We start from the raw sequence: 72,089 nt of genomic DNA, 5'->3' as shown, positions 1-72,089 counted from the left end.
TTTTTCCTTCTTTGCTTTCTCCATGCTTTGCATCATTACTTTTCTTTGAATCCCTTCAACTTTTCAATTTATTCACTTTTTTTTTGCATTTTTCTTTTTTTTTCTTTCTTTTTCTTGCCTTTCCTTCTCCTCATTTCTTTTCTCTTTTGTGCCTTGATACCTTCTTCCAACTCATCTTCTCTCCCCTAAACTTACGATTTTAGCCAATTATTTCACAAGAGTGTTAAGGAAAGCTCGGGGTGCCAAGAGAGGGTTACGACAAAACAGGTAAAGGTTTGTAACATGGTTATCAAATGAGAAAGGTTTTAGGCTCAAATGGGTTGACTAGGGACAAAAACATTGGTGGGCAACGAAAAATTTCAAATGGGTCAAGGAGAGCCTACAATCACTTCTCAAGCCAAGAAAAACTTAACATTTCGCCTAGAAACACATTCGGGGCAAGTTCTAGACCATTTGCACGGGTACTTGGACTTGCAACAACAACATATCACCTCTTATGCAGCTGGATTGTTAAAGAGGATAGAGTCGAGGGCCCACAATGACCATATTCAAGATTGAAAATTACTATGGTTAGACTAAACCACTCGATGATTGCCTAAGTGAACACAAGAGTTAAAAGGTCACTAACTAGAGCTATTTCTTTCCAAAAACGTTATTTTTAACCATAAGCATGTAGTTAAGTGTGTTGGTACCAAGTGAAACATGTTTGACTCTTCGAGCATGACTCAATTAGGTCTTTTTATTCATTATTACTGCTATTCTCTCCTAAACACCAAAAACGAACTCAATCCCTTAAGAAGGTTGTCACGCCATCCATCGTTGGGAAGAGCCACCCGGTTCACACAAAACACCTTTGTAAAGAACCGTGATATTAAGAAAACCAAAGGCTTATTATCCACTAAAACATAAAAAGAAGCTATTAAAGCAAAAAGAAGCTACTAATTCAAAAGGCAAATCCAAAAGAAGCTACTAAGTCAAAAGGAAGACAAACAAAAAGATAAAAAAGCTATAAAACAAAAATTATTGAAAGCTAAACGAATATACATAATGAGGGAATAGAGATAATATATACATAATGATAAAGAAGAAGTAAATAGTAATAAGTTAATTACATGCCAAATGTGTCATAGTTATCAAAATACAGAATCAGAATCATCAAAATGTCACTGAAACTCTACCCCCTGAATAGAAATAAGCATTGTCCCTAATGCTTAACAAAATAAGAGTATAAGAAGGGTGAGAGTGAAGAAAACTAACTATGGCTCTGTGGCCATCTCTGTGTCCCCAGTAGTGGCACCGACCTCAGTCTCCAATTGGATCTCATTATCCTCAAGTCCGGGAGTAGCCGGATTGGTGAACATCTGACGGACTGCCTCAGTAGTGTCAGCAGCACGGTTTGGCTCCTCAGACTGGCCAACTGCTATGGTGGGCTCTGTGGGATCTGGGCCTAGGTGGTGCAGGTCTATCAACATGTCGAATGGAATGTCTCCGGCTGCTGCAAGCTTGGTGACCTATCGCTGGAGCTTATCCACCGATTTCTTTGAAGCCTGTGACTTCCACATCTTCTTTACTTCTTTGCCCAATTCTTCAATCACGGACCCATGCTGTACCAGAGTAGCCATGATAGTGTTCTGGTTGTCCAGGATCTTTTTCAATGTTTCTTCTACTATGGGAGGAATCTGGGGTGCCGGAGAGGATGACTGTGCTGCAACATGATTGGATATGTTAGTCAGCTTTGCAGTAGCTGTCTGCATCCAGTTGTTAAGGCTCGCCAGTGTCTGGGAGACTCGCAGCGCAGAGAGTGGAGCAAATGGCATCGGTACCGGCTTCAAAGCCGAGGTGGGAGGTACTGAGGCTGAAGGTGAAGGCATGGCAGCTGCACTGGTAGAAAGCTCTGTTGAAGTGGATGGCATATCAGCTGTCTCTCTACCCACCGCTGATGGCTCATCAGACTGGCCTACGGTGGTAGTCGGCTGGCCCTTTCTCTTTGGGTTGTGTGCATCTATCAGAGAATATCAAAAGAAGGGCTTCTTCACCCGAACCTTCGTGTCATAGTCTCTAGGCTCTACCCGTGCATTCGTAAGGTACTCAATGATGGTGTTGGGATACGGGTAGGATGTATCAGCATGCCTGGAGACCACTGACATGTTGGCCGACATCACGGTACCCAGCCATAATAGAGGCAACTAGAACTGCCCGTGGAATAGGTACGTTTGTCTCGTTCTAGCACGGGTCTAGTCTGCTGCATACGAAGGTCTTCCATCCCTTTGCCTCAAAATTTAGGGTGTTCCGCTGAATAGGAACCCCTGTAGTGATCCATGGTGGTGGTGGCCTCGGGGCTGCAAGAAGCTCAGCTAGCCATGGGCGAGCTGCATCACCCATCGCCAGCTTCTCCAAGTGCTGCACTGGCTCCACATCCTCAAACCCCAAGTAGGAGTTGAGTGTGTGCTGGTCGAACCACACCTTCTGATTTCTCTCTTTTGTAACTTTGGTCCCTTTCTTGATATGTGCCACATTGGCATAGAACTCCTGGACCAAATACTCCTTGGCATCCACAACTGACTGGGTGAACCACATCCACCCCTTTCTCTCTCTGAACTGTCTCAACATTTCTAGATTGTACTTGTCAAGGTCTTGAAGTAGGAACTTTCGCTCAAGAGTGAGCGATCTCACCGGCCACTACCCACGAAAACTGGTGAAGGCATCTAGACTCACAAACCGGTCGTCCCAGACCTCTTTCTTCTTCGACCTCTCAAGGCCGGCAACTGTAGTATCACCCCCTCGGCCATTGTCTGGAATATCATCAATAGCAGCTGCTGGTGCCTCAGGGACATATGTAGCAGAGGGCTCGGAAGCCTAACTTGCACTCTCCAAACCCTCGGAAGTGCTATGTGAGGAGGAATGTTCGTCTCTAAGTTGGTACCTTCCCTGTGGTTGCTGTGGCTGTGATTGAACAACAGGCTGCTCTTGCACTGAGTCGCCCTCCGATGCTTCCCGAGATGGGGCATATGAACTAGATTCGGAGGGCTCAGGCTATCTTTCTTGGCCTGCTGTGGATTTCTTGCTGATTACCCTTTGGAGGGCGAGGGGTAAATTACTTTTGCCTTTGGCTCAGGAATGCTCACCCCTCCCCTTTGAAGTGTCACCACGACCTCGAGATATGACCATTTTCTGTAACAAGCAACAACAGAAGTCAATTGTAATTCAGTTGAACACAGACAGTATGTCACATTGTAGAATATGAGTGCATGGTAGGGAAGTGCGGTCCATATAATTGCAAGTGCGGCCGCAGACTGGGTTGTGCGGACCGCATAATTTGGAAGTGCGGCCGCAGAATTGAAATTCGGTCCGCACATTTCTCATTGCAGCCGTACATTAGAATTTCCAAAAGTTCCAACTCTCTGATGACAGAGATTGGCCTAATCTGCGGCCGCACACACTTTTCTGTGGGCGCGATGGAATTTCTACGGTCTGCACAATTTCAAGTGCGGCCGCAGAATTTAATTAACCAAAGACCCTAGGTTACAACTTCTGCGGACCGCATAATTTCTTGTGTGGCCGCAGATTTCAAAATCAAAATTATCAGACTTCTAGGGTTTTCAAGTTTTTGCACAGATTCAACATGGTATTAAAAATTAAGCATGCAAATGAATTTACCCAGTCCCCATAAAGCAATTAGTAGTTGACCCATTACAGATTAAGCCCCACATGGTATTGAAATTGAAATCTATTGATAAATGGCCTAAGACTACCTAAAAGAAAAAAAGTGTAAATTAAACTAAGAAAATTGAAAAATTCTATGAGAAATTAAACATACCAGATATGAAGGAGTGCAACTAAATGATCATAGATATGGGTGGAGTGTGGCAGATGATTTCAAAGTGTTAGATTTTAGAGTGCTCAGAGAGGGAAAACCTTGTACAGTAGCCCAAGCTACTATTTATACTAGCAGGCAAACTTTGGGAAACAAAGGAGGAGTGCGGCCGCAGAATTCCTTCTGCGGTCCGCACTCTGTTACCTGAAGACTCAGTAGCCTATGTTGATCTGCGGTCCGCACAATTAGTGGTACGACCGCAGATTTGGACTGTGGACCGCATAATTCGATGTGCGGCCGTAAAATGGCCAATTCTCTGACAGGCCAAACTTCATAGAGTTTGTATTTTTCCCTTCGAAGTTGTGTGGTCCGCATAAGAATTGTGCGGCCGCAGTTGCCTTCTGCTGTAGCATTCAAAATTGTGCGGTCCGCACTTTTTCCACATTTAGCCAATTATTTTGAGCACAGTTACTGTAAAGCATACTCATTCCTGCAACACTAAAATCTAGTTAGCATAAAATAACACCTATCTACAAAAGAAATGAAAAAAAAAGAAAAAGAAACATGGGTTGCCTCCAAAGACGCGCCTGATTTAACGTCGCGGGACGACGCAGATTACCATCACTTCAAATGAATAACTTCCACCACGTGGCCATCATCAGCTTGTCCTAAATAATGCTTCACCCAGTGACCATTGACTCGGAATACCTCATCATTCTTGTTCTTCAAGTCCAATGCACCAAAAGGTGTCACGCCCATAATTTCAAAGGGACCACTCCATTTGATTTCAGCTTTCCGAGAAACATCTTCAATCGTGAGTTGAATAACAAAACAAGATCGCCCACCTTGAACTCCTTGTTTCGGATGAATTTGTCATGAACGTACTTCATTCTCTCTTTGTACAAGGACAAACTTGCATATGCATGGTACAAGAACTCATCCAATTTACTCAAATGTGCAACCCGCAAGTTGGCGGCTGCATCCCAATCAAGATTCAACTTTTTTAAAGCCCACATGGCTTTGTGTTCAAGTTCCATCGGAAGATGACAAGCTTTGCCAAACACCAACTGGTATGGAGACATCCCAATAGGAGTTTTGAAAGTAGTCCGATAAGCCCATAATGCATCATCAAGCTTCTTTGACCAACCAGTCGTTAGCATTCACTGTTTTGGACAAGATATTCTTTATCTCCCGATTGGAGACTTCCACTTGAATGCTAGCTTGAAGATGATAGGGAGTTGTAACCTTATGAGTGACACCATACTTGCTAAGAAAAGTGTCAAAAGTTTTGTTGCAAAAATGCGACCCCCCATTGCTAATGATAGCCCGTAGAGTACCAAATCTTGTGAAAATATTTTTCTTCAAGAACGCCACCATACTTCTCGCTTCATTGTTGGGTAGAGCAACGAACTCAACTCATTTAGACACATAATCAACCGCGATTAAGATGTAAGTGTTTTCACAAAAACTCACAAAAGGACCCATGAAGTCAATATCCCACACATCAAAGATATCAATCTCCAAAATTGTAGTGAGAGGCATTTCATTCTTCTTCGAGATTCCACCGGCCCGTTGGCATTCATCACAACTTTTCACCATATCACTTGCATATTTGTATAGAGTGGACCAATAGAAACCACAACTTAGCACTTTAGCCGCCGTTCTTTCTCCGCCATGGTGACCACCATAAGGCGAAGAATGACAAGCTTCAAGAATAACATTTTGCTCTTCATCCGGTACACATCTTCTAATTACTCCATTCATGCAAATCCGAAAGAGGTAAGGCTCGTCCTAATAATAATCTTGACAATCCCATTTGAGCTTCTTCCTTTGATTTGAAGAGAACTCATCCGGGATGATTCCACACACAAGGATGTTTGCTAGATCGGCGAACCATGGCACCTCCTTCATAGAAATAGCCAAGAGTTGCTCATCGGGGAAGGAGTCATTGATTTCAAGGCCATCATGCAGCCTCCCCTCCTCCTCCAAACGAGACAAGTGGTCCGCCACTTTATTTTTACTCTTTTTCTGATCTTGAATGTCAATATCAAACTCTTGCAACAATATCACCCATATCATCAACCTAGCTTTTGAATCTTTCTTGCTCATAAGATACCGAAGTGCCGCATGATCCGTATGAACAATAACCTTTACACCCATCAAGTATGGGCGGAACTTCTCAATTGCAAACACAATGACAATGAGCTCTTTTTCAATAATGGTGCAATTTACTTGGGAATCATTCATGGTCTTACTAGCATAATAGACCAGCTGAAAAATCTTATTGATACGTTTCCCCAAAACTGCTCTAATCGCTACATCACTAGCATCGCACATGAGCTCAAAAGGAATACTCCAATTAGGAGCGGTGATGATGAGAGTTGTTGTCAACTTAAACTTGAGCCATTCAAAGGCTCTCATGCAATCAACATTGAAGTGAAATTTAGCATCTTTTTTCAAAAGCTTTCACAAGGGGTTTACCACTTTGGAAAAATCTTTTATGAAGCGCCAGTAGAACCCCGCGTGACCCAAGAAACTTCTCACGCCTTTCACGGATGTTGGAGGTGGAAGTATAGAAATCACCTCTATTTTCGCCTTGTCGACCTCAATGCCTTTCTTTGAAAACTTGTGGCCAAGGAAAATGCCTTCCTCGACCATGAAATGACATTTCTCCCAATTCAATACCAAGTTCGTTTCTTCACACCTTGCCAATACTTTATCCAAATTTGCCAAGCAATCATCAAAGGAATCCCCGACTACCGAAAATTCATCCATGAAGACTTCAAGGTAGTACTCTACCATATCCATAAAGATTGCCATCATACACTGTTGAAAAGTTGCTGGTGCATTGTATAAGCCAAATGGCATTCTCTTGAAAGCGAAAGTGCCATAGGGACAAGTGAAAGTTGTTTTCTCTTGATCTTCTGGGGCAATAAGAATTTGGTTGTAGCCCGAATATCCATCTAGAAAGCAATAGTAAGCGCGACCGGCCAACCTATCAAGCATTTGGTCAAGAAAGGGGAGCGGAAAATGGTCTTTCCTTGTGATTTTATTTAGCTTCCGATAGTCCATACACACTCTCCATCCGGTCACCGTTCTTGTGGGAATCAACTCGTTCTTATCATTGGTGACCACAATTATGCCCCCTTCTTAGGGACACATTGCACCGGAGAAGTCCACGAACTGTCGGAAATGGGTTAGACCACCCCGACATCTAACCACTTGATGATCTCCTTTTTGACCACGTCTTGCATGGCTTCATTGAGTCTCCTTTGATGTTCAATGGATGGTTTGGCATCTTCCTCCAAGTTAATCTTGTGCATGCAAAATGCGGGGCTTATTCACCGAATATCCGCCAAAGTCTACCCAATAGATTGTTTCCTCTTGTGGAGCACCGCCAATGTAGAGTTTACCTGCACGTTAGTCAAACAAGAGTAACCGGTAAAGTAGAACAAGGGCCAAGGAATTCATACCTGAGATGTGGAGGCAATGGCTTCAACTCCAAGATAGGAGGCTCTTCAATTGAAGGCTTTATACGAGGAGTTTTAGTATTCTCAAGATCCAAGGAAAGCTTTCGGGGTGCATAGTTGTACGACCCCATTCCTTGCAAAGAATTAACATATTCCATGAAGCCATCCATCTCGTCATCATCAAAATTTAGCAAGACGGCCTCCAACATGTCACCCACATTAATCGTGGCACTTGTATCATCAATAATCACATCGATCACCAAGTCCACGAACTAACACACTTCATTGCTATTCAGTTGCCTCACAGATTTGCACACATGGAACACCACCTTTTCATCACCCACCCGAAAAGTGAGTTCTCTAGCTTCCACATCAACAAGAGCCTTCTCCTTAGAAAGGAAGGGTCTACCAAGAATAATCGGCACCTCATAGTCCACTTCACAATCAAGAATAACAAAATCTGCCCGGAGAATGAACTTGTCAACTCGAACCAATACATCCTCAATCACCCCCAACGGTCTCTTCATTGTACGATCGACCATTTGTAATATCATAGATGTGGGTCTTGGTTGCCCAATTCCCAATGTCTTGAAAACTGAATAGGGCATCAAATTGATACTCGCCCCAAGATCACAAAGAGCTTTTGCAAACTCGGCACTTCCAATGGTATAAGGGATTGTGAAAGCACCGGGATCATCCAACTTAGGAGCCATCGAATGCACAATTGCACTCACTTAGTGAGTGACTTTGATAGTTTTAAAATTCATCGACCGCTTCTTTGTCACAAAGTCCTTCATAAACTTGGCATATCCGGGCATTTTCTCCAAGGCTTTAATTAATGGCATATTTATCGAGAGACTCTTCATCATATCAATGAACTTTTTTAATTGATTCTCGCCATTTTTCTTGGCAAGCCTTGAGGATAGGGAGGAGGTGGCTTAGGCAATGGTTCCTTAGCTCTTTGCACTACCGGTTCCGGTATGTCAATCACATGATCCCTAGACGGGTTCACATCCTCTTGAGTCTCTTCCACCGTGTCATTAATATTAATCCGCACTTCATCATTTGCGTGCACAACATTGTTTGGGATATCCTCTCCCTCTACTAGTTGCTCATCATCCACAAGTTGCCTTTGACTTGAGGTAGGTACATTCCCACCTCTTCCACTTCTTGTAGTAATAACCATAATATGCCCCGTATTGTTCCCACCCTTCGGGTTCACCACCGTATCACTTGGTAGTGCCCACTTAGGACGAGAATTTAAAGCTTGAGAGATTTGACCCATTTGCACTTCTAAGTTTTGGATTGATGTGTTGTGTGAAGCAAGTTGGGCATCAGAATCGGCATTCTTCTCCATCATTTGCTTGAACATGTTCTCAATATGACCCATTTCATTGTTGGAGGAACTAGGACCATGAGAAGGATAAGGTTGAAGGTTGCTCGGTTGTTGATTCATCGGGGGCCTTTCAAAACCCGACCCCCGATTTCCTTGGTTGTTGTTCCACCCGCCTTGGTTGTTGCCTCCCCAATTGCCTTGGTTATTATTGTTTTGCCAATTCCCTTGGTTATTGCTTCCACTCCAATTGCCTTGATTGTTGTTATTCCAATTGCCTTGATTGTTTCCACTATTCCAATTACCTTGGTTGTTAGAATTCCAATTGCCTTGATTATTTGAAGGTCTCCATTGTTGTTGACTAAGGCCTTGGAAGTTGTTTCTTTTCCCTTGAAAGTTGTTCACATATTGAACCTCTTCTTCTTGATCATTGTAAGAATTACCTTGATCAAATCCACTATCATCTTGCTCAAAATTGTCCACTCTTTGTTGCACTTGTGGACTTCTTGTTCTTCTCTTGTTTACCATCATATTGACTCCCTCCATAACATTAACTTGCCTCGGGTTTGCACTTGTTGAAGTTGAGCCTTTTCCAATTAGTTCATGCTGGTTGTCAACTCGGCTCTGGCTTGCCCATGGTCATGTAACTCTTTATGAAGAAGAATCACATTTGGATAACCTTGTGGAACATTGGCTCTAGATTGCTACGCCGATGAATTATCCACCATCTCATCCAAAATATCACACGCTTCCGCATAAGGCGTAGTCATGAAGTTCCCACCGGCAAGTTAATTCACTACATATTGGTTGGTGGTATTGATCCCCCGATAGAAAGTTTGTTGAATCATGTTATCCGTCATATCATTGTTGGGGCACTCTTTCACCATTGTTCTATACCTTTCCCATATCTCGTGCAGTAGTTCATTGGGCTCTTGCTTAAATGCTAGAATTTCATCCCGAAGAATAGCCATGTGCCCGGGAGAGAAATACTTTGAAATAAATTTCTCCGCTAGTTCATCCCAAGTATGATGGAATGATTTGACAAACGTTCCAACCAATCTAAAGGTTTCCCTCGTAGAGAGAAGGGAAAAATCTTTAGCCTCAAAGCATCCTCGGAGACATTTATTTGTTTGCTCCCCCTACACGTATCTACGAGCCCCTTCATGTGTTTGTATGCATTTTGAGCCGGTGCACCGGTGAAGAACCCTCGTTGCTCGAGCAAAGTGAGCATCACATTGGTTATTTGGAAGTTGCCCGCCCTAATACGGGGAGGGACTATATCACTTGCATACCCTTCATTCGACAATACACGGTGTGGAGCTGCTCGTGGTGGAGGTGAGGGTGGAGCAGGTACATTGTCTTGAGGCGGTCTGCCTCGTCTATTGGTGGAGGTGAGGACCTCATCCATTTGATCATCCTCAACATCCACATCCCCCACGGCTATGTTTCCGAGATCGTTGTTTTCCATGATTGCACCTATAATACTCATACGTTGGTAACAAGGAAGGAAAAGAAGATATCCCAAAAACACACCTAAATATATAGCTAACACCGTTTTTAGCTCCCCGACAACGATGCCAAAAATTGGTCTCGTCCAATTTCACTTCTCTATTTGAGGTTATGAAAATGGTCGATGCAATAGTAATACCCAACAAGAGTCGGGGTCGAATTCCAAAGGGAGCTATATGAATGGGAGTTAGTAGTATATATCTTAGAGTGTGAGTTTGTATATCTAAACTTTTACTTTCGCAAAATTTGGTTAATTAAAAATCTAAATTACACTACGATTGCAAGTCAAAGAATGAAACTAGGGAATTGTTTTTTTATTTGTTATTTTTCAAATGATATAAAAGGCCTAGGTCTATGACCTTGACCTAGGTGTTTGCCTAATGGGTAGTCAATTTTAAAGCTTGTTTTATTGGTCGGGGTGTATTATAGCTATCAACACTCAAGTACCCACTCAATACCTCTCGGTCAGAGAGTGATTTTGCCCAATTTGGCTTTCTCAAGTTCAAATGGATATTGAACAAAGTAGTTGATAAGAAGCTCAAGTCAGGTTTTACTATCTATATATTCAACCCTTTAATTGGACTTATCAATCTCTCGATTGACCCAAATTCTTGCTAGCCAAGTTTTCCTAGACTAAGTCTCTCTTCCTCAAGTAGAGTCCAAGTCAAATAGGTATGAATTAATAATTGCAACCATTAATTCTTCAAATAAAAGCAAGAACAAACCTAGATAATAAACACCCAACCATAAATAATAAATCAAACACTCATTAAATTTATACACTAGGGTTGAGTCACAACCCTAGTGAAAATTTAGCTACTCATGCTTAAACTAGAAGAAATAGGATAAGAAATGATAATTAAACCCATATTGATAATTAAAATGATGAAATCAATATTCAAAAAGCTCAAAATAGCAAAAACTACTAAAAAGAGTAAAAAAAACCATCTACTGTAGCAGCTGATATCAAAAGTTAACCTAAAGAAGTGAAACTCTTCTATTTATACAAAACTGGAATTTTCGGACAAAATTGCCCTTTCAGAGGTTCTGCCGCCACGCAATTCCATATGCGGTCCGCATTTTTCTTCAGCTTGACAGGAGTGTAAATCTGCGGCCGCATAATTCTGATCTGCGATCGCACTGCTTTCTTTCTACGGTCCGCACAATTCTGAGTGCAGTCGCACCTTGCTCTTCTGCGGTCCGCACAAATGTGAGTGCGGCCGCGTGGCTCTTCTTCTGCGGCCACACAATAATTGTGCGGTCCTTACTTTGAGATGCAGATTCTTTGAACTTTTGTTCCAACCCAGCTTCTACGGCCGCACAAACATTTCTCTGATGGGAATTTCTTCACAACCTGTGGCACATATGATATTCTGCTGTCCGCACTTCTGAGCTTTTGTGCCTGTTTTTTCCCTTGAGTTCAGATTGCTCCTTCTTGTGTTGGATTTAATCTTGGGAGCTCATCTTCTAATATTCCTGCAATTAAGCACATTTCGTCAGTCAAAATCCCCTATTATCATGTTGCCTCAAATTGAGATCCCTCTGCTTGAACAAATACTGCAGGCTGCGATGATCGATGTAAACCTCACAGGACACCCCATAAAGATAATGCCTCCAGATCTTAAGAGCATGAATAATCGCGGCCAACTCCAAATCATGTACATGGTAATTCTTCTCGTGGGGCTTCAACTGACGTGAAGCATATGCAACAACTCTCCCCTCCTGCATCAGTACACAACCCAAACCAATGCGTGAAGCGTCACAATACACAGTATACATCCCTGAACCGGAAGGCAACACTAACACTGGTGCTGAAGTCAATACGATCTTGAGCTTCTGAAAGCTCGCCTCGCAATCATCAGACCATCGGAACGGAGCACCCTTCTGGGTCAATCTAGTCGAAAGTGCTGCAATAGATGAGAAGCCCTCCACAAGCCGACGATAATAACCTGCTAACCCCAGGAAGCTCCTGATCTCAGTCGCTGTGATAAGACGAGGCCAACTCTGAACTGCCTCAATCTTCTTGGGATCAACCTTAATACCCTCGCCTGATACAACGTCCCAAAAATGCCACAGAATCTAGCCATAACTCACACTTGGAGAACTTAGCATATATTTTCTGTTCCCGCAAGGTCTGAAGTACCACTCTCAAATGCTGCTTGTCCTCCTCCATGCTATGCGAGTAGATCAAAATGTTATCAATGAAGACAATGACAAACGAATCGATATATGGCCTGAACACCCTGTTCATCAAATCCATAAACGTCGGTGGGGCGTTAGTCAAGCCAAAGGACATCACTAGAAACTCTTAGTGGCCATATCTAGTCTGGAAAGCCGTCTTCGGGACATCAAAATCTGAATCTTCAGCAGATGGTACCCCGATCTCAAGTCGATGTTAGATAACACCCTAGCACCCTGCAGCTGGTCAAACAAGTCATCAATATGCCGCAACAAGTTCTTGTTCTTAATGGTAACTTTGTTCAACTGGCGGTAATCAATGCACATCCGCATAGTCCCATCTTTCTTCTTCATAAATAACACTGGTGCACCCCAAGGCAATATACTCGGTCTGACGCACCCTTTTGCTAGCAACTCCTCAAGCTGCTCCTTCAACTCTCTCGGAGCCATACGGTACGGTGGAATAGATATAAGCTGGGTACCTGGAGCCAAATAAATATAGAAATCGATATCGCGATCTGGTGGCATACCTGGAGAACTCCCGGACCACGGGCACTGAATCAATCTTCGGAGTCTCTGTTGTAGTATCCCGAACATAGGCTAGATAAGCCAAGCAATCCTTCTCGACCTTGTGTCGAGCCTTCAGAAAAGAAATAACCCGACTAGGTGTACTGACAGATAAACCTTTCCACTCCAATCTAGGTAACTCTGACATCGCCAAGGTACCAGTCTTGGCATGGAAATCAAGGATGGTATGATATGGAGATAACCAATCCATACCCAGGATGACCTAAAAGTCGATCATATCAAGCAACAGAAGATCCGCTATAGTCTCATAACCACAGAATGTAACAATGCAGGACCGATAGACCTAATCGACAACAACAGAATCATCCACTGGTGTGGACACATAAACAGGAGTACCCAAGGACTCATGAGGAACACCCAAGTAATGAGCAAACAGATATGAAACATATGAATATGTAGACTCTAGATCAAATAGGACTGAAGCATCCCTACCGCAAAAAGAAATAGTACCTATAATCACAGCATCTGAGGCTACTGCATCTGGTCGGGCTGGAAAGGCATAGAATCTAGCTGGAGAACTTCCTGGTCTCCACCTCTAGGATGGCTCCGACCCACCTGCCCTCCGCCTCTGGGCGGTCCGACGGCCGGTGGCGCAACTGGTACTGGAATCATAGGCTGCTGACCCTGCTGTACTGCCTTGCTCTAAAGCCTAAGGCAGAACCTTCGCTCGTGACTAAGGTCCCCGCACTCGAAACAACCTCTCGGTACGGTGGACTGCTGACCTGAAGTTTGACCCTGATGGCCTGAATACCCACTAGAGGATCCCTGAATAGTTGGCAGGTGGTAAGAAGTCTCTAGCATGGCACTGAAATAAGGTCGCATTGGAGCACCCCGAGGAGGCGACGGTGCTGGATATGTGGGCCTGCTAGACTGACCCCTCACGAACTGACCCCTGCCCCTAGTCGGGGCACCACTAAACTCTCCAGAATACTGGAACAACTTATCCCTCGTATCCTACTCCCGACCACGCTAACGTGCACCCTTGATCCTCCGAGCTATCTCTACAACTAGCTCGTAAGAAGTCCCCATCTCTACCTCCTGGGCCATAGTGGCCTGGCTAGCAGAGTGTAAAACGGCAACAAAACTCTGCACTCTCTCTGCATCGGTCGAAAGTATCATAAGTGCATGGCGAGACAACTCAGAGAATCTCGCCTCATAGTCAGTCACTGACAGCTGGCCCTGCTGGAGCTGCTCGAACTGAAATCGCAACTCTTCCCTCTGAGAGAGTGGAATATACCTGTTCAAGAAGAGGCATGTGAACTGGTCCTAAGTCATGGGAGGAGAACCTGCTGGTCTGCCGAGAAGATATTACTGCCACCACCTACGAGCCCTGCCCTCCAGCTGGAAAGTAGTAAAATCTACCCCATGGAACTCTAATATCCTCATATTATGCACTCTGTCCCTGCACCGGTCAATAATGTCCTGGGGGTCCTCGTGTCGCTTACCTCCAAAGACAGGAGGTTGTGGCCTGGTCCATCTGTCCAATAGCCTATGCGAATCGACGACCGCAGATGGTATGGGCTTAGGTATAGCTGTTGTAACAGGCTGAGCTTCGCCCACGGGTAGGGGTCTGTGCTCCCCCTCCTGCCTAAGATGTGGTAGGGTGTAGTGGAAATAAACCAGCCCGAGTCATAGAATCCATGAACCGTAGCATACGGCCCATGACCTCCTGGAATCCTGTGCGAACATGAAATCCACCAGGGTTGGTCCTGCTGCAGGCACCTCACCCTGCTCCACAATAATGGGATTCTCTACTAGATCCACTGGTGGTGTAACTGGAGCAACTCTAGGACGCCCTCGTCCTCTACCATGAACTAGAGCCCTCCCTCGGCCTATGTCTCGGCCTCTAGCAATAGGGGGGAGCAACTCCTCCATGATCTGGAACATCCGCTGCGCGCGTTCTCACCATCTGCGAGAGAATGAGAGAAAAATACTTAGTACTACATCCACTGCACAATAGGAGATAAAGAGAGAGTAGTTTCCTAACACCCTATAGCCTCTCGAAAATAAGTACGGACGTCTCAGCACCGATCCGTAAGACTCTATTAGGCCTGTTCATAACTTGTGAGACCTACGTAAACCTAGTGCTCTGATACCATGTTGTCACGGCCCAATTTCTTCTATAGACCGTAATGGCGCCTAATGTTGTCGCTGGGCAAGCCTATGATGAATTTACTACCTGATTACTTCTTTGACATGCTCACAAGTAGTTAAGTTCCATTTATTTAGAAATTTGAGAAATAGAGAGTCAAATGAAAGCATTTGAACGCAAGCATAAATATCTAAATACTCCAAAACCATAAGTTCTACTAGTGTGTATGCCAAGAGCTGGTATCACAAGTATATGAGCAACTAGTAGAATATACAAAACTCTAACTACTATCCGAAATAAAGTAGACAAAATATAAATACAAAAGAGAGACTCTAGGGGCTGCAGAACGGCTCCGGAAGCAACTCACCACTAGGCCTCGAGATATCTGGGACGCGCGCCGGTAGGACCGCCAGATGCACCCGCCTCAGATCCTGCACAGTTAGTGTAGAAGTGTAGCGCGAGTACATACACAATATATACCCAGTATGTATCAAGTCTAACCTCAAAGAAGTAGTGACGAGGGGTCGACATCGACACTTACTATGGGCTAATAGTAAAGAAATACAGAATTCTAAATGAGTACGTGTTATGTATATAATAACAATAACTAAATATTAAGAAAAATAAATAAACCTTTCACACATGGTAAGTTCCAAATAAATGTCCATCTTATAATATTTTGCCTCTTAAGTCAGGGAAAGATATCAAATATATGATTACACATCGAGTGTTATCACGCACGATTATGCCGAGGTCGTATGGCCCGATCCAGAATAATGTGTACACTGCCGAGGGTCGAGCGGCACGAACCATAGATGCATCTATCTACTGCCGAGGTGTTCGACCCGCTCCAAAAGAAGAAAGGATACTTTATAAGCATTTGACTTAAACGCTATTAAAGGCTAACTCACAATGTAGTACAAATTCCATTAACGGTTTTTCACAATTCCTCTAACAAGTTTCAATATAATTTAGGCACTTTAATTAACAAATAGGGTACAAACATCTCAAATAATTCATGATTTGGGTCCTAAGACTACCCGGACATAAGCATAATTAGTAGCTACGCATGGACTTTCGTCACCCCGTACGTACGTAGCCCCAACAATTAGAAGCAAACATTAATTTAAATCACCTATGGGGTAAATTCCCTCTTACAAGGTTAGACAAGAGATTTACCTTATCTCAAGGCTCACTTTCCGGTCACAATTTTGCTCTAAAGCCTCAACTCGGTGCCGAACAATCCAAAACAAGTCAAATGTTATATAGATTAATCAATACATGTTCAAAAGTTCATATTCTAACTATTAGAGTGATTACCCAACCCCAATTGTAGGATTCCTAAAAATTCATCCCCGGGCCCACGTGCCCGAATTCCGAAAATTTTTGAATAAAGTTGTTACCCATAACCTCACGAACTCAAATATATAATTTTTACTAAATTCCCTAGCCATTTTCGTGGTTAAATCCCATTTTTATCAAAACCTAGATTTTTCTTCTAAACCCACGATTTCACAAATTTTACAGGTTAAATCTACCCATAACTTATGTATTTAACTCACATTGTATAAAAATTACTTACCCAAAGTGCTAGTGAAAACCCCTCTCTAAGCGCTCCAAATATCACCCAAGAAATGCAATAAATGAATCCAAAATGCTTAAGTCTCGACTTAAATGAAGGTTCTGCCCAGCGATTTTTCCGTTTCTGCGGTTCACTGGCTGCATCTGCGATTCCGCATCTACGGAAGTCTCATCGCAGATGCTTTCCTCCCTTGGCTGGCTTAAATCCGCATCTGCGGAATAATGGTTCGCTTATGCGATGCCACTCCTGCGGCAGACGAGCCGCACCTAAAACTCATTGCAAATAAAAATTAACGGTGTTTAACATTGTTAGTAAAATGTATATTTTACGTATAGTAAATAGATAAATAGTAAATAAATTCTATGTATATTTACTATTTGCTATTTAGATAAATCTGTCATCTTTATTTCTTTCGATAAACAAGAAAATAAAGGGAACAGATATTTTGTCAGATCTTAGATTTCTATTAAAAATTAAAATGTGTTTTATGTTATGACTAAAAGTGCACCACTTTGTTAAAGTAAATGGACTACTAGTGCTCCATGTGGAAGAATATATATGATTTTGAGTCTAAAGCCAAAAATAATGTATGTTTTTGGACTTTTTCTTAGTGTTATGACTAAAAGTGTACCATTTTGTTAAAGTAAATGTACTATTAGTGCTCCATGTGAAAGAATATGTATGACTTTGAGTCTAAAGCCAAAGATCATGTATGATTTTGGGTTTTTCCTCCTCCATTAGCTTCATACACTTGGAAGAATAGGCTATTGATGTTTGGCTATAATTATATATTTTTAGTGCATTACTTGCCGTACATTTAGGTGCTTTAATACTAAATTGTATTATATGTGTACTTAATTGAGTTTATTTTATGTGTAGGTACGTTGAAGATAAAATTGGGAATAAATTAGAGATTTTATGTGTATTTTATGCACTACAAAAATGGCTCGTGATTATTTTATGATGGGAATACTTTTGATGTCATGATTTGATGATGGAAGACATAATGATGGAGTAATAATTAATATTTGAAAAGCAAAGAAAAGAAAATAAAAAATAAAGTTAGGCAAAATTTGGCATCAATTGAAATGAAGCAGCAGTAGCGGGCGAGGCGAGCAATTCTTCTCGCGGTGAAGCTCGCGCCGTGAGGTCTGTCGCGAGGCAACGTGTGTTCCCGGTTTCAAGCCTATTTTATCTCCTATTTGGTTTTGGACTTGATTATTTCGTCTAGATCTTTTCCCTACACATATAAATAGTCATTAAACACCATTTTGAGAGGGAATTTAACTTAAGGAGGCAAGAGCACACTAGGAGAAAGGCGGAAAATTCTTCTACGAATTTTTCACTTCCTTCTTCCTATTTCCATTATCGGTTATGAATTCTAGTATTGTAGTTTTTCATACTATTATGAATAGCTAATTTGTTATCTAGAGTTTTGATAGAACCTTTTGTAGGATAAATTCTTGTTATGTTTCTATATAATTGAGTCGTTGGATTTCTATACTTGTTCAATTACGTGTTTATTGTTGTTGATTGAATGGCCATCAATTGATTGTGCCTATTTATTATGTATTGCTTGGAAAATGGTACATATTTAAGTAATTGTTGAACAACATCACTCCTGATGTATGTGAGGAATCAATACGAAGGGTTTAAAGGTGGGATTAGGAATAACGAAACCTTGGTGCGATCTTAGTGAGTAGTAAACTAGTGCCAGCTAGCGTAGTTCGGAAGAATATGTCTAGTAAATTGTGGTAGTTGCTCGGAAGAGAATTATGAAACCTGAAGTACTCGCGATCGGTAGAAAATACTTAGGCGAAATTATAAAAGGCATAGCGGGAAGGATTCCGACAATTGAGAAAATCATAACTCTAGACCTCCTTAGTCTTGTCTCAAATTTCATCCTTGTTAGTTGATAATTTCACTACTTTACAATAGTTGTTAGTTAATTAGTTAGAAATAAATATTATAATCTTTATAACTAAAAAATTATTTGGACTTGTATTTCTTAGCAATATTGAACAGCTGTAGCTAAGCCTTAGTTCTCTGTGGGATTCGACTCCGGATTTATAAATCGGATTATATTTGCAACGACCGCTTAGTTCTTTTTATAATGCATAGTTGGGCGTGATCAAATTTTGGCGTCGTTACCGGAGAACTAACGGTGTAGTTGTAGGTGTACATATTGCTTGGTTTCAAGCTTGAACTTTATTTTGTCTTGTTTTATTTATTTTTATTTTATTTTATTTTATTCTACTTATTGATTTGAGAAACATGACATCTTGGAATTATGGGAGTTTAGATGTTGGTAATTCTACTATTGATCCTCATATATATTGTGAAGAAAATCATTCGTGGCAAAATTATCAAAATATTTTCGAGAGCGAGTTATGTGCACCAACTCAATTTTATGTGTGGAATATATGTGACGTTTGTAGTGGTCAAGATGGTCACTTTTATGATTGTGCTTGTATGTCTTATCCTCCCCCAACCCCTTATTATGATGGTTCTACATTTTCATGTGAAGTTAATAGGAATAAAGAACCCGGGGACGTTGACCTGAAGGAGATCAAAGATATGCTAAAGTACCTTATAGAACGAAGTAATGAGAAACAACTGCAAATATAAAGGATAGGGGATACTAACCAAAGGCAATGGGATACTATCCAAAGGCAAGAGGCAACTATTCTTTACCTAGAGGCACAAATGAGGCAATTGGTTGAGGCTTTAAATGCTCAACAAGATAATATTATGAATAGTAGCCAGAAACAGTGTGCATTAGAGACAGAAATTGAGGTACCAATAGAGGGGTCCATAGTATAACACTAACAATTAATCAAACTAGAATTTGAGGATGCCGATGTTGTAGAAGAGATACTAGAGTCAACCAAGGACATTGAGGATACATATTTAGTTGACTCTAAAGTCATGGGTGTTGAGGATGTTGACAGTCCCAATGTTTATGTAGTTGAGCATATTGGTCCACACTCCAAGCATTTTTTCACATTGTGTTTGGATGATGATATGAAAATATAGTCATCCAAGCCAATTGAGGAGTCAAGAAATGAGGAACAAGGTGCCTACATTCTGGAATTCTTCTTGCCAGAAAGTTAGGATGACATACCTCATGCAGAGGCTAAGAAGAGCAGAATGCTATATTATTTTTTTGTGGCAGCTAGATTTGTTCCACCACCCCTGGAGCATAATCGAAAACTGGAAGCAGAACTTGGGGTCCAATTCATAAGTTCGAAGTGGAGGAAAAAAGTGATTCATATCATGCCACGCCATTAACTAAGGCATTTGATGGGAGGCAATCCAATTTTACTATTTTGTTTTATTTTGTTTTTATTTCTATAATTTTTATTTCTTTAGTTTTTATTATTTTATTTTTATAGTGTAGTTTTTTTTATTTTGTAGGAGCATGGAAAGAAAATCTATTGGAAGGATGTAACAACAAGCCAGATGGTTGGAACTAAGTGTGGGGTACCCGCACGAAGGACCAGGCTTGGAAAAAGTCTGAGTACCCCATGAGCTGCTAGTTCTTCGACCTTTGGCCTACCAGGGAGTTTCTTTTACCCTTTTATTAGTTATGGTGTACATTGGGGACAATGCACAATTTTAAGTGTGGGGTGAGGAGATTGTCGGGGTGACTTTCTATGCTATTTTAGTAGTCTTAGTTTAATTGAATTATTTTTTTTTTAGAAAAATAGAAAAGATTGGACTTTTTACGACGATGAATATTCTAAATAATTTTCTTGAGGGTTTAAAGTCTGACCAAAAACACACAAAAAAATTAAAAAATAGAAAAATCCAAAAATATATCTTTTATTTTTGTAGGTTGTAATAATCCCCCGTGATTTTTATTTATGCCTTGGTTCTTTTTCATGGGATGTAGTTTAAACCGGGTCATAGTTTTTATTTTTAGAGTATAATAGGATTTAGGAAATAAAAGAAGGAAGATGAAATTCCTAGGCGCTTTTTGACTTGTTTGATAGTAGCATATTTAGGCTCTAGCATATGTATTACCTTCCCTACAGTTTGAAATTGCTTATGATGCCTTATTGAGTCAGATAGCAGGTCTATTGACGCCTATGTCTCATTTTCTTGGCTCGTGTTCACTTTGTGCTTAATGTTTAATATTTTGTGGCTCCGTGAATACTTGTAATTATTTGAGAATCAGAATGAAACCATCCTTAGTGAGTCATGTGCCATGTGTGGTGAGAAATTATATAGTCTATGTCATTGCATTTGAGTCTAGAACTTGCCCGACATGTGAGTTGAAGTGAAATTTTAGGTTTTGCTCGATTTGAAAAATGATTTTAGGCTTTATATGATTCTTTTGAACTTAATGCTTACCACGAATAAAAAATATCCCTAGTCAACCCTTTTGAGCCTATAGACTTTTATTTGGCAACCATATTACAATCATATACCCCTTTGTTCTAAATTTTAATTATTTTGATCTTTTTACCTCTTAAAGCACTTTAATTGTGAAATGAGCGCTAAAAGAAGTAAGAAGGGACTAAGTGTGGGGTAACTTTTGAGTAGAACCAATGAAAGAAAGAAAGTGCACTTGTTTTTGTTAAAGTAATACACCACTAGCGGAAACTGAAAAGGAAAAAACAAGAGTAGAAAAAAAAAAAAAAGAAGGAAAAAATATAGATGAATAAATTATTGTTTTGTTCTTGCTAGTGGGATATAAAGTAAAGTAGTGCTTAAAGAAAGAGGGAATATTTTGGGGTGTGATCTTGTTTGTGAAATTGAAGTGGATTGAGAAATTTGCGCTTAAAGTTATTACGTGATGTGTTAAAGTGTTTGAGAGGATGAACCACTAATCCAAAATATATCTTAACCTTTCCTTAGCCCAACGTTACAACCATAAAAAAGTCCTAACTGATTTTAGATTGAGCAAGCCTACATTAGTGGAGGTTTACATAATAGGCAAGCCTATGTTACTTTGTGCATGCATGTGACTTCTTTATGAGAGTGAGGAATTTAGTTGATTTATCTGAGTCCTTAAAATATATTTGAGCATTTGATTCGAATGCGTGGATTCAACTTACTCATTTGTTCTTATTGTGAGGGAACATGATTTCACAAGGGATATATAACGTTATTAGACTTCTCTCTATGATGTTGGGTGGTCAAGCCATTAGTGCATTGTGACATTGATTGGTTTTTGAGGCTAGGATTGTTAGGAGCATGTTGTCTTTGTTGTGAATATTAGTGAAGTATGCCATAAGAAAAGAGAAGTGTATGTGATTGCACATGCTAAAGTTTAATTGTTGCTATAAATCACGGTCATTGGTGTAGTGTGCCTCAATTGTGTAAAAACAAAGTGCTCAAGGATAGTGTGAATTATTAGTTGACTCGAGGACGAGCAACGTTTAAGTATGGGGTAGTGATGTTTGGCTATAATTATATATTTTTAGTGCATTACTTACCGTACATTTAGGTGCTTTAATGCTAAATTATATTATATGTGTACTTAATTGAGTTTATTTTATGTGTAGGTACGTTGAAGATAAAATTAAGAGTAAATTAGAGATTTTATATGTATTTTATGCACTACAAGAATGGCTGGTGATTATTTGATGATGGAAAAAATTTTGATGTCATGATTGAAGACATAATGATGGAGTGATAATTAATATTTGAAAAGCAAAGAAAAGAAAATAGAAAGTTAGGCAAAATTTGGCATCAATTGAAACAAAGCAGCAGTATTAGCAGGCGAGGCGAGCAATTCTTCTCGCGGTGAAGCTCGCGCCGCGAGGTCTGTCACGAGGCGATGCGTGTTCCCGATTTCAAGCCTATTTTGTCTTCTATTTGATTTTGGACTTGGTTATTTCGTCTAGGTCTTTTTTCCCCACACATATAAATAGTCATTAATTTTGAGAGGGAATTTGACCCAAGGAGGCAAGAACACACTAGGAGCAAGGCGGGGAATTCTTCTACGAATTTTTTATTTTCTTCTTCCTATTTTCATTATTGGTTATGAATTCTAGTATTGTAGTTTTGCATACTATTATGAATAGCTAATTTGTTATCTAGAGTTTTGATAGAACCTTTTGTAGGATAAATTCTTGTTATGTTTCTATATAATTGAGTCGTTGGATTTCTATACTTGTTCAATTACGTGTTTATTGTTGTTGATTGAATGACCATCAATTGATTGTGCCTATTTATTATGTATTGCTTGGAAAATGGTACATATTTAAGTAATTGTTGAACAACATCACTCCTGATGTATGTGAGGAATCAATACGAAGGGTTTAAAGGTGGGATTAGGAATAACGAAACCTTGGTGCGATCTTAGTGAGTAGTAAACTAGTGCCAGCTAGCGTAGTTCGGAAGAATATGTCTAGTAAATTGTGGTAGTTGCTTGGAAGAGAATTATGATACCCGAAGTACCCACGATCGGTAGAAAATACTTAGGCGAAATTATAGAAGGCATAGCGAGAAGGATTCCGACAATTGAAAAAATCATAACTCTAGACCTCCTTAGTCTTGTCTCAAATTTCATCCTTGTTAGTTGATAATTTTACTGCTTTATAATAGTTGTTAGTTAATTAGTTAGAAATAAATATTATAATCTTTATAACTAGGAAATTATTTGGACTTGTGTTTCTTAGCAATATTGAACAACTGTAGCTAAGCCTTAGTTCTCTGTGGAATTCGACTCCGAACTTGTAAACTGGATTATATTTACAACGACCGCTTAGTCCTTTTTATAAGACATAATTGGGCATGATTAGCTATAAGCCTTGTTTCTTATGAGTATCTCCAAATAAAAAAATTCATTTAAGCTCAAGATGTTTCCTATATCAGGAGAGGAGAGTGCAGAGAATAATAGTTATTTGTTTTTACATTTCAAAATGATTAATTAACTTTGACCCTTTTTTTGGCATGATTGGTTTGAAATAGGTCATGCCACAGTCTACTATTGATATGGTGAATGTTGGGGCAAGGTATATGCATGCAAGCTGATGAATTAAGTAATTAGATAGTAATAATTCAAAATTTTAATAGCCCATGTTTTTTTCCATTGATCCGAAATGTCCCTCTAGCCCAAATATATTACATTTAATAGTCCGAAATGTCTATTTTGTATATTTTTTGTATGGTGACGGTCTATTTTGTATAGTGACAGTCTATTGTATATAAATTGTATAGTAATAGTTTATTTAATATATATTTTGTATAGTGACAGTGTATTTTGTATATATTTTGTATAGTGACAGTCTATTTTTTATATTTAGAAATAATTTAACTTTGAAATTCAATTTTACCCTTAATAAAATAATTTATAACCACATCGTCTATGACTTGTTTTAAATCAAGATTTGCAAAAGTCCTTTATTTTTTAAACTTTGTCAAACAAACACCTTCACATAAATTGATATGGATGGAGTAATAATGAACTTTCATATAAAAGTAGCGCAGGCGTAAGGAGAGGTAATAGAGGCCAGAGAAGTCCCAGATGGCTGTAAATATCTTACTGCATACATTATTGAAAATGAATGTAAAGAGTAATTTATCAGTATTTCAAGTTTCTGCTCATTGCGGAGGAGAAAGATTAAGGCTTCATAGGCGTTTGTCGATGGTCGGAATTATCAACTCCGAGAAGACTTCATAGGCCTCTGTTGTCAGTATGTTTTAGGTTTTTCATTTGCTAATCGTTATTATTGTTTTTAGACTATGACTTATATGGGTCATTTTGTGGCTATCGGGTATTTAAAGTTTGGTCTGAGTGACTATAAATAAATTTTGCTCTTGATACTTTTGTCAAATTTGACCATTACAAAAAAAAAAAAAAAAAGAAAAAGAAAAAAAAAGCAGCCCAATTATAATTTATCCGGTCCAAAATTTGGTCTGCCAAGGGACCTAATCAAACGACATCGTATTGAAATTGCTAAGTAGTCGTATATAGTATTAAACAATTGCTTTGAAAATCTCCGACTCAATGTTTACACGAATATTTGCTCCGACGAAGTTAAAAACTTGTGTATTTACATGTATTGTTATCACCCTATTATAATCATGAAAAATTATATGATTTGGTGTATATTAATTTCATGACTTTGTTATTATGGTTCTCCAAGATTTCAACGTGGCTTGTTAGATATAGAATAGCATTTCTCTAATGTTATTTGAATATGCTGGAAATATGTTTTTATGTCTTCATTTAGTACCTCAGCTTCGCGTGTCCTTGTTATGTCCCTACGAAATCTCTCTTTTGATAATTTAGTTCTTTTCTTAACAAACTCATGGCCAACAAAATTCCTCTTTATAGTTTCCTTAAAAAAAAGTTAGTTTCATTAATTGTATCAAATTTAGCTTTTTAGACCATTAATATAACCCGGTGGACGGCTTTCTGTTTAAAACAACAGGTCAAGTTTATTATATAAAAAAAATATAAGCCTCTACCTTGAAACTCAAAGAGGAAGATTTCATAATGATAATCAAAGATTTTCCCTTTTGGAAATTAATAAACAAATATCGCGAACTTGTAAGAGCAGACATCTACGGGTGGAAGGATGGAGTAGAGTATGAACACATTCTGATTTAGATAGTTAAAATAATTGCCCATTGAAGAGAACCAATTGTTATCGGTTGATTGCAAGTTTCATACTATTACACTTAGGAGTGTTAATCGATCAGTACGGTACGTTATTCAGTTTCTTCAAATGTTATACTAATATCGTATCTAATTAAATTCGATATGATTTGATTTTTCTCCTTTTGATTTCGGTTCGATAATTTCGATTTATTCGGTTTGAATACTAACTAGTGCATATAGCCATAAATTATAATATTCTTAACTAAAGTACTCAAACGAACAAAACTGAAAAACGTTTTGTTGACAAAAGTTCTGTCCAAAACCAGCAAATATCAATCAATAGAAAGAAATTGTACATAAAGAAATAAATTTGATCATTAGAAATGTCTTGTTACTTACTTAGAGGATAAAGGAAAGTAAACTTCTAGATTTTTTATATTTATGTTATAATTAATAATATGTGTATTGTGTAATATAATATATATTTTGGTACGGTATCGATATTTCGTTATTTTATTTTAAAATACCAAATACCAATTTTTTTAAAACTGATACCAAATACCAATACTGAATACCAAATACTAAATTTTTTTATTTCAGTACGATAATTCGGTATTTACCAAATTATGCACAACCCTAATTCCAATTGATGCCTTGCCAATAGGGGCGGACATACTTATAAGGAAGCGGTGTCACGCGATACCACTTTGTCAGAAAGTTTTACTGAATATATGTACTAATACTATGAGGAAACCAATAAATCGAAAAACATGACACCACTTGATATAGATTGTGTCCTTGTGTGTAGGTTATGTATCTGATTTTACTCTAAGCGGTCAGAGGTTCAAACCTTAACTAGCATGTATTTTTTGGCTAATATTTGAAAGAGCCTCTATGGTTCAACATTGTGATTATGCAAAATTAACTCAAGAATTTTTCTGACTTAACACGAAACCAATGGACTAAGACTATTTCTTGTATAGAAATATGATTTCTTGTCTAGAAATATGATTATTATATTTATTTATTCTTGTTCTTCTATAACTTACGACACCCCTAATAAAAATTCATGCGTATGCTCCTGCTGGCCAAAAGCTCTTCTTGTGCCTTACTCTGCAGAATCGGCTTTTCAACCGCCGGTCAACATCTTAGTTAGCTGTGCGGGCGTACTCGAAGAGCTTTTCAAGGAAGCACACTACCATCTTCTGATCGGGGTGGCATGCACATAGAGTATTCTTCTCAGTCCTTATCATGATCAGCGTTTATATTCTGAGGTATAAACATTCTTGTTGTGCTTTTTCTGATATTTTCCTCCTTTCCTATTCAGGTACGCGAGATCCAAAATGAGAAAGCCCTAGATGCCTTCTTATGGTAAACAAGCAGTTCAATGGCTACTGACTTAACTGACTATACTCTTTTGTGGACCAGCAGTTGCATGCCTTTTGTATTAATTGGCTTTGAGGGCAGACATGCGAATCGAATATTTTTGCAGACTTAACTGCCTTGACATATGTTTATGTGTTATTGTAGATTTTAGCTATGGGTTATTGAACAGGACCGTATAGTTTTACTAGCAGTATTCTGAGGTTTCTGATTCGTACAAAGTGACAACAGGGCATAGGTTATTCAGTCTTCTTCCCTGACATGGGGTTGAATGATTGTATAGGGTAAAATATGATATGACATGTGGCTGACTAAAAGGAGGACACGTGAAATTCGAGATGGGATGGTTAAAGACCAAGCGCAGCCACTCTGCTTGTTACCGGAAAAGATAACGTTCATGAATGTGTATTAAATGCTCTGCGCCCGGAGACATTTACTAAGGAATATTCTGCAGCATTAAGAGTGACGGTCCGTTATAGAGAATTTGACATTTATATTCACTGTTATATCTTCATCAATGATCCTCATAATTGGCATTAAAGGAGGGCATGATCCTAGGACCTCTTTCCCTAGGCATAACTATAAATAGTGAGCTTAGTTACCATTGTAGAGGACACGAATTCTCTGGATAAACTTATACTCTACTCTATACAAAGTTTTATACAATTTCACTTTCTTGCTTTTTGATCTCATCATTGATGTGTTCGAAAATCGTATTCACGGAATAACCATCTTTGCTATTTCATCTACATTTTAAGGCTAAATATTATGTATTTCTTCGATTATTATATTGTTTAAGGATCAAATTAGTTCACTTGTCTAGAAACAACGTATAAATTCAACTGTACCGTTTTACGGGCAAACAGTTTGGCGCCCACCGTGTGGCCTAGACAGTCGTGCAATTAAATTGATCATTGCATTTTTACTAACGTATTTTGATTATTTTGTCTTAAAAAAATCACAAAAATGGCAAATAACATTGTTAACGATGCACATAACCCTGAAATTCGAAGGGATCGGCCTTATTTCGAGGATTCAATCAGTGACACCCGCAATGAGGGGAATGGTGCCACGCCGGTGCATGACAGACGATACCCTTGACAGGTTCGGGAGACAACTCCTAATGATGCTGACGAGGAGCAGGTAGCGGATGTTGTGAGGATCCTACAAGAGCAACATGCAATCATTCTAGGCCATCTTACGCGTTAGGATTAGGTTATGACGGAATTGAAGTAGGCGCTATCAGGTGTTACGAATAACGCAAACAGGCGCAATCCGATTCTTCCCGTTGTTCCCGCAAACCAAACAATGCAGAGAGTCGACAACAACACTCCCAGGGGTAAAGTTGGCTCCGATGGGGCTAGGGGGAGCAGATCAGGTCTAAACAATAAGAACGACTCATTCTTAGATGAGCTTTTACGGTTCATTAGGGAAGTAAACACCTGCATGGACCAAATCCCGGGCGCACCACCAGTATTGAAAGGTCCGAACTCGAAGAAGTATGTTCAATTACCGTACAAGCGAAGTGCAGCACCAAAACTAATCCCGAAGCATTTCAAAATGCCTGAAGTTCCAAAGTATGGTGGAACTTTAGACCCGCAGGAACATATTACCACCTACACAATGGCAGTGAAAGGAAATGATCTAGCTCCTCACGAAATTGAATCTGTGTTGCTAAAGAAATTCGGCGAAACACTCACGAGGGGTGCCCTAACGTGGTATTCATTACTGCCCGAGCATTCCATAGATTTTTTTGAAATGCTCGCGGATTCTTTCATTAAAGCTCATGCCATGGACAGAAAGATACAAGCCCGGAAGGCCGACATATTCAGAATCGCACAAGGAGAATCTGAATTATTACGAGAGTTTGTTACTCGATTCCAGAAAGAAAGAATGTTGCTCCCAGTCATCCCGGATGAATGGGCAGCTGAAGCATTCACCAAAGGATTGAATCCGAGAAGTTAGGACGTTTCACGGAAGCTGAAGGAGAGCCTACTTGAGTTTCAAGCAACAACATGGGCAGATGTTCACAACCGGTACGAGTCAAAGATAAGGATCGAATATGACCAGGTCGATTCTACATCATCGGCTAAAAGACGGGAGAATAACAGAGAAAAATCAAAGGATGACTACAACGCAGATAGGTGGACTTCGAGGGGTTGATTTTTTTTTCTACGAGCATACCGAAGGCCGTGGCAGAAATTTTCGAGCAGCAAATAAGTTCACCGTTGATGGAGGGACTGATCGTGGTCGAAATAATAGATCACTTCAAGATAAACAAACGTCGGGGCCTCTAGATCTTTCTTACCCCAGATTGTCAGAATATAACTTCAACATCAGTATAGTGGAACTAGTGTCAGCCATGAGGAACATTAAAGAAGCATGATTCCCGAGACCTATGAGGTCCGATTCCAGCCAGAGGTATCCCAATTTATGGTGCGAATACCACAAAACGAAAGGCCACCGGACAGGGGACTGCCAACATCTTCGGCAGGAGGTAGCAACGCTATTGAAGAATGGTCATCTCCAAGAATTCTTGAGTGGTCGAGCTAAGAACAATTATGGTAACAACAGAGACAACGCGGAATCTTCGAAAGCAGAAGAGGAAGCCCCACGCCTGACGATCAACATAATCTTTGGGGGGAACGAGATTAACGGGGTCACCTTTTTGGCGGCAAAAAAGACTAAAGTATTGATAACTCACAGCAAAAGACTCCGGGAGGACGATATCACTTTCACGGAGGAAGAGATTAACGGGGTCACTTTCACTGGTAATCTCTTTAAATGTGTTAGATTTTAAAATTAAGCGTGTTCTAGTGGATCCAAGAAGTTCGGTTAATATCATATAATGGAGAGTATTGGAACAAGCTAAACTTACCATAAGCATTATTCCGGCAACAAAACTCCTCGCTGGATTCAACCTTGTGAGCGTGACGACCCGGGGAGAGATCTTGCTGCTCACGAATGCTGAAGAAGTAATAAAAATAACTCTCTTCGAAGTAGTGGATGGTGATATGGGATACAACATCATCTTAGGAAGGCCATGGCTACACAAGATGAAAGTTATACCTTCGACGTATCACCAATTGCTGTAGTTTCCAACGCCCGAAGGAATCAAGCAGATGAATGCAAGGGAGATGAATGCAATCTCAGTTTCCAGTAGCAAAGGGAAGGAGCGCACATCATAGCGATTACAGGAACCGACGCCTACTCCCGAGTTAGAGGAGGTTATTCCAAAGGCAGAGTCGTGAGAACAATATTAGGTGCCAAGAAATTTCCAAGTTCCGGAAAAGACGGATGCAACGAAATCCACGACAGAGGAACTAGAACAAGTGGCGTTGTTTGAAGAATTATTAGAAAGAAAATTTCACTTGGGGACAGGACTACACCCCAAGCTCAAGTCTGGTTTTATTGAATTCCTTAAAATTAACGTTGATTGTTTTGCATGGTCGCACGAAGATATGACAGGTATCCCGATGGAAATAGCCATGCACAAGCTGAGTTTGGATCTCAATGTACCACCGGTACGACAGAATAAGCACCCTATTGTAGAGGCCAAGAATAAATTCATCAAGAAGAGGTAACCCGCTTGCTTAAAATCAGTTCGGTCAGAGAGGTAAGATATCCAGACTTGCTAGCCAATGTAGTAGTAGTTCCTAAGAAGAACAATAAGTTTTGTATGGGTGTAGACTATAAAGATCTTAATAAGGCATGCCCAAAAGATTCGTTTCCACTGCCAAATATTGATCAAATGATTGATGCTACTATCGGGCACGAGTTGATGAGTTTCCTTTATGCTTATTCCGGGTACAACCAAATTAAGAAGAACCTGGAAGATCAGGAAAAGACTTTGTTTATAATAAAGTTCGGTACATATTGTTACAATGTAATGCCCTTCGGGTTGAAAAACGCCGGAGCCACTTATCAACGGCTCGTAAATAAGATGTTTAAAAAGCAAATAGAAAAGACCATGGAAGTTTATACAGACGATATGCTCGTTAAGTCGTTGAATGTAGGTGACCACCTTAAGTACTTGCAAGAAACGTTCGATATCCTGAGGGAGCATAACATGAAACGTACCCCCGAAAAATACCCGTTCGGGGTCAGCTTCGGTAAGTTCCTGGGGTTTCTAGTCTCACAAAAGGGAATTGAGGTAAACCCCGACAAAATCAAGGCCATAGACGATATCCCGGATCAATTATAAAATGTGAAGGAAGTCCAAAGACTCACAATAATATTAGCACCTTTGAGCTGGTTCATTTCCCTGTCGTCGGAAAAATGTCAACGCTTCTTTACATTGCTCAAAAAGAAGAACAATTTCGAATGGACGTCGGAGTGCCAACAGGCTTTGAGGGACCTGAAGAAGTACTTATCAAGCCCTTCATTGCTCTCAAAACCAAAAGAAGGCGAAACATTGCTAGTCTACCTCGTGGTTTCAGAAGTTGTGGTAAGTGCGGTTTTAGTCCGGGAGGACGAAGGTACCCAGTTTTCTATTTATTACGTTAGCAAAATTTTAACATGAGTAGAAACTCGCTAGCCACATTTGAAAAAATTGGCCTTAGCTCTCGTAGTTGCCGCTCGGAAGCTGAGGCCCTATTTTCAATACCATCCAATAGTTGTGGTTACTACTTTCCCTTTGCGGAACATCCTTCATAAACCCGAGCTCTCGGGTAGATTGGCCAAATGGGCCGTCGAAATGAGTGAATTTAACATAGAATATAAACCGAGGAATGCAATTAAGTCACAAGTCTTGGCTGACTTTGTGGCCGATTTTAGTCCAGGACTGCTGCCTCAGGCAACCAAGGAGGTAGTAATGGTGTCAGATTCGACATTAGGGGTTTGGACCTTATTTATGGACAGAGCCTCAAACGTAAAAGGGTCAAGGCTCAGAATAGTTTTAATCACGCCTTCGGGGGAAACCTTAAGGCAAGCCATCAGCACGATCCCTTTAACTAATAATGAACCAGAGTATAAAGCTTTGATTGCAGGGCTCGAACTGGCCCGGGGACTTGATTATGAGGTTATCAAATGTGACTCACAGCGGGTGGTAAATCATGTTTACGGGATATTTGATACCAAAGAAGAACGTATGCATCAATACGTGGTAAAGGTCCAGGCTCTTTTAGCACGATTCTGTGAGTGGTCTATAACTCATATCCCGAGAGAAGATAATGCAGAAGCGGATGCACTAGCAAACTTAGGTTCATCAACGAAAATAAAAGGATCGGAGTCCGGAACGGTAGTACAAATGATGAGCTCAGTCCTTGATACGAATGGTTACTATGAAATGAATTCGGCTAGTCTGGTCTGGGACTGGAGAAACGAAATAAGCAACTACCTCAAGTACGAAAAGTTGCCCGATGATCCTAAAGTGTCACGAGCGTTACGCACCAAAGTTGCACGTTATAGCTTTAGGAAAGGCCAATTGTATAGAAAATCTTTCCAAGGCCCGATGGCCTGGTGTTTAGGAGCGTCAGAAGCTGACTATGTCATGAGAGAAATCCACGAAGGGATATGCGGCAATCACTCAGGCGCAAAGTCTTTGGTGCTAAAATTGGTATGGGTAGGATACTATTGGCCTCGCATGGAACAAGACGCCCAAGATTTCGTACGAAAATGTGATAAGTGCCAATGCTATACATCACTAGTACATCAACCAGCAGAACCCTTACATTCGGTTCTGTTCCTATGGCCGTCCATAAAATGAGGGATGGACATCGTCGGACCGCTGTCACCGGCTCCCGAAAAGGTAATGTTTGTTTTAATTTTGACTAATTATTTTTCTAAATGGGTGTAAGCAGGTTCTTATCAGAAGATCGAAGAACGCGAAGTGATCGATTTCCTGTTGGAAAATATAATTTGCAGGTTCAGAATACCAAAAGAGATAGCATGCGACAGTGGGCCACAGTTTATCGGTGAAAAAGTTACAAAGCTCTTCGAAGACTTGAAGATAAAGAGAATCACATCTTTGCCTTATCATCCAAGCGCAAACGGTCAAGCGGAGTCGACAAACAAAGTGATCATTCAAAACCTCAAGAAAAGGTTGGAAGCAACAAAAGGCAAATGACCTGAAGAGTTGCCCGGAGTTCTATGGGCCTACCGAACAATGGCCAAATCAAGTACAACAGAAAATCCTTTTTCTCTCGTATACGGTGCTGAAGCCCTAATCCTAGTTGAAGTGGGCGAACCCACTTTGAGATATTCTCAGACAAATTAAGAATCGAACTACGAAGCAATTCTAATCAATTTGGAACTGCTCGAGGGACGCAGGGACTTGGTGCATATATGACTGGTATATCAAAAGCAGAGGATGGAGCGATATTACAATCGAAGAGCCAACTTCCGTTTTTTCAAAGTAGGAGACTTTGTTCTAAGGAAAGTAACACAAAATACCCGGGAGCTCAATGCGGGAAAGCTAGGTCCAATGTGGGAAGGTCCCTACCGGATTTCGGCTGTCACCGGGAAAGGTTCATACGAATTGGAGAATCAGAATGGAGACAAGTTGTCCAGCAACTGGAACATGGCACACCTCAAAAGATATGATTGCTGATGAACATCGCTCAAATGGAAAATATGTGTTGTACTCTTTTTCCCTTCATTCAGTTTTTGTCTCAATTGGGTTTTTCTAGCAAGGGTTTTAACTAGGCAGCGACAAAAAATATACTACGAAAACAACAACAATAAGACCTTTGATAGCAAGGCAAACGAACAAGCTTTCACTCTGGGACGATTATGTAATCTTTGGTTCGATAGCAAATTCCCACCGAGTAGTTAAGTTTGCTACCGAACAGAGGTTACCCAACCGTTCCCGAGCACAAACCACCAGAGGCATGTTAGGTATTTTTTCGCTCTATAGCATGGATTCCTAAGGGGAAACAAGATATGTTGCCAAGTGAAGGATTACCTAGCAATTCATTGGTGGAACCTTCGAAGATACAAGACTTCCAGTCTAAACACTGGGGAATGATATGAGGATACGGTAACAATGACTGCCACATCAACCGAGAATGAAAATCCAGAAATAAAAATGCATCATCGGGACCGGGGACTGCACAGCCAGCCCCGTAAAAACAAGTTGTACAAGATACAATAACAACAATAACAACAACAACAACAACAACAACAACAACAACAACCCAATATAATCCCACTAGTGGGGTCTGGGGAGGATAGTGTGTACATAGACCTTACCCCTACCCTGAGGTAGAGAGGCTGTTTCTGATAGACCCTCGGCTGCCTCCCTCCAAGAACTCCCCACCTTGCTCTTGGGGTGACTCGAACTCACAACCTCTTAGTTGGAAGAGAATCTCCTGTTCATTATGGACATAAGAATTTCTTTTCTGCATAGCAAAATGCTTATGTAATTTCTGAAAATAGAAGGAATAAAATGAAATCCTTTTGCTTTTATATTGTTTCTTGTCTGAACGATGAGCTAACTTTGTCATTTGAAAGTTAAAAAAGTACTTCAAATGTTAGTGCTGTAATGAACAGGAGATTCTCTTCATGAGCACCGCAAACATAAGAGGGCCTTCTCTTATAAAAATCCTCACGTTAAAAGGTTGGTTCCGAAAGAATCAATGCTCGAAATCCAAAATGCCATCAGGGAAAAATACACCCGAAGCCGCATATGAAAAGGACGCAAAAAGAAACTTGCGCAAATATTCATAAAAACCCTCATGTAAAAGGGAAACTTGCGCAAATATTCATAGAAACCCTCATGTAAAAGGGAAAATTGCGCAAATATTCATAAAAACCCTCACGTAAAAGGGATAATACTCGAAACCAAAATGCTTCAAAGAAAGGGCATCTGAGACTACACATAGTGAAGCGCGAATTGAATGACATGCGCAGAATGCTTGAGCAAATGCAAAAGTTAAAGGCTTGAATGGATATTCAAATGAAAGTAAGACTCACACGACACTTGAACAAAAACAAATATCTTTATTTACAAGAACGGGCCAAAATGTTACAAGTACAAAATGGGAAAAGAAAGAAAAATCTAAACTGCAGCGTCTCCTGAATTGGGAGGAAGAGAAGTATTTGCATTGGCGGGAAGAGTATGTGGTTCCGCCGATGGCTCAATGCTTTCCCCCAGTTTGGTCTTCGGCCTCATCGCCTTCCGATCCTTCTTCAGTTTCTGAAAACTCAGAACCGAAGTCAGAAGAACCTGGAGCATCAGACTGCGTCGGGAGTCTATTTTTTGCAGCCAACTCAAGCTCTCGGGCCTTAGCAATTTTGGCATCAACGTCAATAATACCATCTTTGGCCTCTTCCAAGGTTTTTCTCCTCATGCTATACATGGAATAAGGTTTTTCAACAATGAGGGAAGCTGATCGGTGCTTAAGTTCTTCTTTAAGTTGAGTGACCTCGGCGGAAAGGTTTTTCCGGGCGGATCTAGCAGATTGGAGGCTGACGGCGAGCTGGCGGATAGTTGAACGAAAGAGCCTACTATGTTCGGTAGTTTTCCTGTACTTCTCTTCTAGCTGGGCATGTTTCGCCTCCACGATAGCAAGCTCTTCGCTTTTGGAGTTCAAGGCTGCTTCCAAATTAATAACTCTTTCAGCGGAGGAAGCCTCGCGGTCGGTTGCAGCAAGAACGTCGTTCTGGACTTCTGCCCATTTGGCCTTGGCTTCATCATATCTAACCCTCAGTGGCCCAATTTCTTGGCTAAGAGTTATCACTTCTTGCTTGCTTTGCTGCAAACGAGCCTCCAAAACAACGGCCTCAGCAGCTCTGGTTTCCAGTTCCGAGAGGCGGAGAACAGTCTAGTCCCGTTCCGCTAAAAGCTAATCCCGTTCAGAAGTAAGTTCTTCCTTCTCACGAATCAACCTTTGAAGGCCCTCAGAAGCAATAAAGTTGGCCTATAAAATAAGAAGAGGTAAAATTTAGAATACATTCATTCAAAGTAGAAGAAATAATAGAGGAAGAAAGGAACGTACCGCTGCAGCGTTATGCATAGCATTGTTCAACAAACACTCTCCCGAGAGTGTCTGAATCTTTTTCCAGTCTTTTTCTGAAGCCAAAGGCTTCAGGTAATTAGCAAGCTCTGCCGGCCGTGATAGCAGGTGCACCCGGTAGAGACCGAAAGAGTAATGTTCCTCCTCCTTTGTGGATCTTCAGAAGGAGCAGCATAATTTTGTCCCAAATTCCCATGAACTGGGGACTGTGGAAGAGGAACACCTTCTTCATGGTCAGGTGTGGCCGATGGAGATGGTGTAGCAATCGCTAGTGGGAGAATAGGTGCGGAAGGAAATGATGTAGCAGTTGCTGGTATTGGTGAAGGTGGAGATGAAGCTGATGGAGTTGAAGAGTGAGAAGCAGCTGCATCAAATGTAGTGCTGGTTGTTTGATGCTCGCCAACTAAAGACGGCAAGGACCTGGTACTCAGCCCCGCAGCACCGGTTGCAGCAATTGGGTCTCGAAAACGGCAGTTGGCATATTTTACCAAATCATATTCTCCCCAAAGTGCCGAGACATCGTCTTCAGTTGGTGTAACTATCTCAATAGGTCCTCATGTTGAGATGATGAGGATCGTCGCGTTCTGTGTAAAGAAGTTCCCTCATCAACAATTTCTTCATAATCATCAATCATCACGGTGTCTACGATCGGCCCAAAAAAAGGACCAGTCATCATCGTCACCGGAGATAATTCGGGGGCATCAATTGTTGCCCTTTTATTCTTTTCCCCGACCGCGGAGGAGCGTCTTCTCTTTGTTTGTTTATAATCCGGTCGGGGACTCCGTAAAGAAATATTTGCACCCGAAACAAACCCGGAGATACTTGTTAGAGTAAGTGCTTCCTGAAGCAGCCTCGCTGCATCAGCAGGATCAGCCAGAATGTCCTCCTCGGGGATAGCAACAGAGCCTGCAGGTAGATCTAATTCCGTGAACAAGTCAGAAGGGTTCAACCAAGTCCTTCATATACAAAAATGAAAGCAAGGTAAATTAAAGTTACCATGATTTTTGGCCTTCCACCCGTATTTGAGGGTTAGTTCTTTCCACTAATGAATTTCGGGCGTTGTGACGTCCAAGATCTTCTGAACCCACCGGTTCAAACCTTTCACCACAGGTGGGATCTACCGAGTTGCTGAAACAGGCGAAGGGTTAAGAGATGATAGGGCCGTAGGAGAATGTCTAATAAGAGGAATATTATACGAGGAACTTACGAGTGCGATTCTAAGCAATCAGAAAGGATGAAGCCGTTGTCGGAATGATGTCATTAGTGGAAACTGCAACGAACCATTCCATCCATCCACGGCCGTTGTCATCATCCATGCTAGACAATAAAGCATGGTGGCCACGCTTGCAAAGGTTTATCATTCCCCCGCGGAAGATTGTAGGGGAATAAATATTCATCATATGAGCTAAGGTTAGCTCCTCTCCAGTTTCTTGGCACAAATGTCGGAGGCATGCGATCGTCCTCCACACTGAAGGACTTACCTGTGCCAAACACACTTGGTAGCGAAGGCAAAACTCCGCAATTATGGAATCAAGCTCTCCGCTCAGAGAAAACGCACCCAAGGTAAAGGGTTACGTGAAAAAGCATGTAAACCCTTCCTTGGGAAGGGTCACTCGCTCTGATAGATCAGGAGCAATGATTTCCAACTCATTGCAGCGGCAGTCCTCCTTCACAGCAGGAATACGGGAAGGACGAATGGAAGAAGGGTACCTACTAATAGCCCATGTACGAGGGTTAGCAGTCGGAAATTTCTCTTCAAAATCCTTCGAACTACTAATCCTTCTTGGGATGATGGAACTCACTATTGGAGGAACGAAATCCTTGGTTTTATTCTTATTCTTTGAAGAACCAGCATGTTTAGAGGAAGAAACCATTGAAAAAGGAGATGAAAAAGGTTTTGTGTTTGAAGACAATCAAAAAAGGGATTGAAAACAAGGATGCAAATCGGATGCTCAAGCAATTGTGAAACGCAAAGGAAAAGGAAGTTGCGTATACGTAAAATTTTGACGACTAAATTCATGGCCATGATTACCTCGATAAGCGGCAAAAGTTGTGCTGAATTGTGGGATGACGCGTGTTCGGAATATTAAATACGGAGAGACGTGCGTCTAATCAACTGTCAGAGACCTTTAGAGAGAGTTATAGTAATTCCCGTCAAAAAGGCATTTCTACCAACTTTCCGGTAATACAAATTTATGTCACCGGAAAGCAGGGGGACTATCTGTATAGGGTAAAATATAATATGACATGTGGCTGATTAAAGAAGGACATGTGGAATGTGAAATGGGATGGCTGAGGATCGAGCGCAGCCACTCTGCTTGTTGCTGGAAAGGATAATGTTCATGAAGGTATATTAAATGCTCTGCGACCGGTGGCATTTACTAAGGAATATTCTGCGGCATTAAGAGCGACGGTCCGTTATAGAGAATTTGACATTTATATTCACTGTTATATCTTCATCAATGATCCTCATAATTGGCATTAAAGGAGGGCATGATCCTAGGACCTCTTTCCCTAGGCATAACTATAAATAGTGAGCTTAGTTACCATTGTAGAGGACACGAATTCTCTGGATAAACTTATACTCTACTCTATACAAAGTTTTATACAATTTCACTTTCTTACTTTTTGATCTCATCATTGATGTGTTCGAAAATCGTATTCACGGAATAACCATTTTTGCTATTTCATCTACATTTTAAGGCTAAATATTATGTATTTCTTCGATTATTATATTGTTTAAGGATCAAATTAGTTCACTTGTCTAGAAACAACGTATAAATTCAACTGTACCGTTTTACGGGCAAGGGATCACTATAGAGTTCTAAACATTTCGTGCATTTTCCTTGTAAGAATTCACCAATTAATTGTTCTTTCAAGAAACAAATCACATTTCTTTGGCATACATGGTTAATATCATCTTTTGGGTTAGCAATTGTGGTTGAGTCGGAAGATAATTGTATCTTAACAGCAGTAGGAACGAAACAATATAAATATGTAGGCAAGCTGGCAACAAAGATTGCGACAACAAATTCTTTTTTTCTTTTTTGAACCTTAGGAAAACTCGTAGCCGTTACAGCCTCTGCCCTTCGGATGAGCACTCTGTGCGCACTGGGTAAACTCTCACTGTATAATAATCTGCAAATTACACAGCGGATATAAACCCCAGTAGGCAAACTCCGTGCGACATGCTCGACCCAAAAACATTGAGGAGGGATACCGCACTCTAAAATAGAGCTCTTTCTTTGAGCTACACGAATAAACAACTTGGCGATTGAGTGCAATGAATAAACAGTTTTTCATTAAATCCTGAAATACAAAATATGTAGACAAGCCATCAAATACAAAAACATATACTATGACGCCTACCTTCTATACAAGATATGACAAACACATGGCTTTCGACAAAAATACCTGGCTAATAGACCTGATAAACCAGCAAATGTATCTTAGTCTCAATATAATATCAAGCGATTTACAGATGGTCCTAATATGCTGTCCTGGATTGATCCCTATCCCAAATATTGGAGGGGCTCCTTTTGTCAAAAGAGAGCTTAGCACTAAAGCTCTCTAGTCCATCATTTAACAAGGAACCACTGAACCTTTGGTACTGTTGCAGCGAATCTGACAAAATTCTTCCACTTTAATTTGGCTTCCAACATCATAAGCAGGTGTTGCTGACAGTTTACGATGAGGTCGCCTTCAAGTATCCGCAGAGGTGGAATTGATTTGGGATACGACGTCGTCGGCTTTTGAGGATCGAGTTGGAGGAATAGTTGATGACAAGCTTAGCACCCAGAGATGCAAAATGAAGGGCGATGGCTTTGCCGATGCCGCGAGAAGAGCCGGTAACAATGGCTAATCGATCTTGTAGTGGGAAGTTTTAGCCTTGGGACAAAAAAAAAGATGTATGAAATTGCAGTTGTTCCAGATAAACTAGAGTATATGCTATGACTGAATTCTTGTACCCAGAAAAAAAAAAAAAAACTCATATGAAACTGAAAAAGACTAGCTTGTAACACCGATAGATATATTTGCAATGGAAGAAGACTATCCTATCATCGAAGTCTTTATTTCCTCCTCTTCTTTTCTTTTTCAAGTTATGAAAGTCACTATTGGAAGTTGGGAAAACGTTAAATGATCTTTTTAATGAATATTCATTTAAATACCTTGTATCGTCCTCCCAAATAATTTATAATCAGACTTAATGAGATCACTTTTAGGTTTAAAACCGTCAAAGAAGCAACATTCACGAGCATTTACTAACTAGCTTAGTTCAATTCCGCTCGACTTTCGTTGTTGCACTAACTTGCACAGTAAATCAGATTATTTAATTCATTTCAAATAAGTTGACAACATGAAAAATTCTAACATACATATAAACTATATTTGCAAATTCTGATAACTAGTGGGAACTTGCACATGAGTATTACACGGACTATTCATGAAGATCTAAATAACGCGGAACATCGGCAGAAATCCATTTGTCACCTTCTATGAAGTATCTGACCGTAAAATTTGATGCAACCTCTGGATCTCTAGTGACAGACGCCCACTCCACTCGTCCCTCTGTAATTGCGCCCGGTCCTCTATTCTCATAGTCAAGATAGAATGGCTGAACTAACAATTCAGTTATAAATTCAACCCATCCTCTTGGATTAATAAAATGGTCAATGTAACTTTGCATGACCACTGTCCTAGAGAAATTACCCCACGGTCGGCCTAAAAATGTAGTAACATTACCCATTTTCTCCAACTCATCAGTTGCTTTTAGTGTGCAATTTTGCAGCACTATTCCTGTTGTTAAGTTCCAATATTCTCTCTGTTGTGCTGTGATTGTATTATATTGCTTGGGAAGTGGCAGGCGTGCTTCAATTAAGCAGTTCTGGAACATGGCTGTTGCATCACCACAGATGAAATCTATGGTGCCAAATATTTCACAATCCCTGTAGAATTGTCGGCCTTCTTTTGTGTATAAGTTGTCTTGAAAGCCGTCAAAACGACACCTATAGAAAGTGAGATATTCAGCTTCTGCTCTTAATGCTACTGCTTGTTGGTTCTCTCGTCCAGCATCGTTCCTAAATGTGATATCTCGGGCCATGAAGCCCTTCCCATTGACACCTAATCGAAATGAAACAACGAATATTCATATCAGTAAAATCCAGATAAAAGATATCCTACTATGGCTTGAGTAACGTAACAATTGATCACTTACCCACAGTAGCAGTGAGACTTGTGGTGATGCCATCACCACCGTAGCTCTTATTCCCTGAAATTATGGTATTGTCCATGCCTTCACCGATTAGGACTATGTTTGTTTTCCATTTATCTACTTGAATATATTCATAATACGTCCCTTGCTTAATTTTGATATAGTATTTATTTACACTGTTGTTTGGTGCTGAAATGATGGCATCCGTTATTGTGGTGTAATTCCCGGAGCCATCTTTAGTAACAATTGCATGAGGTGTTTGCATCTGTTGGCCTTCGCCACATAAAAGGAGTGGCAAAATGGCTATAACTGCAATAAACCACATAGCTCCAGTTGTCATCTTCCTGCACTTGATGAGCCATTACGTATCAGAATACTATTCAAGTCAGAAAAATATTATGGACTAGAATATACAATGAACTCAAGTTTAATTATGGTAACCAATTAGAAGATAGGCAACAATATTTAATAAACAAAAAGCTATATAACCTTGATTGATTTTAAAATTTATCATTTGCAGAAAATAGAACTGAGCTTCAACTTCTTTCGTAGTGCTTCTATAGAGAAGATTAATCGTACGTAGCCAACTTCAAATGTTAATGTTGTAGTAATGGTGTTTCGTGCAGATAATTTCACCCAATTTATAAGGCAAGTTTGGTTTCCATATTTGGTAGTTTGCATGCATTAATGGAATTACTTATATTGTTTTTGTCCATATAAGTAATTATAATATATTTTGCCTCAGAGATAACGTTTCTTATTTTAGATTCTTTTTTGGAAGAAGGGGGGTGAAGGAAGGAATAACTCGTAAATGGTAATAGAAAATGACATGAATTAATACTCTACTAGTTAAATGGTGTTAGTTGAATGGGAACTGGAATTATTTCTTATATATTTGGTATATGGACTTATTTGGTTTACTAATGCTATTATTATTTTCTGTTATAGTACGTAGCACTAAGTACAGAAGAGAACATAAATTATTTCTATGTGGATGTTTTGATAGGATTATCTTTATATTAAAAAAAAAAAAGAAGAGAAAACCAACCTCTATAGCCCCTCAAAATTTTAATAGCCCATGTTTTTTTTCACTTATACGAAATGGCCCTTCAGCCCAAACATATTACATCTAATAGCCCGAAATGTCTATTTTGTATATTTTTTGTATAGTGACAGTCTATTTTGTATATTTTTTGTATAGTGACAGTCTATTTTGTATATATGTTGTATAGTGACAGTCTATTTAGTATATATTTTGTATAGTGACAGTCTATTTTGTATATATTTTGTATAGTAACAGTATATTGTATATAAATTATAGTGACAGTCTATTTTGTATATTTTTTATATAGTGACAGTCTATTTTATATATATGTTGTATAGTGACAGTCTATTTTTTTTTTATTAGTGAGAGTCTATTTTTCATATTTCTATGCTAAGTATTGACTTTAACCACAGTTCAAACTTAGACGTATCTCTTTCGCGTGAAATTGCTCTATATTGAACTACAACAACTATTTGTGCCGGATTTTGTCAGAAAACTCAATTTTCCGGCCATGTTAGTTCTGTTTCCTCCTCCCATCCTTCCAATCTTATTCTTTCTGCCACTTTTCAGCAATAGTGATACAACTAAGATCTGTTTTAAAGGTTTTGAACAATTTGTGTGGAAGAGCTTTATGGCATATACTTTTTCTTTGGTCGTTGAGGAGAGAGGTCGACATCGCTCATGAAGACATTTTGCCGCCGACGAAACAGATCTTATGGCTAGCCACTAGAATTACTTTTGGGCTATAAAATGTATATTATAATTTTGGGCTACCGGGTGATATATGCTTGGGTCGATGGGCTATAAATGAATTTTGCTCTAAAAAATAGGATTACTCCTCAAGAGCGGAGCCATAATTCGACTTATGGGTTCGGAATAACTTATAGCTTTGGCCTAAACTTTGTATTTGTGTTAAAAATTCAATTAATGTATATAAAAAATCCATTCAGGACCTTAGACCCGCCTCTACCTACAATGTCATTATGCAGCTGTAGGAATTATAGTTTATCTTGCTGATATGTAGCATTCCTTATTTTAGATTCTTGTTTGGAGGCATGAGGGAAATAGGAACAAGTTAACGACCACATGACCTTATTAAAATAGAAAATTGGGGAAGCTACTAATGTCGTGTCTATTTTCCAAATTGTCGTCCTTTAATTAATATTTATTCCTTGTTTAGGCTTATTTAGTATTTTGTTATTAGTGTTATTATTTTCTATTAAAATACTAGCACTAATAATAGAACCTCTCCTTATAAGAAGGAAAACTTTATACAAGTTTCGGTCTTCTTCAACGTGGTGATGTATTAAGGTAAACATTAAACTGCATGCAATTGCCCATCAATAAATTGGTTTGTACCCCTTTTAGTCTTCTTCTCGTAGAAGTAATCTTCTTGCGTGTTCCCCTTATTTGTTTTCCTTTAATTATCTCTAAAATAATAGTGTACAACGATTTTCTTAACAACAGTAGAACATTAGAAAAATAGAAATTGGAAAAGAATAAATGCTACCACTTATCGGTCTATTTTTCTAAACTAGTACTAGTGGTCTTTTAATCAATTTATTATGATGTTTAGTCTAAATTAGATGTCGTTTATGTTTGTTAAATAACACTCTCTATATCGTTTGATTGTAATAGTTAGCTTCCTTAATCTTAAATCAGCTGTCAAAATAAATTGGCATGTTACTTATCTATCTATCTATATCTATATTATTATAAAAGTACAAATAATGATGTTGGTGAATGAAAATATCCTTAAAAATTGAAATTAACTTTTACGAATAAAAAGGCCACAATTGTCATTACAGTGAACGGTCGAGTTACTACGATGAAAAAAACAAGCTGCTTACTTTCTGGCAGAACGAAAACTTTTACGTTTGGTAAAAAAAAATCCTAATTACCATCTGCTCACTTCCCAACTAAACTAAGAGAACGAAAATACTTAATCTATTATTATCTATTTATATCTATATCTATATCTATATTATTATAAAAAAACAAATGTTAAGCGCTAAATCTTGAACGACAAAAATATCCTCAAAATATTGATTGACTTTTATGCCCCTAAAATCTAAATTTTGTTTTTCAAAAAGATAAGGTATTGGATAGAATAGTAATATTAGCCTCATCAACTATGTCGAATTCTGATTCAACTAAAATTCTGCCTCCCTAAATTTTGGTCAACTGGCCATAAATTTGAAATCGTTTCCAATTCAAATTGACAATTGTTTTCATTTCAATTAACCCAAAAACTTAGAATTGTCCTTTTTTTATATAAATCAAAGTTTCATCTGGATTACACACGGAAAAAAACAAGAATGTTGTAATAAAAAATTACAAACGTCGTTGGTATTTTATTTTGAGAAGATAAATAAAGAAATTAAGTTATAGAAGCCATAAAAAGCTACGGAAAGCATATATAATAGCCACCAAATGTGTTTTATAATTACTCGGCTACTAAATAGTCAATTTTTTTAATATTATTATTATATAATTCTTTCCGAAGGTTGAGCAAACTTGGTTTTGTAATCCCTACCTTCGTCACTATCTTATTCGGTGTTTGACAACGAAAATCGGAGTACAAGCTATTACATATTTTTAGTATTTTATTAACTTGAATACATATCTTATTTATAAGTGGATGTCATAAAGTTAAAGATATGTAGTCATGCATCAAGTTAAGTCAATAAATCTTTAATTACATCTCCTTGATAAGTAATTGGGTAGAAATTATATCGGAAAGTCAACTTTATTTTGAATTTTTATAAATAACCAAATATGCAAATTCTAACTAATATTTATACTTAGGCCTCATTTGTTTGCACTTAATAAAGGTCTTAATCTTAATTATTCAGATTTCAGACATTAAGTGCGTTTGTTTTTAAAGTCTAAGTCTTAATTATTCAGATCTTAACCATTAAGTATTTTTTTTTTACTTCACAGCCACTTAATGGGTCTGAATAGGTCTGTATGATTAAGATCTATAACAGAGACTTAATTTCATTAAGATGCTATCACATATTCATTATTAACTGCCGCCACTGGCTATCATTATCAACTACCACCATGCCGCCACCACCACCATACTCAAACACCACTACCATCACCACCACCACCACACCATCATCCTCAATCATAGCCGCCACCATTATCGACCATCACCACTCACTATCCCAACCACTCTGACCACCATCATTCTCACCCACAATCAACACTCATCCACCTCAACTACCACAACTAACCACCCCATCACCATCAACAACCAAAAGGAGAGGGGCCTTATCGCAGAAGCGGCTTGGGTTCCGCAAATGAGAGGCCGCGGAAGCAGACCTCTTATCCGCAGAAGGAAAATAATACACAAAAATGACAGCTTCGATGCAGAAGCGGCTTAGTGAACCGCAAAAGCGAAAGATCTGGACAGAGTACAAAATAGAAGGGTCCGACATTTTTGTCATTTTTGGACATTCCAAACACGGTTTTGGGGCGATTTTCAGAGAGAATTCACGGAAAAACTTAAGGTAAGTCACTTGTGATCATTGTTAGTCAATAATATTGGATTATCATTGAGTATTTTGACTAGATTACGTATTATTTTAGGTGAAATTAGAGGATTTGGGCCTAGGAATTTGAAAATGAGATTTGGGAATTTTATGGTCGAGTTGTTGTCGGAATTCGGTAAATTTAGTATGGTTGGACTTGTGGTTGAATGGGAGTTCATATTTTATAATTTTTTTCGGGGTCTGAGACGTGGGCCCCACTAGTAATTTTTGAGTGTAATTTCGGATTTTGTGGGAAAAATAGTATTTTGATATGAAATTAATTCCTATAAGTTGTGTGGACTGAATCAAATTAATTGTGACTAGATTCGAGCTGTTCAGAAGTCGATACGCGCATAATGGAATTTCTGGAACATTGTTTAGCTTGCTCGACATTGGATTCGGCTTGTTCGAGGTAAGTAACTCTTCTAATCTTTGAGCTGAAGGTATGAACCCTGACTATACATGTTATGTGTTTGGTATCGAGGTGACGCACATGCCAGGTGACAGGCGTATGGGCGTGCACCGTGTGAACTGTGACTCCGTTATTTATGTGTATTATGTAGTTATCTGAACTTATCTGTAATCCTGAAATCTCTACGTACTAGAGTTATCGAGCTGTGATTCATGTTAGAAACCATGTCTAGGCTACATGATTATTCTGTTTGGACCCACTGAGGTTATTACTGCTGTTGAGTTATTTGCTTACATTGCAATGTCATACTCAGTCATATTAATTCATAGCATATCATATCTCAGTCTCTGTTGTTATTTATTGATACATCATATCATCATTTTGGGCTATTTCATATCATTGTGAGCCCGAGAGACTGGAGAGATTGATGACTGAGTGAAGCCGAGGGCCTGATTTTGAGATATTGATATTATAGCACGTGAGTTGTCCGTGCATATTTTAGCGCTTGGGCTGAAGGAGCCCCTCCGGAGTCTGCACACACCCCGAGTGAGCGCAGTTGATTTATATTGAGGGATGGATCTTCCCCGAGCATAGATCTTGCCCGAAGCATTTACATTTGGGGATGGATCTTCCCCGGGCTGGATTGGCCTTATACAGTACTGAGTGACTGACTATCAGTCGCTATATATATTTGGGATGGATCTTCCCTGGGTTGGATTGGCCATATACAGTACTGAGTGATTGAGCTTGATAGATAGAAAGTGTGAGACAGTGAGATTGAGTACTCTGAGAGTGTGAGTACATAAGTTCATCTCTGAGATACATTGCATTCGACATGCACACTTGACATACAGGCATAGAGATGCATTTTTTTTCCTCATGTTGTACGGCATTGCGCCATTCATGATTTCACCTGCATAGTGACATGTAGACATAGAGATGTACTTTCCTCATGTTATCTAGAAAAAAAATGAAACATCTTAAGTATTGTTGAAAAGTTTTGGGAAAAATCACAGTTTTACAAACCTACTCATATTTTGGTGATTTTGGCAAAGAATTTGATGTTTTACTATCTACTTGAAAAGAAGCATTTATTTTCCGGGATTTCATACGAGATGAACATGTATTTATTGAGTTATTTCTTGCACCATCTTTACTATATCGTGTTGAACTGTTGCTGGTTATTAGAGTTGGACACTGACCCTTGTCCCAGCTCGTCACTACTTTCAACCTAAGGTTAGGTTTATTACTTATTGAGTACATGAGGTCGGTTGTACTCAGACTACACTTCTGCACCTTGCGTGCAGATGTTGGATGTTGATGTTGCGGAGACCGACGGGAGCTGGATTTGAAGATGTACCTGCGTTTCGGTTGTAGCTCCCTCTTGTTAATTGTAGCCTTAGATTATAAAGATCTGTTTATGTACATTTCGAACAGATGATGTATTTATTTCATACTAGCTTTATAAATTCTAATTTTAGAAGCTCATGATTTGTACTATCAGTTCTTGAAAAATGTATAAGATTTAGATATTTTCTTTTACTTAATTGTCTTGTTAAATTTCATTGGAATTGGATAGTTGATAACTGGCTTACCTAGCGGGTTGGGTTAGGTGCCATCACGACTAGTTGGATTTTGGGTCGTGACACTTCGTCGCCGACTCCATTTCTTTTATGAGAATCGAGAATCCTGCTCAACAGTATTTGCCCTTTACTATTGAAAATAAATTATTTCTACTTTCTACTTCATTTTCTTAGTATAACTACTCCTACAGTCATACTTTTGGATCATATTTTTCTTCACCCGTTTAATTCTTCATCCTAACTTAAAAAATATACATAGCTGACCCTGAGTGGATAAAAAGACTCATGCCTAATTAAACTATACCTGACCTATTAATAACCCACTCATTTCAACAAAAATAAATAAATAAACCCAAACGTAAATGGGCAAGTATGGCCCTTATTCCGTTTGATCTATACCTAGGACCCGTTTGGCCATAGATGTTGGCTGTTTTTTTCCAAAAAGAATTTGAAAAACATTATTTGTTCATGGAATATGATCAATTCTTTTTAAAAAATTAAAAAAAAAAATTAAGTTCCCAAAAACTCCCTAAACTAATTTTTGGGTAAAAATTTTCTTCCTTTCACAAAACTTCAAATTTTTCTAAAATAAAATACATATTCAAATATAACTTCAACTTCCAAAAATTATTTTTCAACGCAACTTCAAAAACTCTTTTTTCAAGTTTTAACCAAATCCACCTCCAAATGCTAGTTTGGTGGGCAATAGGCATGTGCCTATATATATAAAAAAAGAAAATGCTTGGCGGAAGCCAATACTTGGAGGCTTAGAATGGATGAGTGAAGGAGAAACTTTTTCCTATTTTCTCTTTGTTCTTTGATCATTTCCCGTAGCCAAATACATAGGCGGCCTTAATTTTAGCACCTAACTTTTTATTTTGACACTTCAACTGAAAAAATTTCTTATTAGACATCCCAACCTTAATAATTGTGTCTATTAAACATGAAACGATGAGATAACATATTGTGTGAGTTATACTTCTTTAGAGTGTGTGAAAAAACTATATTTTTTTAAAACCTATTTCTCTTTTCACTTTCCTCCCTACTGATAATCATATCGGCCACCTGAAATATAAGACAACTCCTTCACCATTCACCCTTAGCCACGATTTTTATATTTGTAGCTAAGAATTTATAGCTATATATATATATAATGTTATAGTGTCTGCTCATTCATATAAATATTTTTGTTGTCAGTCGTACTATATTAGAAGAGTAAAGTATGAGGTAACAAAATTCAGCGGTGATATTGGTTTGTCAAAATGAGAATAAAGGACGAGGAACCAATGATTACACAAGACACAAGACGGCAATGCCATGAAGCTCGAGCCCATGAAACCTAAAGATTGGTCATACATGGAAGAGAAGTCGTGAATGGGCAGTAGTCTCTTGAGTAAAATACTCATGAAAAACCAAGTGTAAAAATTCTTGCAACAGTGGATTACTTTGCTTTTCTTAACCTACTATTTTTTTATTAGCCCAAATAATTTTTCACAGTTAAAATCAGGGTGCACTTATTAATTGCATTTTTATTCTTGTTGATAACCTGTGTTGTGGTACTCTGATTCTATTATTTTTTATATCCATAAATATCATTTATATGTGCTATTTCTCCCAACAAATAGAAAGCATAAAAAATAAACTAAGTATGGACGGATTCATTTTAACTTCTTGAAAATTAAGAAGTTTCTTGCATTAAATTTTATTGCATGTAAAGATACTTATAAAAAAATAAAATCAGAAAGAAAAAAAAATCGTTGTAATCATCGATCAAAAGAAGGGGGGGGGGGGGGGGGGGGGTTCTCTCTTTTTTGTTTCAAACTCTTAAACCCCTCGAATTTATCCAAAAAATGGCCGGAATCGTTGTAATTTTTGACTTTGAGAATACGATTATTGATTTAAAGAATGATAATTCGGTGGTGGATGAGTTGGGTGCTACTGATTTGTTCAATCAGCTTCTCCCTACCATGCCTTGGAACTCCGTCATGGTTAGTTTTCCTTTTCATATTTACTACATTCTCTTATGCCCAATTTAATGACTTGAATTTAGGTATACATCAAATCAAATAGTTTAACCCACGTTACGAATTTCAAACTACAATATATGCATAAGTAATAAAAGAAGATACACAGTATCATATATAGTGCATTTATTAGTTTGATATAAGCATGATGTGACTTCTCCTAATTTTTCGGCTGTCAAACAAATTACAGGACAAGATGATAAAGGAGCTTCATGCACAAGGCAAAACTATTGCGGACATTGAAGAAGTGCTTAAACGGGCTCCTATAATATCCCGCGTGATACCATGTAACACAAGGTTGAGGTAAATTGAGTCAGATACTAAATTTTAATGCACAATTAATGTTTGCATGTTTTTAACTAGCGTTTGGCCTTATATATCCAAATTTCTTTTAATAAACTTGATTTCGATAAAATTTGGTTTGAAGATAAAAATATGTTTGGACATAATTTTTTAAAACATATTTCACAAAATGTGACTTATACCCATAAGTTCTAAAACCTATCAAAAATATCCAACAATACCAAACAAACAAATTTGTCAATCCTGTATATGCAGAACCTTCACTGATGCCATTAATTATCATTATCACAAACCATAGTCCTGAACATATATAAGTTTGGCACAAAATTATCTTTTATTTATTTATAATGAACTGCATAATAGACTATCCTAAAACCATAACCTGATATTTTAATATCAACTGCTAATAACATAATTGCTAGCCACTATAATTCGTCAAATTGCAATTGTCACGACCCAAAATCTGCATGTCGTGATGGCGCCTATCTCAGTATTAGGCAAGCCGACAACCTCAATAAACCACAATTTTTTTTAAGTTCAAAAACATATTATATAAATTTAATAGAAAAATTCCACACATTCTGATATAAAATACACTCCCAAAACTCGGTGTCACTGAGTACATAAGTATCTAAATGATAACATAGTTTGACTAATACCAAAACTGTCTGGAAATGTAGAACAGTACAAATAATTGAAAGGAAAGAGAATCAAGGTCTGCGGACGTCAAACAGCTACCTCGATAGTCTCCAACAGATAATCTCCCAAAAATTAGCAATTGCCGTGTCCGGGAGTACCTGGATCTGCACACGAAGTGCAGAGTATAGTGAGAGTACAACCGACCCCATGTACTCAATAAGTAACTAGACTAACCTTTGGGCTGAAAGTAGTGAAGAGCTCCACAGGTACAGTCCAATATAGAAATAACAGTACAGAAACGTAGGCATGCTTTCAAGTTCAACAGTTAACTCAGTACAATAAAATAGATCAATTCTGAATTATATGAGGAATGTGACATTTCTATATCTACATGCCAATGTACATGCTGTATGTGACGTACCTCTGTGGAAAACCTTGTGCACTCACAAATCTTAAAATACCCAATCACTCAGTATTGAATATGTCCAATCCATCCCAGGGAAGATCCATCCCATATATATACACATCAACTGACAATAAGTCAATCAGTATTGTATAAGGCCAATCTAGGCTAGGGAAAGATCCATCCCCAGATATAAATGATTCGGACAAGATCCATGTCCAGAGAAGATCCATCCCTCAATATAAATAAACCGCGCTCACTGTGGGGGGTGCAGACTCCGGAGGGGCTCCTTCAGCCCAAGCACTATAATAGCCAGATCCAAGCATAAATAAATAAAATATGTTGTGGTGTGCAGCCCGATCCCATATAATATCACTCAAAATCTCCAGTCTCTCGGGCTCTCAATGACATGAAAATCAACCTGACATGATGATATGATATATCAATGAATGACAACAGAGATTGAGATATGATTTGCAGATGATAGATGTGACTGAGTACAACAATATAAATTTAAACAAGTAATCCAATAGCAATAAGACCTCTGTGGGTCGCGAAATATCGGCACGTAGCCTAAACATGATCTTTAACATGAGTCTCAGCTCAATTTCCTCTAACACATAGAGGATATGTGGATAATGACATGATTATTTGACTATGCAGCTCCACAGAATCAATTAACTCACAATTTCAATGGTGCACGCCCACACGCCCGTCACCTAGCATGTGCGTCACCTCCAAACAATTCATATAACACGAAATTCAGGGATTCATACCCTCATAGCCAAGTTTATAAGTGTTACTTAGCTCAAACTATGTAATTCTTTATTCCAATATGCCCTTGCCTCGTGAATCGGCCTCCGAACGCCTCAAATCTAGTCACAATTATTTCGATTCAGTCAACACAAACTATAAGAATTAATTCCATATGAAAATATTAATTTTTCAACAAAATCCAAAATTCCACTCAAAAATTATCAGTAGGGCCCATGTCCGGAACCCAATAAAATTTATACAATATGAACGTCCATTCAACCACGAGTCTAACAATATCAAATTTACCAAATTCCGACATCAACTCGACCTTCAAATCCTCAAATCTTATTATCAAATCCCTAGGCCCAAATACTCGAATTATACCTCAAAAACATGTAATCTAGTCGGAATAATCGATGATAATTCAATATTATTGACTAACAATGATCATAAGTGACTTACCTCAAGTTTTCCCGTGAAATCTCGCTCAAAAATCTCCTTAACCTATGTTGGATATGTCCAAAAATGAGAAAATCTCGGACCCCCTCTATTTTTGTACACTGCCCGGTGCTTTCGCACCTGAGGCCCTTTTAATCACTTCTGTGGTCCTGTCCCTCGCACCTGCGGACCTTTCGCTTCTGCGGAGTCGCATGTGCGACATTTCCATCGCTTCTGCGAAGCCAACTCCCCTTCCCTTTCTCCGTTTCTGCGAAGCCAACTCCCGCTTCTGCAGTCCACCTGCTCGCTTCTGCGACCACTGCCCTCTTTAGCCCGGGCTGTATCTATGACCATTTTGTCGCTTCTGCGATCGCGCGCCTGCGACCAATTCTATCGTAGGTGCGATTGCACCAGAACTGGAAAAATTTCCAGAATTGTTCTAAGTCCAAATTTCGATCTGTTAACCATCCGAAACTCACCCGAGGCCCCTAGGACCTCAACCAAATACACCAACAAGTCCTAAAACATCATACGAACGTAGTTGAAGCCTCAAATCATATCAAATAATACTAAAAACATGAATCATACCGTAATTCAAGCTTAATGAAATTAAGAAATTTCAACTTGTACATTCGATGTCAAAACCTATCAAATCAAGTCTGATTGACCTCAAATTTTGCACACAAGTCATAAATGATATAATGGACCTATGAAAATTTTCAGAACTGAATTCCGACCCGGATATAAAAATGTCAACTCCCCGGTCAAACTTCCAAACTTAGATTTCTTATTTTCGTCATTTCAAGCCTAATTTAACTACGGACTTCCAAACAAATTTTCGGACACACTACTAAGTCCAAAATCACAATACAAAGCTATTGGAATCATCAAAACTCTATTTTGGGGTCATTTACACATAAGTCAACATCCATTCAACCTTTTCAACTTAAGTTTTCATCCTTGAGACTAAATGTCTCAATTCATTTCGAAACTTCACCGGACCCGAACCAATTACATTGGTAAGTCACATAACAGTTATAAAGCACAAAATGAGTAGTAAATGTGAGAACGGCATTGTAATACTCAAAATGATCGGCCGGGTCGTTATATTCTCCTCCTCTTAAACAAACGTTCGTCCTCGAACGGGTTTAGAATCATACATGGAGTCTCAAATATGTGTAAATATTTGCTTCGCATCTCCCGCTCAATCTCCCGGGTAGCTTCTCCGACTGGCTAGCCTCTCCACTGCACTTTCACTGAAGCTATGTTCTTTGATCTCAACTTTCGAACCTACCGGTCCAAAATGGCCACCGGCTCCATATCATAAGTTAAATTACCGTCCAACTGAACCGTACTGAAATCCAAAACATGAGACGGATCTCTGACATAATTCCGTAGCATGGATACATGAAACACTGGATGAACACCCGATAGACTAGGTGGCAATGCAAGTTCATAATCCACCTCTCCAATCTTCTTAAGTATTTCAAAAGGTCCAATATGTCGATGACTCAACTTGCCCTTCTTCCCGAACCTCATAACACCCTTCATAGGCAAAACTCAGAGTAGTACCTTCTCTCCTACCATGTAAGCAACATCGCGAACCTTCCGGTCGGCATAACTCTTTTGTCTGGACTGGGCCGTGCGAAGTCGATCCTGAATCAATTTAACCTTTTCCAAAGCATCCTGAACTAAATGAGCACCCAATAGGCAAGACTCACCCGGCTCAAACCAACCCACCAGAGACTGACACCGTCTCCCATATAAAGCCTCTTACGGATCCATCTGAATGCTCGATTGGTAGCTATTATTGTAGGCAAACTCTGTAAGCGGCAGAAACTGATCCCAAGAACCCCCAAAATCTATAACACAAGCAAATAACATATCTTCCAATATCTGAATGGTGCTCTCAGACTGTCCGTCCGTCTGAGGGTGAAATATTGTACTCAACTGTACCTGTGTACCTAATTCTCATTGCACTACTCTCCAAAATTGTGATGTAAACTGCGTACCCCGATCTGAAATGATGGACATTAGCACACCGTGAAGGCGAACAATCTCGCGGATATAAATCTTAGTCAACCGCTTCGAAGAGTAAGTAGTCCCAATTGGAAAAAGTGCGCGGACCTGGTTAACCGATCCACAATCACCCAAACAACATCAAACTTCCTCAAAGTCCGTGAGAGTCCAACTACGAAGTCTATGGTAATACGCTCCCACTTCCACTCCGGAATTTCAAGTCTCTGAAGCAATCCGCCCGGTATCTGATGCCCGTACTTTACTTGCTGACAATTTAAACACCAAGCTAGAAACCCCACTATATCTTTCTTCATTCTTCTCCACCAATAGTGTTGTCTCAAGTCCTGATATATTTTTGCGGCACCTGGATGAATGGAGTACCACGAATTGTGGGTTTCTTCAAGAATCAACTCACGCAGCCCATCTACATTTGGAACACAAATCCGACCCTGCATTCTCAACATCTCATCATCTCCAATAGTAACATCTTTGGCATCGTCGTGCTTAACTGTGTCCTTTGGGACAAACAAACGGGGATCATCATACTTGCGCTCTCTGATGCGATCATATAAGGAAGATCGAGAGACCACACAAGCTAGAACCCGACTAGCATCTGAAACATCTAATCTCAGAAACTAGTTGGCCAAGGCCTGAACATCAACTGCAAGCGGTCTCTCACCAATAGGAATGAATGCAAGGCCACCCATACTCATCGCCTTTCTACTCAAGGCATCGGCCACCATATTAGCCTTCCCGGAATGATACAAAATGGTGATATCATAGTCCTTTAGCATCTCCAACCATCTCTGCTGTCTCAAATTTAGATCCTTCTGTTTGAACAAGTGCTGGAGACTCCGATGATCTGTAAATACCTCACAAGACACACCGTAGAGATAGTGTCTCCAAATCTTTAATGCATGAACAATAGCTGCCAACTCTAAATCATGAACATGGTAATGTCTTTCATGTGGCTTCAACTGGCGCGAAGCATAAGCAATCACTTTACCCTCCTGCATTAAGACACACCCAATACTGATCCGAGAAGCATATAATATATTGTATAATAGCCTAAAGTTGAAGGCAAAACTAGAACTGGAGGTGTGGTCAAGGCAGTATTGAGCTTCTAAAAGCTCTCTTCACACTCATCCGACCACATGAATGAATCACCTTTCTGGGTCAATTTAGTCATGGGCAATGCAATAGACGAGAAGCCCACCATAAAGCGACGATAATAACCGGCCAAGCCAAGAAAACTCCGAATCTCAGTAGCTGAAGATGGCCTGGGCCAACTCTAAACTACCTCTATCTTCTTTGGATCCACCTTAATTCCCTCACCGGACACTATGTGTCCCAAAAATGCCACTGAACTAAGCCAGAACTCATACTTAGAGAATTTGGCATATATTTTCTCCTTCCTCGGCCTCTGTAATACAATACTCAAGTGTTGTGCATGTTCCTCCTGGCTACGTGAGTACACCAGGATATCATCAATAAATACTACAACAAACAAATCAAGATACGGTTGGAATACACTATTCATCAAGTGCATAAACGTTGCTGGGGCGTTGGTCAGCCTAAAAGACATCACGAGAAATTTATAGTGACCATAACGGGTCCTGAATGCCATTTTTAGAATATTTGAATCTCGAAACTTCAACTGATGATACCCAGACCTCATATCAATCTTAGAGAACACCCTCGCTCCTTGAAACCAGTCAAATAAATGATAAATACGAGGCAAATGATACTTGTTGTTGATTGTAACTTTGTTCAACTGCCTATAGTCGATGTACATCCATATAGTACCATCTTTCTTTTTCACAAACAGAACTGGTGCACCCCAAGGTGACACACTAGGCCTAATAAACACCTTATCAAGAAGTTCCTGAAGTTATACTTTCAATTCCTTTAACTCAGCTGGTGCCATACGATACGGAGGAATAGAAATGGGCTGAGTGCCCGGCATCAAGTCAATACCGAAATCAATATCCCTGACGGGTGGCATACCCGGAAGGTCTGTAGGAAATACATATGAAAAGTCTCACACTACTTGTAAAGAATCAATAGTAGGAGTGTATACATCAACATCTCTCACAAAGGCCAAATATGAAAAACACCCCTTCCCAACCATCCGTTGGGCCTTCAAATAAGAAATTACTCTGCTGGGAACATAATATAGAGAACATTTCCACTCGACCCTCGGCAACCCCGGTATAGCCAATGCCACAGTTTTTGCGCGACAGTCCAGAATAGCATGACATGGAGACAACCAATCCATACCCAATATCACATCGAAATCAACCATACTAAACAATAAGATATCAACTCTAGTCTCCAATCCGCCAATAGTTACCACACACGACTGATACACACGATCCATAATAATAGTATCGCCCACCGGCGTAGACACACGAATAGGTAAAACTAATTACTCATGGGGAATATCCAGCTAACGATCAAAATATGATGATACATACGAATATGTGAAACCATGGTCAAATAATATAGATGCTTCCATGTGGTATACTGAGACAATACCTGTGATCACTGCATCCGAAGCAACGGCATCTGGCCTAGCAGGAATAGCATAGAATCGGGCCTGACCTCCACCTGATTAGCCTCCCCCGCTTGGGCGACCCCGTGGGTGGTGAAGCAACTGGTGCTAAAGTCCTATGCTGAGCTGAACCTCCCATAAGGCGGGGGAAATATCTCTTTATGTGACCCAAATCTCCACACTCAAAATAATCGTTCTCTGAAAATGTCGGCAAGTACTGAGGTGGACCTCGAGAACCAGAATAATTACCTGAAGAACCTGGTACAGATGAACCCTGAACTGATGGTGCATGAGATGAACTCTGAGCTGGAAGTGCACTAAGAGAAGACTGACTCTGTCGAGCACTGTATGAGCCATGGCTAACTGATGCACCATGATGAGCTGGACGAGCCATCTGAGCGGGCCTATAAGGACGACCCCTGTTATGATAGGGTTGTCATCCAAAATAAACACCGCTGGAATTACCCGGACCACGAGACCTCTAGGACTCCCTCTCCTCACGTTCCTGAATACAGACCATCTCTAGTCGTCAAGTACTATCAACCACCTCGTCGAATTTAGCACATGCTACATTTCCCAAAGTCATAACAAAATGGAACTGATGATTGGGGCCATTAATGAACCTCCTTATCTTCTCCCTCTCAGTGGGAACCAACAAAACTGCATGACGAGCCAATTCTGAAAACCACATCTCATACTGTGTCACGGATAGGTCCTCTTGACGTAAATACTCGAATTGCATGTGCAGTTCCTCTCTGCAGGTCTGTGGCATGAACTTCTCCAAGAAAAATACGGATAACTCTTGCCATAAAAGTGGTGTTGCACTAACTGGTCTGTTCCTCTCATAAATCTCCCACCATCTGAAGGCTACTCCGATCAGCTGAAAAGTAGTAAATGAGACCCTACTAGTCTCCAGAATACCCGCTATACAAAGCATATGCTGGCATTTGTCCAGGAAATCCTGAGCACTCTCTGACTCAGTTCCACTGAAAGTTGGAGGATGGAATCTCCTAAACCTGTTTAATATCTTATGTTCCTCCTCATTCATAATAGGACTCACCTGGGCCTGAGCAACTGCAACCGGCTGGACTGGTAGTGCCCCCGGTATATGAAGTTCCTACACTACCTACTCTGGAGTACGAGAAACAAGGGTATGAGTACCTCCCCCGGCCTAAGAAGTGGCCGGTGCGGCCTGAGCCGAAACCATCTGAGCAAGGCCAATGCAAACAGTAAATATCTAGGCTAAAGCCTCCAGAAGGCCTGGAATCACAATAGGCATAGTTGGTGTCTGAGTTGGTCTCGTCGGCTCAACCATATCTAGAACCTGCTCCTGAGCTGGGGCAACTGGTAGTTCTACAGGTGTTGCTCCAACTGTTGTACGAGCTACACCTCGACCTCTACCACGTCCCCGACCTTTACAACGGCCTCGGCCTCTCGCGGCCCTAACTGGTGGCACTGATGGCTGACCATCTGATCTGGTAGTATGTGTCCTCACCATCTCTGAGAGAATAGAATAAGAGAAATTTAGTTTTCAAAATCAATAAGTTCGCATGACCGAATACAAGAAAGTGAAATTTTTCTAAGGGTTTGGTAGTCTCTCGAAGATAAGTACAGACGTCTCCGTACCGATCCGCAAGACTCTACTAAACCTTCTCATGACTCATGAGACCTATGTAACCTAGGCTCTGATACCAACTTGTCACAATCTAAAATCTGCATGTCATGATGGTGTCTATCTCAATACTAGGCAAGCCGACAACCTCAATAAACCACAAATTTCTTTAAGTTCGAAAACATAGTATATAAATTTAATATAAAACCCCACATGTTCTAATATAAAATATACTCCCAAAATACGGTGTCACTAAGTACATGAGCATCTAAATGATAACATAGTCTGACTAATACCAACACTGTATGGAAATATAGAACAATACAAATAATCGAAAGGAAAGAGAGTCAAGGTGTGCAAACGTCAAACAACTACCTCGATAGTCTCCAACAGATAATCTCCTAAAAACTAGCAACCGCCATGTCCGAAAGTACCTGGATCTGCACACTAAGTGCAGAGTGTAGTATGAGTACAACCGACCCCATGTACTCAATAAGTAACAAGACTAACCTTTGGGCTGAAAGTAGTGACAAGCTCCACATGTATAGTCTAATATAGAAATAACAGTACATAAACGTAGGCATGCTTTCAAGTTCAATAGTTAACGTAGACAATAAAATAGATCAATTCTGAATGATATGAGGAATGTGACATTTCTATAGCTACATGCCAATGTGCATACTGTATGTGATGCACCTCTGTGAAAAATCTCGTGCACTCACAAATCTCAAAATACTCACTCACTCAGTACTGTATATGGCCAACTCAGCCCAGGGAAGATCCGTCCCGTATATATACACATCAAATGACAATCAGTCAATCAGTTATGTATAAGGCCAATCTAGCCTAGGGGAAGATCCATCCCCAGATATAAATGATTCGGACAAGATCCATGTCCAGGGAAGATACATCCCTCAATATAAATGAATCGCGCTCATTGTGAGAGGTGCAAACTCCGGAGGGGATTCTTCAGCCCAAACGCTATAATAGCCAGATCCAGGCATAAATAAATAAAATATGTTGCGACGTGCAGCCCGATTCCATATAATATCACTCAAAATCTCCAGCCTCTCGGGCTCTAAATGATATGAAAATCAACCTGACATGATGATATGATGTATCAATGAATGACAAGAAGAGGCTCAGATATGATATGCACATGATAGATGTGACTGAGTACAAAATTATAAATTTAAACAAGTAATCCAAAAGCAATAAGACCTTCGTGGGTCCCAAAATATCGGCACATAGCATAAACATGATCTTTAACACAAGTCTCAACTCAATTTCCTCTAACACGTGGAGGATATGTGGATAACGACATGATTATTTGACTATGCAACTCCACGGAATTAATTAAGTCACAATTTCTATGGTGCACGCCCACACGACCGTCATCTAGCATGTGCGTTACCTCCAAACAATTTATATAACAGGAAATTCAGGGATTCATACCCTCAAAACCAAGTTTAGCAGTGTTACTTACCTCATACCGTGTATTTCTTTAATCCAATATGCCCTTGCCTCGCGAATCGGCCTTTGAATGCCTTGAATCTAGTCACAATTAATTCGATTCAGTCAATACAAACTATAGGAAATAATTCCATATGAAAATACTAATTTTCCAACAAAATCTGAAATTCCACTCAAATATTATCAGTGGGGCCCATGTCTCGGAACCCGATAAAAGTTATAAAATATGAATGCACATTAAACCACGAGTCCAACCATACCAAATTTATCAAATTTAGATATCAACTCGACCTTCAAATACTCTAATCTTATTTTCAAATTTCTATGCCCAAATCCTCTAATTATACCTCAAAAATATGTAATCTAGTCAGAATAATCGATGATAATTCAATATTATTGACTAACAATGATCATAAGTGACTTACCTCAAGTTATCCCGTGAATTCTCGCTCAAAAATCACCTCAACCCGTGCTAGAAATGTCCAAAACAGAGAAAATCTCGGACCCCTCTGTTTTTGTACACTGCCCGGTGCTTTCGCACATGCGGCCCTTTTAATCGCTTCTACGAGACGCTTATGCGGTCCTCTCCCTCGCATCTGCAGACCTACCACTTTTGCAGTCAAAAATTCGCTTCTCTGGAGTCGCATGTGCGACATTTCTATCGCTTCTGCAAAGCCAACTCCCCTTCCCTTTCTCCGCTTCTGCGATCGTCCCATCGCTGGTGTGACCCGCTTCTTTGGTCCACCTGCTCGCTTCTGTGACCACTGCCTTTCCCAGGCTGCATCTGCAACCATTTTGTTACTTCTGCGGTCGCGCACCTGCGACCAATTCCATCGCAGGTGCGATTGCACCAGAACTTGAAAATTTTCCAGAATTGTTCCAAGTCCAAATTTCGATTCGTTAACCATCCGAAACTCACCTGAATCCCCCGGGACCTCAACCAAATATACCAACAAGTCCAAAAATATCATACGAACTTAGTTGAAGCCTCAAATCACATCAAACAATGCTAAAAACACGAATCATACCCAATTCAAGCTTAATGAAACTAAGAATTTTTCAACATCTACATTCGATGCCGAAACCTATCAAATCTAGTCCGATTGACCTCAAATTTTGCACACAAGTCGTAAATGACATAACAGACCTATAAAAAAATTTAGAACTGAATTCCGACCCCGATATTAAAAAGTCAACTCCCCGGTGAACCTTCCAAACTTAAATTTCCTATTTTTGTCATTTCAAACCTAATTTAACTACAGACTTCCAAAAATAATTCAGACACACTCTTAAGTCCAAAACCACCATACGGATCTATTGGAATCATTAAAACTCTCTTCTAGGACCGTTTATACATAAGTCAATATCCGGTCAACCTTTTCAACTTAAATTTTCATCCTTGAGACTAAGTGTCTCAATTCATTCCGAAACCACACCGGACCCAAACCAATTACCCCAGCAAGTCACATAACAGTTGTAAAGCACAAAATGAGAAGTAAATGGGGGACGGGGCTGTAATACTCAAAACGATCGGTCAGGTCGTTACAACAATAATATTACAAGATACATCAGTCCAAAAGAAAATGATTGTAATTAGCTGGTGTATTAGTTGGGTCAAAATAGATGGTGAGCCTTTTTATAAAATATAAAAGTTTGGGGTAATTTTTAAAATTATTAAAAAATTAAACAGTAATATTTTGGCCCTAAAACAGGTCTAGAGCTAGTTTTGGGATTTGAAAATTTTGTTTTCAAAATATTCCAAAACATGGAAAAAATTTATAAACAAACATGTTTTGCCAAAAAACAATTGAAAGAAACTTGACAAAATCTATAGTCAAACGGGGATGTAGACTGAGGTTTTAAAACTATCTAAAACTGGATTCAATTTTACATTGTTTTGTTATACTTACCTACTAGATTCCATTTAATATCTTTTCGTTAATAGAAACTTACCAGAATGACTATAATTTTATGACATCTATGTTTTTTACTTCACATGTTTGGGACACAAAGAGTCTGTATACGGTCAAGACCGAGTTTGCCCTTCGTGTGACTAATCAAGATTGGAGCATGATGGTCCGAGGTTCGTCATTATAAAATCGAGCTGTGATATGAAGTTGGAAGGTCGAACTCGAGACCCAGAGACTGATCGAGACCAAGATCGAGTCAAGGTTGAGCTCGAGACCTAGAGGCCGATCAATACCGAGATCAAGTCAAGATCGAGTTCGAGACCCAGAGGCCGATCAATACCGAGATCAAGTCAAGATCGAGCTCGAGATCCAGAAATCGATCAATACTGAGACCGGCCAAGATCGAAACCGAGCCAAGGAACAAAGAGCCGTTATAACCGCATTTGGGGAGAGAATCTCGGCAAAAATCACGGCTTGAATCAAGGAAAAGTTTATTAATTTATCCATCATGGGATCTCCACTATGTATTTTTAATTATATCCAAAGTAGGTTTCCCCCACTATATTAACAGTGGGTATCATCTGTACAAAGGGGATTTTGATTCATTCACACATTCAGATCTATTAACATTTACATAACATCTAGCAATTATTATCCTTTTTGGGCTTTGATATTGATTCATTCTATTCTTTTATCGATCACTCTCTATTCAATTTGGGTTTGTACTCATTCTTTTTACAGTTAATATTCGATATATCTTTACTTACTTTTCCAATTTGTACCAGTTATACCACGTATCCTTAGAAGTACGTATAAATTCAACTCTATCCGCTTTTTGGATAAACAGTTTGGCGTCCACCATGGGGCTAAGGATAATAGTGGTTGTTTGGTACGAATCTCTGTAAAATACACTATTTTACACATGCTCTTGGAAGTGTCTTTGATTTCAGGTTAAAAACGACGAAATCTCAATTAATGGCCCTACCTACCGACAACGAAACTGGCCTTCAAGATGAGAATAACAACCTGACGCATGGGAATTAAAGGCCACTTGTTGATCCCGTTGGAATTCGGGCCGTAGATCCAATTGACGTTAATTCGTATGTGGCCATTGAGGCGAACCAATGCTCTAACCCCGAAAACAACATTCATGGTGGAAATCGCTCTATGGTTCGAAACACCTAAAATGTTAGAGAATACGGGATTAGCATGCGTATGATTTTTGAAATGTTGCAAGCTCAACAGGTAGCCATAGCTCAGTTGCAGAGACAAACCCAGGCACCGAGAAGGCCCGAGCCCTATCCACCCTGAGAAGTCACCCACAAAACGGGGCCAGCTGTAGTAAGGTCAAATGAACAAGAATCGGGGACTAATTTCGATACTAATTTCGAAATTATTAAGATGTTCGAGGAACTGACAAAACGAATTGAGTCAGGAGAAAAGAGGATTAAAGCAAACGACAAAAAAGTAGAAACTTATAACTCTAGGGTTGATCATATCCCCGGGGGCACCACCAATATTGAAGGGTTTGGATTCCAAAAAATTAGAACAAAAGCCCATCCCCCCGAGCGCAACTCCCAAATCGATCCCCAAGAAGTTTCGCATGCCTGAAATTCCTAAATATAATGGAACGACCGACCCCAATGAACACGTCACCTCTTACACATGTGCCATTAAAGGAAACAATCTAGAAGACGACGAGATCGAATCTATATTATTAAAGAAGTTCGGGGAGACCCTGTCAAAGGGAGCAATGATATGGTATCATAATTTACCTCCTAACTCTATTGATTCTTTTGCTATGCTTGCAGATTCTTTCGTAAAAGCACACGTTAGAGCCATAAAGGTCAAAACCAGGAAATCGGACCTTTTCAAGGTAAGGCAAAAAGATAACGAGATGCTAAGAGAGTTCGTATCTCATTTTAAAATGGAACGGCTGGATCTACCACCGATCACGGACGATTGGGCCGCTTAAGCTTTCACCCAAGGACAGAACGAACGAAGCTCGATGGCATCACGACAGTTGAAGAAAATTTTGATAGAGTACCCGGCTGTTACCTGGGCCGATGTACACAGTCGATATCAATCAAAGATTAGTGTCGAAGACGACAAGCTGGGTTTTGGGTCCATTATTAAAAGGGACATCGACCGAGAACCAAGGTCGAACAGGGACCGATACCGGCTGTACAACGGAGATCGTAAGGGTAGTGAACCGGAACGCAACTCCATACGAGGTGAAAGGAGAAGTGATCGAGGCCAAGGGTATCGAGGGATGATGAACAAGAATAGGTTCGACAGGCATACCGGACCTAAGGAAGCACCGCGATTATCATAATATAACTTCAACATTGATGCATCCGCTATTGTATCGGCTATCGGGCGCATCAAAGATACTAAATGGCCTCGACCTCTGCAGTTTGATCCAGCCCAGAGAAATCCCAATCAAATGTGCAAGTTTCATGGCATCCATGGCCATAGAACGGAATATTGCAGGCAGTTGAGAGAGAAGGTAGCCCAGTTATTCAATGATGGGCACCTTCGAGAGTTTTTAAGTGACCGGGCCAAGAACCATTTCAAAATCAGAGAATTCAATAGACAAAACGAACAAGAAGAGCGACAACACATCATCCACATGATCATCGGAGGGATCGATATCCCCCAAGGGAGGGGCCGGTGCTTAAACGCACAAAGATGTCGATTATAAGAGAGAAGTGATCTCGAACTCAGGATTACATACCTAAAGGAACCGTGTCCTTTAGTGACGAAGACGCGGAAGGAATCATGCAGCCCCATAACGACGCACTGGTAATATCTGTACTTATGAATAAAACTTAATTTAAGCGTGTGTTAGTTGATCGAGGTAGTTCGGCCAACATCATTCGATCAAGGGTCGTAGAGTAACTCGGTCTATAGGACCAGATCGTGCCCGCAACCCTGGTACTAAATAGATTCAATATGGCATGTGAAACTACTAAGGGCGAGATAATATTGCCATTAAACGTGGTTGGGACCATCCAAGAAACGAAGTTCCACGTAATCGAAGGCGACATGAGATATAACGCTTTGTTCGGGAGGCCGTGGATCCACAATATGAGAGCAATAACCTCGACCCTTCACCAGGTTATAAAAGTCCCAACACCAGAGGGAATCAAAATGGTCTATGGGGAACAACCGTCCGCAAAGGAAATATTCGTCTTCGATGAAGTGATTCTAATATCATCACTATTATCGACAAAGGGATCAGGTTCGAAGGAGAAACAGGACACCAAATAGCAATCACAAACGTCAGCCTCGACCCAACTAGAGAAACAGAACACTGACGAAGATGATGATTATGGGATCCTTCTTGCTCCCCGATGATTCTGACGCTACCAAATCAACGGTCGAAGAACTGGAGCAAATCACGCTAATCGAACATATGCCCGAGCGAAAAGTATACCTGGGTACGGGGTTAAATCCCGAGCTCAAGAAAAAGCTTATTCAATTTCTTATAGCTAACATGAACTATTTCGCTTGATCCCATCTTGACATGACAGGGATCCCACCGGAAATAACCACTCATAGACTAAGCTTGGATCCTAAATTCTATCAGGTAAAGCAAAAAAGAAGGCCACAGTCTGAGATCAAACATGCCTTCATCAAGGACGAGGTAACCAAAATTCTTAAAATAGGGTCCATTCGAGAAGTAAAATACCCTGAATGGATCGCAAACGTGGTAGTAGTCCCTAAGAAGGGAAACAAACTTAGAATGTGTATAGATTATAAAGACCTGAATAAAGCAAGCCCCTAAGGATTTTTTTCCTTTGCCTAATATCGATCGTATGATCGATGCCATGGCTAGCCATGAGACTCTCAGTTTTCTCGATGCCTACTCCGGGTACAACTAGATACAAATGAACCCGGAGGACTAGGAAAAGACCTCGTTTATCACTAAGTATGGTACCTACTGTTATAATGTAATGTCGTTCGGTCTAAAAAATGCTGGTGCAACTTATCAACGCCTAGTAAATCGAATGTTTGAAAAACAAATAGGAAAGTCAATGGAAGTTTATATTGATGATATATTAGTTAAGTCCCTGCAAGTAGAGGACCATTTAAAGTATTTGCAGGAAACTTTTGATATATTGAAGGAGTATAATATGAAGCTCAACCCCGAAAAATGTGCATTCAGAGTTGGCTCGGGCAAGTTTCTTGGCTTCATGGTGCCTAATCGGGGAATCGAGATCAACCTCGATAAAATCAAAGCTATCAAGGATATCACGGTAGTGGATAATGTAAAGGTCATACAGAGTCTAACGGGACCAATAGCCACCCTAGGACGATTCATTTCGAGATCCTCATATAGGAGCCATCGATTTTTCTTACTACTTAAGAAGAAGAGCAACTTTGCGTGGACTCCGGAATGCCAGCAGGCTTTGGAGGAACTAAAGAGGTATTTATCGAGCCCGCCGCTGCTTCATACCCCGAAAGTAGACGAGCAGCTTTACCTGTACTTAGATGTCTCTGAGATAGCAGTAAGTGGAGTCTTAGTTCGAGAAGAACAAGGTACGTAATTCCCTATTTATTATGTCAGTCGAACCTTAGGTGAGGCCGAAATTAGATATCCACACTTAGAAAAATTAGCGTTTGCTTTAATAAGCGCCTCTAGGAAACTAAAATCATATTTCCAGTGTCATCCGATATATGTTGTAACAACTTATCCTCTTCAAAATATTTTGCACAAACTCGAGCTTTCGGGTCAATTGGCCAAATAGGCCATAGACATCAGCAGGTACGATATTGAGTATCTACCCCGAACCGCCATCAAATCTCAAATCTTAGCGGACTTCGTGGCTGACTTTACGCTGGCCTTCGTACTCGAGATTGAAAAAGAACTACTTATAAAATTGGGTACCTCTTCGGGAGTCTGGACCCTCTTTACGGATGGTGCCTCGAACGCGAAGAGGTCTGAACTAGGCATCGTACTAAAATCACCCACAGGTAATGTAGTTAGACAGTCTATCAGAACTACAAAATTGACTAACAATGAGGCCGAGTATGAGGCCATGATTGCAGGTCTCGAACTAGCTAGAAGCTTGAGAGCGGAAGTCGTAGAGGCTAGGTGTGATTCCCTCCTCGTGGTAAACCAAGTTAACGGGACTTTCGAAGTCTGAGAAGATCGAATGCAGAGGTACTTGGATAAACTACAGGTGACTCTACATCGATTTAAGGAATGGACCCTGCAACATGTACCCCGAGAACAGAACAGTGAGGTCGACGCTCTTGCAAACTTAGGTTCATCGATCGAAGATGACGAACTCAACTCGGGGACTGTCGTACAACTCATGAGATCAGTAATCGAAAAAGCTCACGCCGAGATAAACTCCACAAGTTTAACCTGGGAATGGAGAAACAAATACATAGAGTACTTTAAGAACAAAAAGCTTCCATCAGATCCAAAGGAATCGAGAGCTCTGTGCACAAAAGCAGCACGGATCATCTTGTCCGAAGACAGAACGTTGTTTAGAAGGACGTTCGATGGACCATTGGCAATATGTTTGGGACCGGGAGATACCGATTACATCCTACGGGAAATTTACGAGGGTACTTGTGGAAATAATTCTGGTGCCGATTCACTGGTCCACAAAGTAATCAGAGCAGGGTATTATTGGACTGATATGGGCAAGGACACAAGGGAGTTCGTTCGAAAATGCGACAAATGTCAAAGGCATGCGCCCATGATTCATCAACCTGGGGAACTATTCCACTCGGTCCTATCTCCATGGCCTTTCATGAAATGGGGAATGGACATCGTCGGCCCCCTCCCATCGGCCCCAGGTAAGGATCAGTTTATTTTGTTGATGACTGATTATTTCTCTAAATGGGTTGAAGCACAGGCTTTCGAGAAAGTCAGAGAAAAAGAAGTGATAGACTTCATTTGGGAACACATCATATGTCGATTTGGGATGCCATCCGAGATTGTATGTGATAATGGAAAACAATTCATCAGTAGCAAAGTAACTAAATTTCTCGAGGATCACAAGATCAAAAGGATCCTATCAACACCTTATCATCCCAGCGGGAACGGACAAGCCGAATTGACCAACAAAACCATCATCCAAAATCTTAAGAAGAGATTGACCGACGCCAAAGGAAAATAGAGAGAAATACTACCCGAGGTCCTATAGGCATACCTCACAACATCAAAATCCAGTAGCGGAGCAACACCATTTTCGTTGGTTTATGGCACCGAAGCTCTGATCCCGGTCGAGTTCGGAGAACCTAGCATCAGGTTTTGATATGCAACAGAGGAGTCGAATAACGAGATCATGAATACGAGCCTAGAATTGTTGGACGAAAGACGAGAAGTCGCTCTCGTCTGATTGGCCGCCCAAAAATAGCGTATCGAAAGGTACTACAATCGAAGAACCAATCTTCGACATTTTAACACCGGGGACTTGGTGCTAAGAAAAGTCATCTTCCACACCCGAAATCCGAATGAATAGAAACTGGGTCCGAACTGGGAAGGACCGTATCAGGTTCTTGAAATTGTCGGAAAAGGATCCTACAAGCTCGGTATGATAAACGACAAACAATTACCGAGCAATTGGAACGTATCGCACCTAAAATGATACTACTGCTAAGGTACGACCCTCCCATGTTCATTTGTATTTCGAAACTAACCCTTGCAGGTGTTCGACCAGAAACAGGGATGGATTTTTCAACACGAAGCCTTTAGGTCTGAAAGCACGCATTGCACTCTTTTTCCCTTAGACCGGTTTTGTCCCAAATGGGTTTTCCAGCGTGGTTTTTAATGAGGCAACCATTGATCGTGCTAACTTAGAATAATTCAACAGTATCTGAGGCCTCTTTACAATCAATCTCGAATACTAGGGGGCATTGCCCTCGAATATCAAGTTCGATGCAAGGAAATTACTTCATGGCAACAAGGTCTCGATAGGAAAAACTTGTAAGGGCCAAATGATCGAACGAACCATGCCCGCGTAGTTTGCTCGAGCCGTGGCACAAAACATGTACGCATGTATAATGACTTATAAAGAGAAATTTCTTCTTTACCGATACCTCAAAAAGGTTCTTCTACTTCATATTCCTGATCTATTATGCAAACAAGCTTAAGGGCCGACCGTGATCAGAGTTCGAATGATTACCCCCACAAATCGGGGACTGTCGTTCGAAAATTCAACGATATCGAAATATATAAACTCCGAAAATCATAAGCCCATGAGGAAAATCCTGAACTAAAGAGGGATTTCTATAGGCCACGGCCACCACACTCGGGGACTGATACTTCGGGCAAGCTCGAAATTAAAATGGGAAAATAAGCCCAAGACGCAAATCTCGGACTAAAAAAAGCTACGGCTAAATTAACACGAATTGGAGACGTCCGAATCCCCCCCCCCCCCGGGCAAAATTATAAAAGGCTTCGATAATATCAAGCCTCGAAAACTCTAATGAGTACAAAATTGTTCGAACTCTCGAACAATTACGTATTTCATGCCAAGGCATTACAAGTTTCGCAAATATAAATGATAAGAAACTCTTGTAAGCAGGAAAGGGGACAAATACATAAACAATCTTTTTTACAAAAACCTAAGGGTTACTTTACTTCGAGTTCAAGCAAGCACTCACTTGACCATAAAGCCTAAGGGTTGTTTTGTGCTTTGAGCTCGAGAGACCATCCTCGCTCAACTAAAAACCTAAGTGTTACTTTACTTCGAGTTCGAGAAAGCACTCACTCGACCATAAAGCCTAAGAGTTATTTTCTGCTTTGAGCTCGAGAGACTGTCCTCGCTCAAATAAAAAACCCAAAGGTTACTTTACTTCGAGTTCGAGCAAGCACTCACTCGACCATAAAGCCTAAGGGCTTTCTTCTGCTTTGAGTTTGAGAGACCGTCCTCGCTCAAATAAAAAGCCCAAGGGTTACTTTACTTCGAGTTCGAGCAAGCACTCACTCGACCATAAAGCCTAAGGGCTGTTTTTTACTTTGAGCTCGAGAGACCGTCCTCGCTCAATTAAAAACTTAAGGGTTACTTTACTTCGAGTTCGAGCAAGCACTCACTCGACCATAAAGCCTAAGGGTTGTTTTCTGTTTTGAGCTCTAGAGACCGTCCTCACTCAAATAAAAAACCTAAGGGATACCTTACTTCGAGTTGGAGCAAGCACTCACTCGATCATAAAGTTTACGGGCTATACTAATTCAGTTCCAATCAAATTATTTAAACGTCGGATCTTGGAATACAACTTCACAAGGCGAAAAGGAAGAAAGTTTTATATATATGTTAAAAATCATTTACAAGGGCAGCATGGCCCGATCAAGTTTCTATACAAAATAACAAAACAGACTTATAAGAAACACAAAAAATACTATAGGACTTAGTCCTCTTCAGGAGCAGCATCTTCGCCCTCGAGGCCTCCTTCACTTTCAGATCTACTCATACTCCCGATTTCTTCATCATCATCAGGAAAGGCCAATACTCCAGCCTCGGCTTCAAGCTCCTTAGCTCTCTCGATCTCGGCCGTAAGATCGAAGCCACGAGCATGGATCTCCTCGAGAGCCTCCCTTCGAGACTGGCATTTAGCGTGCTCGGCAACCCAGTTTGCTCGAGCCTGAGTAGCCTCAGCAACCTCCTTTGCTCGAACCTGAGCAGCTTCAACATCAGACCGGTAAACGACCACCATTACATCAGCATTGGCCATGGCTTTTTCGACCTCCGATTTAGCCTCTGAAAGTTCTGTGGCCAGTCTTTCTTGATCAGAAGTTGCTGAGCCCAACCGAGACTGGAACTCCTCAATTTTCTTGGCTTGTACCAAGGCTTTCTCTTTCAAGCTTCGGAGTTGGATCTCAGCCGAGGCCAGTTGAGTTCGGGCAGCCTTCTTTTCTAAGGCAAGGTGGTCCATATTCTTTTTCCACTCTTCGGCCTCCGCCTTCACAGCGTCCACTTCAACACGAAGTTGCGTGATCACATCAAACTTTTGCTGGACCTGTGGAACCGAATTGTTAGCCATCACGCCCGAGTCAATGCCATTAATTTCAAAGATTCTTTTTACCTGCTCGGACAAATTGGCTTGTTTTTTTCGAGCTGCTTCTAGCTCAGCCCGATGTCCTTTTGCTTCTCCTTCTCTCTGCTCACTAAGAAGCTTGAAGGCATCTCTCTCCTCGGTAAGCCCTCAGATTTCGGCTTCGTACCAGCTCAGTTCCCCTCGGGATCGGAGAAACATCTCGTGATGAAGCACAGAGGCCTACAAAAATAGAAAGAAGGAATTATGCAAGGAAAGAAAAATACAAGTATGAAAATTGACAAAGAGAAAATGAACTTACCCGATTCAGGGCCTATTGAGCTTCATTGAAAAGACAAGAAACTCCCACCTCGCCCAAGCTCTTCTTCGGAGCCTCCGAGTCACCAAGACCGGCGACATCTTCTACCCCGACAAAATAACCACGGAAAGGGTCTTCCTCTTCATGGGCTCTTTCTCCATGATAGGCCTCCACAGCCTGAGCGTCGCATATCATCGACTGGGAAAATGAAGGAAACGAGGAATCCCCAATCTCTATTTCCCCGAGTAGGTCTTTTGGGGCGCCGCCTCCGTCTTGGGAAACCTCAAGTCCGGTTTCTGCACCTGTTTTCACTGCCTCTTTGACGATCTCTTCTCCCCGAGGTAAAGCGTCTTTGGTTCCCTTCGGCTCGAGAACTTGGGTCAGAGACTCCCCCTCGACCTCATTGAGCCTAGACAGAGTAGTATCAACTCCCACCAATTCCAAAGCTTTCTGAATATCGATGCCAGTTCGTGCACGGGCCACCAGCCTTGAACCACCTTCTTCTTCTTCTTCTTCTTCTTCTTCTTCTTCTTCTTCTTCTTCTTCTTCTTATTCATCCCTTAGTTTTTGGACTGACTCCATAGTCAGTGGGATTGTGTTCCTCTTGGGTTTACGGGCCGCTCTCTTCTTGGATTTTTGACCCTCGGGGTTCGAGGCCCTTTTTCTCTTAATCTCTGGTTTCGAGATAGGCGGTAAAGCCTCTTCATCTCCGGGCAAGGGTCTCATAGCCACATCCTTTCCGAGACCTACAAAAGAAGAAAGTAAATAAACGCATACTTGAGAAAAAATGCTTGAACAATAGGCAAAATCGGTAAAATCGAGAAGAAGGATTACCATGAGTACGAGCCTCCCACCGACCCTTTCACAAATCGCGCCACGTGCACTCGATGTATGTTGACGTCGAAACCAGGCTCCTGACCCAGTTCTCGAGGTGGGGAACCGCACCCGGCATCCAAGCAACAGTTGCATCAAGAAAAACACTGATAAGAAAAGATGAAGAAGTAAAAACAACAAAAACTAAAAACGAGATAATACTTACGTTTCATATTCCATTTCTCGAGAAATGGCATACTCTCACCCGGGATTAGGTCCGAGGTCTTCACTCGAAAGAACCGGCCCATCCAACCCCGATATTTGTCTTCATCTATGCTCGAGGTAAATGCCTTGGTGGCCCGGCACTGAAGCTTTATCAGCCCACCTCGGTAAAGTCGGGGGCTATATAATCTTACGAGGTGGTCGAGGGTAAAGGGAAGCCCGTCGATTTTGCTTACAAAAAAACGAAGCAATATCACAATCCTCCAAAAATAAGGGTAAATTTGACCGATGTTCACCTGGTATTTCTTGCAAAAATTGACGATGACCGAATCGAGGGGACCCAGAGTGAA

At 40.1% G+C, this 72,089-nt stretch overlaps 3 protein-coding genes and 1 long non-coding RNA gene across 5 annotated transcripts; 1 reads left to right on the top strand and 3 right to left on the bottom strand.

Moving 5' to 3' along the window:
* The first annotated feature begins 26,302 nt into the window (after window positions 1-26,302).
* Window positions 26,303-26,730, top strand: LOC104107664 (uncharacterized). The gene is made up of 2 exons (XR_688841.3): window positions 26,303-26,356; window positions 26,454-26,730. It is a non-coding gene; the product is annotated as an uncharacterized lncRNA (long non-coding RNA).
* Window positions 26,731-34,587: 7,857 nt separating this feature from the next.
* Window positions 34,588-36,827, bottom strand: LOC138908444 (uncharacterized). The gene is made up of 5 exons (XM_070199109.1): window positions 36,748-36,827; window positions 36,289-36,422; window positions 35,592-36,004; window positions 35,339-35,370; window positions 34,588-35,242 (listed from the first exon to the last, which is right to left on the bottom strand). The coding sequence occupies exons 1-5, from the start codon at window positions 36,825-36,827 to the stop codon at window positions 34,588-34,590; spliced, it is 1,314 nt and encodes a 437-aa protein (XP_070055210.1).
* A 2,948-nt stretch (window positions 36,828-39,775) lies between these two features.
* On the bottom strand, window positions 39,776-41,270 carry LOC104107665 (pectinesterase/pectinesterase inhibitor PPE8B-like). Of its 2 annotated transcripts, XM_009616526.4 has the most exons (3): window positions 41,168-41,270; window positions 40,682-41,022; window positions 39,776-40,587 (listed from the first exon to the last, which is right to left on the bottom strand). In XM_009616526.4, exons 2-3 carry the CDS (start codon window positions 41,016-41,018, stop codon window positions 39,905-39,907), a joined length of 1,020 nt encoding a protein of 339 aa, XP_009614821.1. In that variant the 5' UTR covers window positions 41,019-41,022; window positions 41,168-41,270; the 3' UTR covers window positions 39,776-39,904. The 2 variants fall into 2 exon arrangements, with proteins under 2 accessions (XP_009614821.1, XP_070055542.1); XM_070199441.1 differs by lacking the exon at window positions 41,168-41,270 and having other exon boundaries at window positions 40,682-41,149.
* Window positions 41,271-69,761: 28,491 nt separating this feature from the next.
* Window positions 69,762-70,394, bottom strand: LOC138908443 (uncharacterized). Its single transcript, XM_070199108.1, has one exon. The coding sequence runs from the start codon at window positions 70,392-70,394 to the stop codon at window positions 69,762-69,764; it is 633 nt and encodes a 210-aa protein (XP_070055209.1).
* Window positions 70,395-72,089: the final 1,695 nt, after the last annotated feature.

Source organism: Nicotiana tomentosiformis, chromosome 3, assembly GCF_000390325.3.
Source record: "Nicotiana tomentosiformis chromosome 3, ASM39032v3, whole genome shotgun sequence".
Lineage (NCBI taxonomy): Eukaryota > Viridiplantae > Streptophyta > Magnoliopsida > Solanales > Solanaceae > Nicotiana > Nicotiana tomentosiformis.
This window is presented reverse-complemented; position numbering and strand designations above follow the sequence as displayed.

Excerpts from the sequence above, each read along its gene's own strand:
- LOC138908444 (XM_070199109.1), bottom strand. The coding sequence starts at position 36,827 with ATGATAAACCTTTGCAAGCGTGGCCACCATGCTTTATTGTCTAGCATG. Across the intron at positions 36,423-36,747 it reads GGCCGTGGATGGATGGAATG|GACTTGGTTGAACCCTTCTG; the intron begins GTTCGTTGCAGT and ends TTGTATATGAAG. Across the intron at positions 36,005-36,288 it reads GGAAGCACTTACTCTAACAA|TTACACCAACTGAAGACGAT; the intron begins GTATCTCCGGGT and ends CTATTGAGATAG.
- LOC104107665 (XM_009616526.4), bottom strand. The coding sequence starts at position 41,018 with ATGACAACTGGAGCTATGTGGTTTATTGCAGTTATAGCCATTTTGCCA. Across the intron at positions 40,588-40,681 it reads AAGTCTCACTGCTACTGTGG|GTGTCAATGGGAAGGGCTTC; the intron begins GTAAGTGATCAA and ends CATTTCGATTAG.
- LOC138908443 (XM_070199108.1), bottom strand. The coding sequence starts at position 70,394 with ATGGCTAACAATTCGGTTCCACAGGTCCAGCAAAAGTTTGATGTGATC.